The sequence below is a fragment of the Thermobia domestica genome, chromosome 9 (genome assembly GCF_964235325.1).
Source record: "Thermobia domestica chromosome 9, izTheDome1.hap1.1, whole genome shotgun sequence".
NCBI classification, from domain to species: Eukaryota; Metazoa; Arthropoda; class Insecta; order Zygentoma; family Lepismatidae; genus Thermobia; species Thermobia domestica.
In genome coordinates, this window is record NC_137462.1 from 26163836 (window position 1) to 26235924 (window position 72089).

The window sequence follows — 72089 nt, forward strand, 5'->3', positions numbered from 1 at the left end:
TGTACAAAATACGAACAACAATATGTCCATGTTGTGCAATGCATATACAATGTGGTTATATCGGTGAACAGCTGGTATGGAAAATATTCAAAATGCAGTATGTCCTATATATGGGACGTTAGGGGTAAGGTTTCATTGGTCATGTCAAACTACATACTGCTGTCCTGCGAGCCAAAGTTAGACATGTTTTGGCTGGTCAGTGTATACGAAACGTGGGGTCTACAGCTCGATTGGTATCCGAAACTAGCCAATCGAACTCGCAGTCTCATGCATCAAGGGTAATAACCATTTAGCCATTTGGGAGCCTGATCTAGTTTCAAGAAGAATTCTCAGACAATACAAGATTATAAAGAACTATTGCTCACGCCAATGTTTAAAAAGCATGCGCTTGCATAAATTTCTTATTGCGCTTTTTGTAGTAACTTGAGGACGCTGAATCCAGTAGAGCTATTTTTAAACCTACCCGCCCATGGTATCACGAGAAAAATAACCTCAAACTTGGGATTCTTATATTTATTTATATTTCAATCTTGAGGTCATTTTTCTGGTGACCTCATAGACATAATTTAAAAACAGCTCCACTGAATTCAGTGTCGTCAAGTTAGTGTAGAAAGGGCAATCAGAAATTTATCCAAGTTTGGACTCTTCCACCATTGGTATGAGTGTTTTGCCATTAATAGTCATATTTTCTACAGGCAATTACACCGGTTATTTTAGCAGCCAACAAAATAAACTTTCCAGAATTAAAAACAAACATCTTTTAAATTTTCAGTTTTATTGTGATGATAAATTCATAAACTATGGTCATCTAATTACACCATTTAAATTGACGTTCTTTTCTTTGAAATAAAATCGTCAACGTATGAAAAATAAAGAATCATACACAAGAATAAGCAATTAACAGTAATAATAATAATAAAAAAAAACTTGTATGAAGAAATAAACAAATGAATTTGCTTCAAATGATTTTACAATATCCTCACACATTTACAATATGAAAATGTGTAAAGCAAATTACTCTCACCCAACGTAACATTCACACACATGGTTTAAGAACTGCACACACACACACACATATACATACACGCTGCTTCAAATTACACTGCACATGTCTTTATGCAAGATCATTATTTTTAATATGCTATTACATGTGGAGTACCTGACTGGATATGACCAAGAAATATTATCCATCCATATGGAACGATTACAACGTACTATGCATGTAACAGAAAATGAACATTCATATTTATGGCATTACAGCGGGAAAGCAGCTTGAATTCCCCATCTTTGATTTTCAATTTTTAAAAAAAAAAAAAAAGTTTACTACTCACATAAGAGTATTAATATGAACTGGTTACAGTGTATTGCGTAGTAGCTACACTCAATAACCACAGGACGCTATATTTAAAAAAAAAAAAAAAAAAAAGTTCATTTTTTTTAATGGGCACACAATGAATTATGCTAGATATATATTAGATATATAATTCTCTCCTTATCTTGCTTCCACATCTAAAAATCAAAACCAATCTAGTCGCAAAATTCAGTGTAGGCAATCTTCAGCATATCAAACTAACTTATCCACTCTCCACAATCCTAAATTCTGTCACACACGTATATGTATTTTTTTTTCTTTACTTTATAATTTCAATTTCTGTTCTTCCACTTTATATTCCATACAATTTGAGCGTACGGTCCATACTTGTTGATGCAATGTACTGTGCATGTCGTCCAAACCGAACGCCGGTTGCCATCGCTGTATGGTCATTGAACACCTTCAACTCCTGCCACTGCTTGCATAGATAAATTCTGAAAAACGAAGGACCATCTTAAGTTTTCTCTCTCTAAAATTTGCTCAGATTTACAATAGTAATACAAAAAAACAAACTCTGCACTACAGACTTCCTTATACAGGATGTTTCAAAACAACACCAACAACGTTTCGGAGGTTATTCCTGACACCAAGGTAAGACAAAAAGTATAGACCAACCCAACCTGGATACACACATGTTTACTTTCGGAGTTATAGGCTGCCGAGAACATGAAAAAATGAACTTTAAAGGTCCATAGCTCCAAAACTGTGGGACCTACCGTAGTCGAGTCAAGACTTCATTTAGGAACTAATATGTGACCTATCCAAACATTCATGTTTCCAATCCTGCGGTACTTCCGCAAGAATTTTTATAGAGGGAGTTTGGCTACGGACATATAATTTGAAGTACTCACCAACTACTTGTTTAAAAATTGTTGCGTGAGTACAGCAGGATTCTGAAACATAGATATTTGGATAGGACACATACTAGTTTCTAAGTGAAGTCTTGACGCGAGTACGGTAGGTCCCATAGTATTGGAACTATGGACCTTTAAAGTTAATTTTTTCACGTTTTGGCAGCCTCTAACAAAGAAAATATACACAATGTTCTATAAAAATTTTGAGTGTGCTTAACCAATATTCAGGAAGTTATACAAAATTGGGGAGAACGTGCTCTCTCATTTTCAGCTCATTTCAACTAAGAACAACTGAGACGATTCGAAATTCTCAGAAAAAATTATACCATATTTGGCAATACTGTATTATTTACGAAAGTTATCAAATCTTCGGGAGGGAGGGGTAGGGTTTAACTGCAAGAGTAAAGAACTATATAAAAATATAATAATAAATACACATCATATTGTGTTAACATCAATATTTGCAAAACTTATCATAGAACATATACACTTTTTAAACCTGACGGGAAATATTCTCAATATTAAATCCAAGTAGAAAGATCATGAAACCTCAAAATGTATACGAATATTCTATGAAAATGTAACATTTTAAAAAAAACATATCTTGGATTTTTTTTAAATCTGGGTATGGGGGAATTGTAATCTTTACCACACAAAGGGGCTAAATTCACCGCTCATTCTTGACTGATAATTTTAATTCCAATCATTGTGGATTACAGAAAAGAGTCGAAGAAAATGCATTACGCTGTATCAAAACTAAATGAATTTTAGAAACTAACTTCCTACAGAGAGAACGACTAGAAAATCTGTGACGTATTACCTCAAAATCAACATTAAAAAAAAAAAAAAAAAAAAAAATAACGCGGAATACATTTTTGAAATTGATGAGGACGGATGAATTCACCCTTTCATTCTTGGTGTACTTTAATCCTTAGCTGTGAGAATGTACCCAATGCTATAAAGAAAATATACATTAAGTTTTGTTATAATCGAATTTTATTTAACGTATTTATATTGGAAAACTGTCTTGCATGTAAATATGCAAACTTGCAAAACAGGGTGGATTTTACCCCCTCTTATACTTGACGGATTGCAACCCCAAACAATGGAGTTATTTCTACAAGTGGAAGGAAGACATACCAGGTTTCATTAAAATCGGGAAAGTTTTACGAGAGTTATTATGGAATCGACGGACGGACAGATACAAATGTCGGTCAAGTTGAATGGCAGACTGTAATTTCGAGAAGCTTCGCTAACGCTCGCTTCAATTATTTACGAATAATCTAAGGCTAAAAGTAGTTAGTGTTATTGAGTGACGAATCGCACTTCACATATCATAGATGTACATTGGAGATCACTGGAAAAAGTAGTTGCGTTATGCTTTCGAGTTCCACAGACCGCATTGTATGGCCCCAGAGGTGAACAAATTATATGAATAATTCAGTATTCCTCCATTTTGAACACTTCTACAGCCATAAGGAATGTCTTCTAGGACGATGTTTCCAGAGATACAATGGAAAGATAACGCTCTTTCTGCACAAATATTGTCTGATAAATGGAGATCATATCATCTAATAGGAGGAAAAGCAAGCATTGTGGAAGGAATATTGTTTCTTGAAAGTGGAGATAGATTGTGCTAGTTGTCAGCGATTATGCGAGTACGTATTGAGAGTTCGCAGGCACGTCACAATGAAATCATAAGACGTTTAGAAAACTGGTCTTGCTTGCAGTTGCGAGACCTAATTTGTTTCTTGTGGGCAAAGACTGCATCGCCATCGAATATTCAGTCAAATCGTGGAAGTGTATGGCGAAAATGCTATGGGCAGACATGTGGCGAAATTGTGTCTTGTTTTTTAAGGAGGTAGAGACTATGTGGAAAACCGCAATAAGACAGAGAGCGGTCGTCCAAGTTCTGCAAAGACGGACATCAACACGGCATGAGTGGAAGAAATGATTCAAAATCATCGAAGGGCAACTGTTCGCGCAATTGCGTCAAAGCTGTGATTGAGCTATGGTACCGCAGTATATCGTGTCTGATGTGTTATTCAAGGTGTGTGCCCGCTGGGTTCCACGTCCGTTATCCCAGGAGCAGAAAGACACACGAACAATATGAAGTCTCACATTTCTAGAGCAGTACCACGCTGACGGCCAGAATTTCCTTGATCACATCGATACTTCATCATTTCGTTTCAAAGTGCAAATGGGCCAGTATGGAGTGGAAACACGGTGGATCACCAACGAAAATGATGTTTAAGGTTACATCCTCTTCCGGTAAAGTTATGGCATCCACATTCTGGGATTCACGCAGTGTGATCCTGATCGAATATCAGATGCGTAGCCATTCCATAACTGCCAATCGTTATTCTACGATGTTGACCAGGCTTCGTGAATTCATCCGACGAAAACGCCCTGGCATGTTGATTGAAGGCGTCATCCTCCTGCACGACAATGCTAGACCCCATATTACTCGCCAAACTCAAGCACTGTTGCAACAGTTCAAGCGGGGAGTGTGGACCCACCCCACTATAGCGCAGATTTGGCTCCCAGTGACTACCTCCTTTTTCCGGCATTCAAGGAGCACCTCTCTGGAATAAGGTTTGCTTCAGCTTATGATATGAAAATAGCTGCTGAGAACTGACTGAATGTGCAGGGACGTGATTTCTACAAGCCGGATTAGAAACGTTGGTCATGCGTTCTGATAAATGCCTGAATCTATTTGGTGATTATGTAGAAAAGTGATCGGCACTTATGTTGCTTTTTCTTCCGTTGAATTTCCTCTCTTGTTAATACATATTCTTTTCTCAGCTTTGTAACTTTTTTGATACATCCTCGTAGATCATTACAGTGCTGAACTCCACAAAGTGCCGGTCAAGAGACATGGTGTCCTCAAGTTGCGTAACGCTGTCACGCAAAGGACGGTGTACAGGCTCTCTATGAGTTGCGGCATAAACTCTTCCTCACCCACCGTATTACCCGATATTTCTCCCACCCAGCATCTTGATCACTTCTTGGGAGGGAAGACCTTCCCTGATGATTAGGAGGTGCAACGTGTGGTTGAGGATTTTTGGCATTGTGGACTCTACAATTCTTTCGCCATGGAATCCAATCACTAGCTGAGCGATGACAAAAGTGTGTGATTGTAAACGGTGACTATTTTGATTAATCAGGTATTATACGGGGAATGATCAGAACTAAGGTGTTACATTATATTATTTTTCGACATAGTCTCCATATCTGTTGAGGCACTTGTCGCATCGTCGGATGAGCATGAAGATTCCCTCTTGGTAATAATCCTGTCCTTGCGTGTTCAGCCACGTTGTCATGAAGTATTTCACGTCCTCGTCTGGAAGCGAAGCGACGGCCTCCTAGGTGATCCTTCAAGGGTAGGAATAGGTGAAAGTCACTTGGAGCGAGGTTCGGGCTGTAGAGAAGATGGTCGATGATGTCCTAGCGAAACTACTTCAACAGTGTGTGTGGGGGGGGGGGGAATGTATGTACGCACGCGTGTCGTTTTCTCTAACAGCCGCAAACTTTCGACATCATTCTGTGACATGCTGACAAGACATTACAGTCTGTCTGTAAACTTCTACCAGCTGCCGGTGAATTTCAGCTGCGATTACGTTTCGCCCATAGAAATCGAATAACTGGACGGACTTCTTCGCGAGACCGGTCTTCCAAACTAGTCGCCATTTGTGATTACCTACAATAAGTGGCGAGTGGCTGAAACACTGCACAGTTGCCAACTCTTGTATTAATATTAAAATTACCGCACACTCCTCATTCCTCTATGACAGACGAAACTCCAGAAATACCGGCCTTGTAACCTTAGATTTTGATCCTCCCTCGCAGTTTTAATTTTTTGGCCTTTAGAAATGACGCACTTGGAACAGACATTTCAACCGCATCTGCCTAATATTAAAAAGAAATCAAGATGTCATAACAGGGCTCATAGTGGTCTGGTCTCTTGTAAATAGTTGAAAAGTGACCAAAATCTCATCATGGCCTTTTTTTTTTTCCTTTGTCAATTTCTCTATCATCTTTCTCTTTGTTTGGTATTTTATTTCATTTTTTCTTCTTTACTTCTTTTTGAGCTTCCTCCTTTCTTAGGTTTTCTAAGTATGCTTTGTAGTTACGATAAGAAGATTTAGCAGATGTAAGAAGCTTGATTTAGCAGATGTAAGAAGCTTCTAAGTAAGTGGAACCAGTTCTGGCCTATTTCGGAATTTCTTCATCCCAGACATTATATTTAACTTAGCCATGAAATATTCAAATTCGTCACCTACTCTTACGAAGAACATAAAAGAAGCACAACACAAGACAAACATGATGAACCACAAACACACACACACAACATTGAGACGAGCGTTATTTATTTATTACGAGAGAAAACTAAAAAACTATTATGATGGAAGAAAGAATAGACACAGAAGGGTTCTCAACCCCACCTTGAGAGCTTAAGCATCCACCAACCATCCACTGTGCTTTAGAAAGAATAAAAGCTGAAGTGAGAATAAAGCTGTTTCACATGTGGCAGCAAGTACTGAAGCTTTCAGAAGAGTAATGAGTAACAAGTTTCTGCCTTTTTCCATTTATTTTTATAATATTTTTCTTAGAAAACTGTCAATGCAAAACATAAATCACACGAAAAAGTCACTTTACCTCTCAAAAAAGTAACTTTTAGTTGAAAAAAAAAAGTGACTCGCTATGAGCCCTGTCACAAGTAAAAAAAGACACGTAAACATGGAAAATGGCTTTCCCATTATGGCCAAGACACTTACAAAATATGGTTTTACAGTGTATTTAGATTGCCTTTTTTGTTTTAACAGGATAAAAAAGTTACTACGTGGATCGCAAGGTCAATTCGGAAATTTATAAGGTAGGACGTAATGTGATCAGTCATACTAAGGAGCAAGTAAATGTGGTAGTTGCTATTATCTTCATGTAAAGTTCTTTGCTAATACTACCCTATTACAGTCCCAAATGTAAATCCACCTTCAGAGCTGCCTCCTTTGTTTCCGAAAGTGTTATGGAGGTGGGTTTTATTCTTGCACTTTCTCTTGAGGCTGCTGGCATGACCCGTTAAAATCAGGATTACGAATTAGACTTTTGGGCTTTCGGCATTTATGCCCATGTTAACCCGTCACGTATGAGGGATGGCGTCCTCTGGTGAACACACTGCCCAGGACTTGGTGAGGAACAAAGGAATGAGGATGGCAGGAAGTTATCCGGAACCATTATGTTGGGTACCATCCCGACATTTATTTGATGTGACAGGAAAACTCACTTAGGCAGGCTAGTATGAAAAGTTTCTACACTTTTTCGAACGAATGTCCCCACCGGAAATCGAATCCAGACAGCTCGCTTCAAAGGTAAAACCGTTAGTCGCAACATTACGTGGGGCTATACCGTTAAAATCGTTCGTGAACCACAGCTGAGGAATCGCTGTTCTAATTTTTGCTAACACTGTACTAACTTCGCAAATGCATTACCACACAAGCAGCACTAGTTTGGCACGATATTCGACATCCTCCTCCCTTTAATATTTAGATATTGTTTCAAGATAATTTTACATCAAGGTATCTTACCTGACATCAGTTCCTGCTACTGCAAGGTAAGTTCCACTCTGATCGAAGCATAGATCTCTGATCTCATAGCCATCATCTAATTGTAAAGTCTTGAAGTTTTTCAGTTTTCTCAAATCCCATAACTTAACACAGGCATCGTCAGCTGCAGTAGCCAAGTAATAGCCGTTCTCCGAAAATGACATCGCTGTTATTGGCCCAGAATGACCTAGGAAAAATTACGAAGAATTGTTTGAAGTTAATGGTATGCTCATAAATGAGTTGTTATTAAAAAATAAAATAAAATAAACAACCAACTGGACACTATAAAGCCAGTTGACAGATTAAAGAATTAACCTAAAAATTATTTGATTTAAAAAAAAAAAAACAGGAAATCACCTTCAACAATGGTAACTTCAGAAGAGTCCCGAAAAAAAGGCACTTAACCTGCTGTAGATTCAAATGAGAGACATTTTTGAATTGCCATATTTTGTTTGCTTGTATATCAAAAGTCACAGTTTTTGTACTGAGCACATAATGGACATTCTACAATTATATGAAATCAGTTAATGACAGAAAGAACACTCTGATTAGCAGCTGCTCTGACTTTTGAACCCACATTCCCCATTAGCTGTTCGAAGTAGTTTGCACTTAATTGACGTATTATTTTTCGGGCTCGTTTTTCCAAACATGATATATTTTTTTGGTTTATATGGTGGCTGGAATATTTTTGCTTTCAAATGAGCTCAGAATTTCTCGATGGGACGGATTTGTGGCACATTTGGTGGATTGCGATCTTTGCGCAAAAAACTGCACTCCCTCTCAGTCCAGCAGCTCTTGCGTCCCTACTGCATAGTGAGAAGAAGCTAAATCAGGTCAAAAGACGTAATCACCATCTGAATACTTTTCTTTGATAAATGGGATAAGTCTCTTTCGACATTCATTTTGATATATATTTTGATTAATTGCACTCATTGATTGCTTATGAAAATATGGCCAAGAATTATCTTTCCTGCTTATTGCCATCCAGATGAGTAGTTTCAGGGACAGGAATGTGACCAGATTCAAAGTACGACGCGTTTCCACTAAAATCATACCCATTCATATCAATATATGTTTCATCATCCTTTATTACGTCACTATCATCATTAGAGGCACCAAACTCGTCCCGGTTCAGAATGACACTTTTTTTTTTTTTTTTTTTTTTTTTTCTCACCAGCATATGGAGCATCCTTTTGTCTTCCTTTTGATTCCCAGTTCAAGTAGCCACTTGCTCGTAACATCACGACTCACTTTTAATGTACGTGCAGCACTTGGAATGGTACATTCGTCGCTCAGATCCATCAGTGACACAACATTCTCTTTGATTTGTTTCGTCATAATCATTTTTCTCTTTCCTGCCCCTGTTCTTTTTTCATTGAAATCCCATCTTTGATCCTTTTTAATGTTCTGTACACAGTTGCCCTATTTTTTTTTAAGTGTTTTACGACTTCAGCGTCGGTGAATCCCGCATTCCTCAGCACGAAATCTCGAACACAAATCCAATTGCCTTCCGCTTTCGACGGTTGCTTATTTCCCGCAGACTGTTTCCTCGGCTGATACTGCTTGTAATCGCATAACAGAGGGCATAATGTATGAAACAGTGCAAATAGCAGTCTGTTCGGATGCGTGTGTCATGAGTAATACGCGTTCAAAATAGTATCTCATTTGAATCCACAGCAGGTTACCCAAAAATGCATAGTGCGTTATTATATATATATATATATATATTTTTTTTAAATATTTTATTTAACCATCACCAGATGCAGCTCAGAGGCCATTTTATATTGGACATCTATCAGCAACAATAACAATGGAAAGGATTTGAAGGGAACAGCCAGTACCTGTTTAGTAGGTACCATCCTTGCATTTGCCTAGTAGGACTGAGGAAAACCCTGAAATATCCGAGTCAGTATGATTGGCAGCGGGAGTCGTACCTACGATCTTTCGGATGCAAAGCCAATGCTCTACCACTTGAGCTACTTCGGTTTTACCTCAGCATATCAAATACGGTTTCAATGAATACTTTCACCTGAGTTGGTTCGTGAAAATACGGCGAAGGTAGTGTTTTCTGTACAATATGTTGTTGAAGATTTACCGTAATTAATTATATTCTCAAAATATTATGAAAATATAATTAGCTGTATGATAGCAATTAGTATGTTCAAGGAAGAAAGAAAAAAAAACTCAACTTTACCTTAGTGGAACTATTTCTTCACACATTCAGGGGTAAGTGCTCTTAATCTACAACTGAAATGATGATGATGATGCTACAAATTGAAGATGTAAGAAGTATTATGTAAAAAGCTTTTTTACATACTGACTTGAAAGTGAAAGTATTTTCTGAAACAACAACATGAATTTCTGAGTGAGCCCATTTTTTTAATCCAGCACCATAAATCAGAAACGTACTTAATTTATTACATCAGAATATATTTATTTTAATGATATCAATTCTATTTTTCTTACTTAACATAGATTAAGAAACTTACCTGGAAAGTTAGCTACATTTGACTGTTCCTTCAAATCCCAGATCTTCACTTGTGAATCTGCTGTGCCAGTACCAAAGATCAGTCCATCAGGATGGAACTGAGCAGTGGTTAAAGCAATGCCTGAGGCGCTGTGATCAGTCACCTAGAATAGACAGTTCCATATATAGTTGGAGAAAAAGTTAGTCACGGACTATGTTTAAAGGTAGTATGCCAGAAAAGACAGAACATTACTTACATATCTAAATGGCATAGTACGCCATTTAAGGGACTCACGTTCAATGGGTAAACAGAGTACTCCATGCAGGATGTAATTCTCAAACATTTCGTCAACCGAATTTTCAGATGTGCTCTAATTTTATGCTTGGTTCAAAGTAGGCAAACAATAAGCTTCGACAGTAGCGAACACAAAATCTTTGGGCGGGATGTCAGAAGTGTTAACGACTGACAGCACCATGGTCTCTAGTATTCGGGAAAAGGAGTGCTGCGACATTTTCTTTCACGCTTATAAATGGAAAAAACGTGAAATATACCGTGATGAATTACCTCCCAGCACACGTTATTCCGAACACAAAAAACTATAGAGCTACCGGTTTCTAAAACTTCCGACTTCCCTCTGGTGCACTGGGTGTCCATTGTTGTCAAGTCTTACATCTTGCCTATTTGGAACCGCCTCGCAATCAGGGCATATCTGAAAACACTGTTAAGAGCATATCTGAGAATAGCACCCTGTAGAGAATATCCTGCACACCCATTGAACATTAATGAAATATGCATTTTTGGATTGCGCATGCGTGGCTTCCCTTACGCTGGTAAGGACCACATCCACAGTTTCTCGAATTCAAAATAGGGCCTATTGAAATTTTGCTTTTTTCACCATTTTGGACAGTCCTAGCTCTGAAACCATGCACTTTTCCCCATAGGCCCATATGAACTTTTTCTCTCTTTTTGACGTGAGGAATCACCTCTTACGCCTATTACACATCGTCATACTTTTCCATCAAATGTTGTATCAAACTTTTCTTTGACGGTAATTTGGTCAAATAAGTTGGCTAAAACTTTTGCACCCATTATAAACGATCAAATATAAAGGTGAATATCACTGCTCAGTTTTTTATATTTCTTGATTCAGTTGTTAGGTTACTTAAACGTATATGTGAGTTTTATGGTGGCAGCTGCTGTAAAAATGAATGGAATGACTTCGTAGTTACTTCTGTTTCATTTCCCTCCTTTATTTCTATTCCCAAATACATCTTACCTTCATCTTTCTTTTTTGTTCACTAAATACGTATGAATTTATATTGCATTTGCTAGTCTGATGCTTAAATTCCAGACACATCATATGCATGCATATTGTCATTCTGTACGCAATCATTTGAGCATACGATGAAGTAATAACATACCAGAACGTCTTAAGAAATCATTTAAATGAAGAAAAGTGAAAGAAAATGTTTGATTTTAAATTTCACGAAATATTCTCAATCTACGTTAATTTTTGGAAGTCACCTGCAGTACTTAGTCCTAATATTCTTTAATTTTATAGTTATACAAAACAGATTACTGCTAGTATGCATCGAAAGAATGTCAACTGCTTTCCGTGTCCACATCATAGTCGATTTTAGTGCAACCGCATAGCAATTTTCGTTTATTTCTTTGATACAATGTTGGATAGAAATAGAACAAGTTCCAATTTAGAACAGTTGTATCAAATGTTGTAACCAACCCACAAGTTGCATATAACTCGGTATCGTACACGTTCAAATTCCACTTTGATGAAGTATTTGATACAATATATGATGGAACATTTGTTCGTCTATAACGGGCTTTACAGTTTGCCCGTATAGTTCATTAACACCCTGTGTATATATAGTAGCATTCAAATGTAAATGTGTCAGTTGTCTACATCTTTACCCCTAGTTATTTATTTCTTAACCTCATCACAACAATCTATACTAAAATACATGAATACACGTATTTAACAAGAAAAGTTAAAAATATAACACTGCGAGTTTGCGAATTCAAGGATTTTATTTTGAAGTAAAGAATTATAGCCTTGATTCTCAGTGAAATCTGCCCTGACATTTTGAACTTTCAGTATATTATATTGCATTCTTTATATGCCTATGAATTATTATACTATCAGAGCTGGATCTACGGGCAGGACAATTAGGGGCATTTGCCCCGCGGCGCAGCTGGTTGAGAGTACGTAGGAGGTGTGATTTCTATGCTAGATTAATGCTGGCAAATTTGGCTCAGGCCGTATGGCCGATGATGGGATGATTGATGGAATGAAGAAAAAGGAGGAAATGGGAGAACCCCGAGAAAATTCACACACATGAGTCAAATAAAAGGAGGCACGTTTGCAACATTTATTAATTTTGTTCACTGGAATTAGTTCAATGAATTTACACTCTGCCAAGCCAAAAATAAATCAATTGGTCTTATGACAAGTGACGAAATGACGCTTTTTTTTTTTTTTTTTTTTTTTGTAATGATTAAATTATGTTGAACGCAATCGATTCTATGTTTATTTAACGAAGATAATACAGGCAGGTGAACTGACTGCACTCCTGATGTATCTCTCACTAAGGAAATGAGTCAGGTTCTACGCTATATCACATTTCAAGAAAGTTGAGGAGGTAAGTGGATTCTGAACGTTAGACGTTAACGTTAGGATGTTTGAACGTTGAACTAATATTATCTCTAATTGTTTTGGTACTTTGGGGTATGTTTGTGCACGATGATAACAATCTAAATCAGCGTTTCCCAACCGGTGTGCCGCGAATGGGCCGCTGGTGTGCCGCAAGAAAATCGAAACAAATTATTAATTCTATACGAACCAAATTGCAAGACAGGGGAAAATGTATATTTATATTTCACATTACTATGAACCTCTACTATAAATCTACAATTTTAAATTTCATACTGTGTTACTTTTCTGTACATTTTTAATGTTGAAAAACGTATTTATCATTGTCATGACCATTATTACTTCTTTATTGTTGCAGATTATTTCGTAACTTGAAATTTTAACATACCATTCAATAAATTCAACAAAGCAAGCATGCATACAAATTACCTACATTTGTGTTTTAAAAGTATAGGAGATTTGTTTATTTGTTCGTTATTTAGTGATCTTCCCTTTTAGTTAGAGGTTAGATACAGTTTTCGAAAGAGAAAGTGGATTTTTAAAAACCCGAGTCCTATATTTCATTGCTATTGTTTTCTATTTTAAAATTAGAATGAAAAATAAGTATAATGATTTAGCACGGGGGAAAATCAGTGATCGAGCTTTCTTCTCTGTAAGAAGGAAATTAGTAATCACATTAAAATACCACGGTAATTATATATATATATATATATATATATATATATATGGGTGTGCCGCGAGTATTCAAGTTACACCTGTAGTGTGCCGCAAGTTGAAAAAGGTTGGGAAACGCTGATCTAAATGCTTATGTTTTCCTCTTGTAAAATAATTTCTAATCTTGTTTTTGTTTTCTAAAATAAAATCATCAAACACGGCTATAGAATAATCTTTACATTCATCAAATGGAATAACAGAATCATTACTGGATAAAAAATAAAAAAAATAAAAGTTGCTATTTCATATTTAAATTTTAATCCTTCTTCTTGAATCGATGTTATTGATATTTAGGGTGATTCATGCTTTTGGAATATGTATAAAAGTAATTACTAGCTAACCAACGTGGCTGCATTAAAAAATAAAATAAAATAAATGAGAGAAAAGTCTTACCGCTTCCACATAGCCCTGTAAGAAGACATCGTGTATATTATCAGGTAATAAGTCTCCATTTCTCTTTTTAACTGATTTTTCGTTAATCATTTCTTCTACATTCCAATTAACAGTTTTCTTAAGCCTACTCATTTATTATACAGAATTTTGAAGTGTTTCTTTAATTTTAGTGACAACATTTTTACTATATTCTTCATCCATATCTTCATTTAATGTTATAATTATTTCTAATTGTTCTTTAAATGAGTTAATACAATAAACATTCTTCTTATATTCATATTTTTTTCTTGCTAATGTTTAATTTAGATGAGAAACTAGTTACTACACCACTTCTTGTAGCTAGAGATGTTGTTATAACTGAATAAACAGTGACAGGAATAAATACATTAATAAAACCAGTTGTTGCCAATAATACTGATAAGGTGACTAAGCTATAATAAATATATTTAACAAATCGTAGCTGCTGCTTCTTTTTAAATTATATCTTACTTTTCGTATGATGTCCTCTATTAATTTTATTACTTTTTCTCGGAATATCTTTAGGTAAATGGTACTTATTTGTTTGTTACGTAATAAATGAACAGAGTATTTAAATTAACTAATGATATTTACTAGATAATAGAAATTATGATTTAAGTATGTATGAATTGTAGGTTTTTATAGCACTTGTTTAATCCAAAATATTAAAGGGAAGAAATCAATTTAAATATGACGATAGAAGCATTGCTATTCCAGAAGGAAATTACAATTTAAAAGATCTTAATAATTACTTAAAATCTCAGTCTATGAATATCACACTATCAGAAAAATCTCCATCTCCAAGTGATGTCCAGGCTACTCAGGAACGATCTTGGTATTTGAGCCTACTGACAGTCAACGGGACACTTTCTGACGCCCCGTCTGATGGAGCACAGGAAGTGTAAAAGTAAACGCCGCTTCAGTGGTACGCAGAAAATCGGCTCACACAGATTCTGTTCCCCGATGAGAAGTTGTTCACTACCGAAAAATGTTTCAATTGCCAAAATGATAAGGTGTATGCATCATCAGCTAAGGAAGCCAGAGACAAAGCTCCGAAAATCCAGAGAGCCCATCATCCCACGTCCGTCATGGTGTGGTGGGAAGTGAGCTATGTCTTCATTTTTGTGAGAAAGGAGTGAAAACTAGTGTCCGGGTGTACCAAAACACTGCTGGAGACTATAGAGAAGGATTTGACTACCAGCCTCTTCAAAACGCCCACATGGACTTTCCAGCAAGACTCGGCTCCTGCTCACAAGGCAAAATCAACCCACTAGTGGCTGGCGCACAATGTGCCTGACTTCATATCCACTAAGGACTGGCCCTCTTGCAGCCGTGACCTTAATCCCCTATTTTACAAACTGTGGACATTGCTTGCGGATATTGTCTGCAAAAAGCGCTATCCCACAGTTGCCAGAGTGAAGCGTTCTTTACTGGCTGCAGTGGCGCCAGTTTCCTTAGAGACAGTGCGTACTGCCATAGACGAGTGGCCCGCCAGACTTCGAGCCTGTATGCGTGCTAACGGAGAATTTTGATTGGTGCAAACTGTTGTCAGACCATGTATGCTTCATATACTATATGCATATTAAATTTCCTTTTCTCTTACTATTGATGTTGAGTGTTTTCTTTGTAACAGTATTTATGGCTAGGCTAGGTATATACTAAAAATAAAAATAGTAGTAAAAAAAAAAAGCATGCATTCCTGTCAAATTGGTGAGGAAGGGTCGGCTGTAGCGGAGGAGGAGGCCGAATTCAGAAGAATTTCAGGTAGTCAAGGTAAGTCATTTTTATTATTATTATTATTATTATTATTATTATTATTATTATTATTATTATTATTATTATTAGTATTATTATAACCTGTAGGAATCTGTTCTGGTCATACGGTATTTTATTGTTTATTACAATTAAGCTATAACTGGTTGTTACAACAATATTCATTCATCTTAAGAATTCATATATTCATCCCCCTTTAAATTAAAAGATGAAGAAAAGAAAAAAATAAATGAAATCTTTAAGTTTTACGTCCCACGGTTATGCCGGTTAGGCTAAAGGAGACGGTGATGATGAGAGATGAGTGAAATGAAGAAAGTGGGAGGAAACGGGAGAACCCGAGAAAACCCACGAGCACGGTTTTTGTCCACCACAAAGTTCACTTGGCGGGAGCTGGGATCGAACCCGGGACCCCAAGCACCAGAGGTGAACGCTCTACCACTGAGCCACTGCGCCCCCGATGAAGAAAAAAGTAAATGACCCTGCTTTACCTTTGTTAACAGACGACCACTTCTGATGTCTGAGAATGCCCAATGCTGGTCTGTTGAAGTGGAAAGAACATAATCGCCAGTTGGGTGTAGAGATAAGCCAGTTACAGGTCCATCATGAGCGCGAATCAACTGCATTGTCTGGGAAACAGGTACATTCCATACTCGGATAGTTGTATCTGGAGAGGCGGTTATCACAACGTCCTGGAAGAAAGAGAAGTACAATAAATTTATTAAAATTATTTTTGTCCAATCTCAATCTATCGCACTGTCATATGCTAGAGGTATTATTCAACAGTTCAGCCAATTACTTATCCTGGGTAATATGAATGAGAAAAAAAGAGTCCAAGCTCAATTCAGAGATAACTACAAAAGGGGACATATCAATATTCTGCTACTTTAAAATTGGCGGTTTTAAGTAACGGGTGTAATTTCCTACTACACCCTCCTTACTTGTTTCGTTCAGTGCAAATAATGAGTACAAACGTCGACTACACTTCATTGCTGATAATTCAACCCTTGCACATTTAATGTTTCTAAAAATTAGTTTGTGCAAATTACATATACAAACTGCCACTACATAGTTAATAAGTTTCATTTCTAATATTAAAATTACCACAGATAATTTCGCGAATAACAATATGTACCAAAATCAGTTAACCAAATCACATACTTCTTATAAACTCCACATTTTTCTCTTGTTGCTATTAAATTTAAAAAGCACTTATTGTCAAAATTATTTAGTTTAAAGTACATTTCATTATGGATATACGAGCTGTGTTAGAAAAATAATGATATTTTGCGATTTTTAACAATTTCTTTCTTTTTATAAATCAAAGTTATGCCCTTCAAAACAGTCTCAGTGGGCAGCTACACAGAGATGGAGGCGTTGTTTCAATTTTACTTACGAGTGCTGAAAGGCTTCTGCTGGCTCGTCGGTTACGCTCTTCTGAATATTATCCGAAGTACCAAAATGGCGTCCTTTCAAGTGCTTTTTGAGCAAGAAGTCACAGAAACTGAGATCTAGGTGAATAGAGGGAAGCACAGGAATGCTTTCTTCTGCAAAAATTCGTTGATGAAGACTGCCGTGTGATATGTTACGTTGCCGTGGCGCAGCATTCAAGTGCGTGCAATACCTGATCTCACACGCGGTACCCTTTCCTCTCAAGGACTTCCGATAAAAAGTTTGATTGACAGTCTGTCCTGATGGCGCAACTCCTTGTGGACAATCCCCAACTCTCAAAAAAGTAAATGAGCATCAATTACGAGATTCGTCTTCCATTTGTTTTTGGCCTCCTAAAATGGACTTCTGCCCGAACACCTGTGCCTCGGATAAGGAATGTTCTTCATAAACACCCTGTAACGAAGTAGCGGATTCGCTAAACTTTACACAAAATTTGATGGCACAAACTTTTTGCCAATACATTTTCGTAATGCACCTCACAGACAACTTCACCTGAGAAGCTCTCAACAATTGTGTAGCAACTGGAGCAAGTTCAAACTTGTCCTGAGTCAACGGCGAGGTTTCACTTAACTGTTGTGTGAAGATGGAGGCAGCAGCGTTGTCGGTTCATGCACAGTCTTACCAGTCTCATTATTTTTCTAAATAACCATTCTTGAATGTAACACAATTGCGAGTGATTCCGATAACGCAATGTAAAATGGGATAATTTTATTATAGTTAGCAACCCTGCATATATCGTTAAAGTGGTGAAAGTGATTGAAAGAGTACTAATATAATATAATTGAAAGAGTACTTAGGCGGGATGAGAGACAGGTGATTCAGATGGCGATTCTAGGACGCCACTTCTCTACAGAATCAAATAAAAGGCGAACTCCAGAAATAATAATAAAATATGATACAATTCATACAAAAGCAAAAATTAAGGGCAGTTTTGAAATCTTCATTGATCACTTTTTTTCCCAAACCTTCAAAACAATCTTATACTCAAAGCTGATAAAAGGAAATAGTGAAATTAGAATATATTGTTGCTTTTATGTACTTACCTCTTCAGGATGGTAAATAACTCGCGTAACTTTCTTCGTATGACCCTTGAGAATAGCAACAACTTGTTCTGTGTCTTTATTAAACACTGTCGCATTTCTATCATTACCACCTGTGAGAATTTTACTTGTATCTGCTCCGTGAATATCCAAAGACAATATACCAGGTATACCAGCACTATGCAAGCCCTAAGGGAATACAGAAGAACAAAATTTTTACACTACATAAAAATATATTAGTTACTAATAACAGAAACACTATATTACTTTTTAGAACTGCAGTAAGCGAAAATGTAAGAAATCCTTTCAAATTTGATGTAGTTTTACCTACATTAATAATTAGATCTAGCCTCGATTTTTCGCATATACGTAACAATTTAGCTACCAACACGTGAAACACTTACAATAAATACAAGTTTGTATATTACGGGTATCTGGCAACTCATTTCTGGTTTGATATGATATAGTTCCGAACATAGCGAACTTGTAAGTAAACATATGAAGATATAAATGTAAACTTTCAGATTGTAGTGTTCTACCATTACGCTAATTCTTTGAAGTGTGTCTTTGGTATTGTTTCAGAAGTGAATTTCAATAGTAATCTTTAAAAATTCGGCGACCGAAGTCCCGGAAGTGGTTTCTTATACCGAATAAAATCTTTATTTATTAATCATATTCCTGGGGCATTACCGGCTTCTATAAGCGTAAGTCCGTCACGTATGACGGTTGTTATCCCTCCGCGAGCACACTATTTGAGGAAGGAAGAAAGTAAGGAGCCTGGGACCTATATATTAGGCAGAAGCGCACCCAAGGTGATCCACCGGGTTCTGGCCCTCTGACCCCTTTCCTCAACATGCATTTGTACACTTTCTCAATAAAACTATACTTGCTTAACAGGGTAATGATTGATGTAGCATGAAAATTTGATCTAACACTTCATCTGTACTATTTCTCTTATAAAAACAATCTAGTTCTATCATTTTTTTTTTTCTGAAAATACACGTGGAAGTATTTTAAAATTACTTATCGTCTTTTCAGGTGCAGAATAATACTCGTTCAATACTACATAGACATCACAGACATAATGACTTGTACTACTGATCCTTTCCCACCCCCTTCCAAAAGCTTGGACACCTCCCAACAAACATTTCTGAATGCGCGCCTGATGTTAAGTACCATGCCGGCATTTGCCTCGTATGAACGAGGAAAACCCAGGAAAAAACCCATTCAGGATGATTGGCCTGAAAAAGGTGTTACATCTTTTCAACCGAGTGTCTCCACCGGAAATTGAACCCGGGACTGCTTACATCAAACGCGACTACACACACATCAAATGGAAAAACAAAAAAGTTCTAATAAGTTCTCAAAACGTCTCCACTCAGAAGTAAAATGATGAGAGGAAACTCTAATTCCGTTGATTGCATCTGTAAGATTTTTTACTAGATGGTTTCGGCCATTTAAGCTGTGGCCTTGTTCACCAAGAATGTTACTCAACCGCCAAAAATGTGAAACGTCACATTTTAAAACGCTCTGGCTTAGAACTATAGAAACTATCGCAAGCGGTTCAAGGAATTACATAAGGACTAGTATGCGCTCTATGTATATATCCATGTTTTACAATTCTCTGCTATCGGCGAAACAAAACTGTGTAAAGGAAGGTGGAGAACGGAGATACACTTTTACTAATTTCCTTTATATAAGTCCTAATTTCCTTTATATATATATATATATATTACAAATCGATGAAATCTTTTACAAGAGTTAGCGTGGAAAATAATTTTATCATGTTATTTTGCATTATATGAGTGTTCTGGACGAGTGCAGGCAGGCTTTAACTTACTTTCTCCAGGTACGTGAAAGCCGTTAATGCAATAAAGAAAAGGTGTGGCCAGTTTAGTTTCTCTGTAGCTCAAAATAGACGGAAAATTAGAAATTTGGAATGAAAGGACATGGTTTAATTATGAAACTATGCACTTTTTAATCTAACTGTTAAGGAGATAAGTCAAACATTTACTTTGTTGATTGTGTCTGTAAGAGATTTCCTGTTCTGTTTCAACCACTTATTCTGTGCCCTTGTTCACCAGTTAAGCCATTCACATGAAGATTGGATCACTTTACGAACACATTTTGTACTTTAGATGCAAGGGCTCTAAAACTGAAATAAGACAGCTTGATAAACTGGTTCTTTATGTAGATTTTTTAAACAACGATTTCTTTATGAAAGAACTGCAAACTTTACGTTTCTTTTGTAGACACTAACAATATGAGAGTTTCGCCGGGGAAATGTTTCTTTTTTTCTTGATGTGACATATACTTAAACATCTTTTTTTTTTCTTTTTTTAATCATTCGGTTTAACGCAGGGTTTGCCCAAGTGGGCCCAGCCCGAAAAAACTCGGTGGGTTTTTTCGGGTTGGACCCACCTGAAAAAATCCACTTTAAAACCCATCTGGGTTTTTGACCTATTTGTTAGTATATTATTGATACAACTAAGGTGATCAGATTTTATCAGATTTTAGACTTTCATTGGGCGAATTAGAGGCTTTCACGTTAAGGTATACAACAACATTCAACGTAAGACCTTTATAACGTTCTGAATGCACTAAATGATTTTTTTTTTTTTTTTTTTAACTTAGCTTGAGATAGTTATAGAACAAATTAATGTATGGATTATGCTTATAGCCTATTTGAAGTAAAATAATCAATTTTGTACTTTAAAAAATCTTTTCCGCGAATAGTATGCTCGTCGACTTGGCGGCACCGAGGGACATTATCACTCATACGCTTGACGAGTTTAAGGTCGTATGTGCCGGTACTAATAGTACATATGTAAATACATTAGTAAAACTATTAGTATAATTTCTTATCTTTGATGTAAAATACAAGGTTCTTCAACTAAAATTTGATTTTCCAACAACAGTAGTTTAGTTCAGTCATTAGTTACTACTTTTCATATAAGCACTCTGTAAAATCAACACCAACAATAACGTAAAAATTCTTGTCAAATTTAAGAAGCTTAATGCTCGGGGTTCCGAAGACTATGTAACGCTTACTATTTCAAGTGCTGAGTTCAAATTTCCGTACTAGTGGAAGTTTTGATGTACACGCCGTGAAAGAAGTGCTCGGGAAATTCCCGAATTAAACGCAGAAGGATCGGAAATGAATACTTCAACAATAAAACTATTTATTTTACGCTTAAGCCTGCCATACGTCCCGTAAAAAAAAAGGAATGTCCCGTTTTTGGACCCGAGTGTCCCGCGTCCCCGTAAATTTAGTCGGGACAGGGAAATGTCCCGTATTTTAACTCCGTTCCATTTCTGCTATCAATATCAGCTTATTCGAAAAGTGAAAAACAAAAAATTTGGACATTGGCTGGGAATCCTGTAATTAGTGAATTAACAGTACGCTGTTGCATGTAACAGTTTCGAGGAAGTTACAGCACCATCCTGTTCGACTTGATAGCGAGCGAAATTTGCAATGCTACTTTTCCCATTGCACTTGATGGAAACTCGGATACTCTCCGGAACATAAAAAAAGATGGCTTTGAGTGTTTCTACATTTACAAACACAGGAAAGATGACTAACCTTTTCTTCAGCAACACATTAGATAAGTTAACAAGAATTATAATCTTTTTCAGAGGCTAGGAGCACAGAATTGTGCTTTGGTCCACGTCTTAGAAAAATGTAAATCTGGTCCTGACAATTACACACGACACAAGGAGAAAAATCAGCTTTTCATCAGATTAAACTCACGAACGTAATTTTGGCAGATACAGCCATGGAAATAAATATTGCTCAACGCGCGAAAAATATTGAAAGTAGACTGTACCACTGATTAAAATCAGTTTTTCCTGTAAAGCATTTTTATAGCACATCTTAAGTTTTTAGGCATCTTCAGTCTATACAATTAATTGCAGGGTACGAACAGAGAAAAGCAGCTGCTGCTTAGTGAACTTTCGCCTATTATATTATTGAAAAAACATAAAATGAAATGAAATCTTTTTGTTTTAGTCTCATGGTTATGCCTGCTATGCTCAAGGTGACGGTAGTGATGAGAAATGAATGAAATGACGGAATGAAGAAAGTGGAAGGAAACGACAATCCCGAGAAAACCCACGAACAAGATGTTTGTCCGCCACAAAGCTCACTTGGCGCGAGCTGGGATCGAGCTAGGAACCCCATGCACTAGAGGTGAACGCTTTACCACTGAGCCACCGCGGCCTATTATACTTTTGTTCATAACCAGACTTCAGTTCTTTGCATTGTGTTGGAAACTTGAGGAAGGGGGGATCTGAGGTGTCCCGTATTCTCATGGAGAAAATATGGCAGGTTTATTTACGCTGGATGATGTTAATTTCATATAAGACATTTTAAAACATTTATTTATTTCATACAACATGAATTGTATCTTTGTTTTAAATTAATAGACCCCTTTTGGTATTCATATTTAGCGAACGTTAGTCAGGCTTCTGGATGACTTGATCTACATTTGTTTGTTTGTCTGCCGAGCTCCTTCATGGCTATGCGGTTAGTGTACGCGTCTGCGGCGTAGGACCCGGGTTTGCTTCCCGGAGGGAGCTCATGTGGTTCGGATTCCACGTTAATCAATAGGTCCCGTCTCATATAGCCTCGCTGCTGAAAGGGACGTTAAACACAAAATCAACTCAACTCGTTTGCTGCCTCTACCACACACAAAACAGGGTACAACTTTCGGCCTTTTAAGTTAAAATTTTCAGAATACAAGCACGAGACACACTAAATTTCCTGTATAGACTTTGGCGGCATACCAACGTAAAATATCAAAATGGCGGCCTTTTTTTCAAAACAGCAAGTATCCACGCTACGAAGCGCAATTTTCAGTCTTTTAAATTGAAATTTTGACGGTGGAAGCACGAGATATCTTAAATTTGTTGTATAGATTTTCTCGGCGATCGAATGTAAAATTTCAAAATGGCGGCCATTTTTCAAAACAGCAGTAAGTAGAAAATTGTTGCAAGTGGTGACAATGACAATCTTGAAATATAAATCACATTTTAACACTTTTACCCCAAAGACATTGAAATATTTCGAAAAAACCCGAAAAAAACAATTAAACCCGAAAATACCCGAAAAAACCCATATGGGCCCAGGTGGGTTGGGCTTTTTCAAAAAAGCCCGGGTTTTTTCAAACCCTGGTTTAACGTCCCACGATTATGCCCTTAAGGATAAGGGAGACGATGATGGAAGAATTGGTGGAATAAGAAAACGGGAGGAACGAAAGTACCCCGAAAAAACCCACGGACAGAAGTTGTCTACCACAAACTTACTTGGCCGGAAATTGAACCAGGAACCCCAAGTACCAGAGGTAAGCCTCTACCACTGAGCCACCGTGCCCTCTAAATATCTGTTCAGAAATTAATTATTGAGTATGTGTGATAACAGAATTATTGAGTATGTAACCATTATAATACATTAAAACTGAAATTCGCTCACGTTTAACGTTAACACGTATGTGGTGATATGATTTTCATGTGAATGACTTAACCTGATGTGAACAAGCCCACAGAGTCAGTGGTTACAGCCATATACAAAAACACTTACAGACTCAATCAACAAAGTGTTTTACTTATCTCCTTAACAATTAATTATGGTTTAATTACACAGATATAGTATTCACTTGCATACGTCAAGTGATATTCCTAGAGCATAAGGTTTTATGATACATTAGACTACAATACGTGGGTGATTCAGAAAGTAATGTGTCCATACCCACTACTTGGCCAACCTATTGCCAACATTCTGAATTGTTTATCATTAATGCACTGATGTTTAAGCTATAGAATGTCACTTGTTTCACCTTCCTATCTCTTCTCGTTCAAGATTAATGGAGCACTCCATGGCATCCAGAGGTGACGTCCGGTTGAAACAACGGGCTGTCATTGAATTTCTGACTGCGGAAGGTTGTGCGCCCAGAAACATTCATCGCCGGCGACGAGTCGTCGATGCACCATTACGACCCGGAAACGCCCAAAAAAAATTCCGAAAAAAAAAATCAAAGTTGTCCTATCTGCTGGCAAAGTGTTGTTGACATTCTGCCTCATCCTGCCTATAGTCTGGATTTTGCGCCCTGCGACTTTTGGTTCTTCCCCAAACTTAAGGATCACCTTAAGGGCCAACGCTACAGTTGTGACGCGGAGGTGAAAGCAGCAGTTCGGCTTGGTATTGCCAGCAGCCACCACAATTCTTCGGCGACAACATGAACCGTAAAGGAGACTATGTTGAAAAATGACATTTGCAGCTGACACTGCAAGCTTTCCATTGATATCTATATCGGTGCTATCTGTCAAACACAAATAAAGATATAATCTTGGAGGCATTGCTTTCTGAATTACCCTCGTGTATAGGTGCACTCTCCAAGTTCGGGCTGATTTGCCCCATTAACTTTAATCGATTTCAACCTCAAACACGTGAAGTGATTCAGAAGTTTCAACGAATAAAAATTAAATAAATGTATATTGTATCAAATGATAGAAGCTCGCTTCCAAAAATTCAACGAACGGCGTTAATTTAATTAGTTTCCTACTTGACTCACAAGCCTGAGTAACACCAAAAATTCCGATTTCCCTTTGGGAACCACACAGGATCATGTATATCAAAGGAACGCTCGATGATTTTCGGCTATATAGGAACACACCATGTATATTTTAGAAAAAAAGCAAATAGATTTTATAGTACTTACCGGATGCGAGGCCAATGTATGGTATGTTCGTATCATATCATGTGAAACTAGGTCTTCAGGTACAGTTTTTCCCCGTTTCTTTCTCTCCTGCGTAAGTACAGTGGCCTTATCTTGAAGCTTCTGAATAACCTCTGGCGTCATTCCAGCCTGTTCAGTAGGTTGGTTAGCCACTCCACCGGCTTCCACAGCAATTGCCTACAAAACAAATTGATATTAACATTTACAGCAACAGAATATAAACTAGAAACGCGTCAATTTAGACAATCAATGATATTTTGCATTCAATCCAAACTCCAGACCGTTTATTCATTGGGTGGTACATGGTTAACATATTGATTCCCAATATCCTGTTTCTTGCTTCATAGATCGCAGTTCACTACTTCTTAATTTTTAAACTGAAGTATACCTCAATGTCCTCTAGATCAGGAGTGGTCTATTAGTCGGATGGTAAGTCGTGAAACGTAGCCCGCGGTGGTTTGTTCTTTCACTATCGAATTCAATGTGATATCTCAGCAAAGAAATATGTAGATCCTTTTCTATAGCTTTAAATAATAATCTCTATTCTCTGCAATCATTGTATAGCTATTTTATGCAATAAAATGTATTAAATCTAAGGATGTTTCATTCATTCATGATCATCGTAAGGTATTACAGTCTTCCTTACTTTTATAGAAAAAAAATGTCAATTCTACTCCTTTGAATCAAAATATCCTCCTATGCATCATTTACAAAAAGATTAATTTCTGAGAAGTTAGTTGTATACGTCAATAGAGTCAATCTGAGGGATTTCTGAATATGCATTGTCGTTATGCGCCGCGGGGAGGGAGAGAGACATGGAGATGTAGGCCTCTATTTTAATAGTAATCATACTTTATGGCGTTCGGGTTATTTATAATTGGACACCACTGGTCTATATTTAGATAAGTACGACCAGTGATTTTTGAAATTAAAAGCCGTCCTCAAGTTAAAAAAGGTTTGCCACCCCTGTTCTACACCAAAGAAAACAGATGACAAATGCAAATAAACGACTGCGAAAGAGTTGGTTAAATGAAACAATTGAAACGATCCCGAGAAAACCCACGACTCTAATAATTTGTTTTACGTCCTTGTGGAGCACGAAGAGCACGAAGACTATGGGTCTGTTCCATAACCTGCACTTTACGTAAGTTCCGACCTACGTCTAGACCCAAACCGAAAGTCTATGCTTTTAGCGTGTGCATATACCATAATAGACAACGAATAAACTCTTCTTCACCATAGAATCTCACCTTTACGAGAGCTGAGTTATAGAACCACGCCACAGATCTGGCACGAAGAGTGTAGTCTATCACATACTCACATGGTCTAGCACTGAACACTCACATGGACCAGATCTTTCAAACCAAAGGTGAGGGTTTTATCATTAAGAAACTATGGCAACCAATTTTTAGTCAAGCACCTCAACTGTCATTGATTGGTGAGTGAACAAATATTCTGACCTCATCAAAAATAGAATCAAGAACATTCGCCTCAAAGGAGATAATCTCATAATTCAGATACGTCTGCATGCATCTGTACAAATCACACTTTAAAGTAATGTTTCACTTTCTCATACCTAGCTTGAGACCTCTCCTTACACATACATCAAAGCACCTATCGCGTAGTAAGAAAAAATAGAATGTGTATTTCATAACAAAAACTGAGAAATATAATACAGTAATATAACTAATACGCTAGATATAAGTTGCCACTTAACCTGAAATTGTTATATACGTAGTTATTATATATATATATATATATATATATATTTAAAAAAAAAAAAAAAAGTATTGTCAACACTACAAATAAAAACGATATTAAAAGCAACGTTTCTTATTCAACAATTGCAAGTATGAATTTCCACTATTCTAAATATTTTAATAATTGCAATACAACCAAATAATATCCTCTTCTTCTTCCAAATAAACACATATACCACATAGCTGTAATAGTCTTCTCCCAAAAAGAATAAGACATGAACAAGATACACACACCTTAAAAAAAAGAAGAAAAAAAAATAAATAAAAAGAAAAAAACTTTTGTTAAGTATATGTACCTTGTTCATGACTAACAATTTTATATTTTTAATGATTAATAAAGTAATTGAATAGATTATATAACATTATGTTTGCAACAAATTGAGTTCAAAGTAAAGGAAGGAGCCGTGCTTTGTCCCTATAAGGTACTCCTTTCACGAAATGTATATCTGCTCATTCTATTGTAAGATAACGTGAAAAAATGTCAGTTTCACAACGAACATTAAATCCCGCCTCTACAAAATTCTTTGCCGTTAATTTGTTATTTGCAAAATGAAGTTAACAGTTAAATACATAGAGTTTTTAGGTACTACTCACACTTTGTTCAACACCAAAACTAAAAATTTATTTTTATTATAATTAATCCAAATTTAAAAGATCTTAACTTGTATCCAAGAATTAAATATTTTATCAAACGGTTTCGAGATAAGGTATAGTCCGGAAACATTGTAGTATGCATATGCAAGGAACTGAAAAGAAAAATAGTAAATAAAAGCCAAAAGTAATACTCACATTAGTATTATCATTTAACAATATGGAGAGCTATTTTAGTGGACCATACGCACCTTCTCTTTTAGATGTTTTTTTCCTTACACCCACCATAGGAGTCTTGCCACCTTGCTGGGGCATTTTCCTGGAGATTCGCGTCCAAATGTTCTTGAAGGAAGTTAGATTTTTCGTTGGTTCTGGTCTTTTTCGGTACTCGGCTTTGCAGAGGGCCCAATATTTTTCAACCGATCTCGCTTGAGGAACGTTAGGTGCGTTGTCTTTTATACAACGAAGTCGATGTTTTTTGCTTTCAGGTAGTCGGTGACTTTACTGGCGTAGTGACATGTTGCCATGCCCAGCCAGAAAAGGACATTACGATCGTTGATAAAATGAAGCAATCTCTTCCTAATGCATTCATTGAGATAACATGTGCAGTCGGTCGTCAAAATGTAAGGTGCTTAAACCCTTTCCTCAGCGTCCATTGCTTCCCATATCAGGTATTGCTTGGGAAACCTCGCCTTGGCCTTGAATTTGAATTTGTCGCTAACGTGTGTTTTGTGTCGGCACGAATAGTACTTACGTCCCGCAACATCATTAGGGTCGACAGGACAGTACGTCTCGTCATCAATCACTAGTATTTTGAATGACGCTGAATCCAATTTCTCTCAGCAATTTTGCGAGTTTTTTTTTTTTTTTTTTTTTTTTTTTCACGTATGTTTTGTTCTTCCGTATACTTTGGAGCCACTTTTGCTTTATATGCTTTGAAGTCCAATTTCTCTTTTTTGATTCTGTGTATGGTAGCAGGCAGTAACTTCAATTTTTGGACCTATTCGCAGACAGAAACACTGGGATTCTTCAAAAGTTCCAATGCAACTTTCTTCACTACTTGTTGGTTCATCAACCACGCCCGACGACCTGGTGGCGTCTTGTATTTGGCACTGCCCGTGTCCTCAAACCTTCGTAGAATACAATAAAAAGTATTTCGGGCAATTCCTTCACTGATGAAATGGCTATACGTCACTTTCCGATCTCTGTTACACACATTTTGAAAGAAACGGCAGATTCTTTCTGCGTTTTTCTGCCCACTTCGCTTATTCATTCCCACACCTTAAGCACTACATAAACATGACTTCACACTCTGCAAACGAAATTCATTCTACCATCTATTTGCAAACTCAAACTGGTTTCGCTTCGCTTTATCACGTATTACGCGCTTAGTTCAATCATGCTACAATGTTTCCGGAACAGACCTTATTCGCTAACATCTTAATCAATTACTTCTACTCGTTGCTACATTGGTAGGTTCCTGCTTCCAGTGGAAACTTTCTCGAAGAAAAAGTCAATTAAATACTCACTTCTTAAACTGAATTTGGCTTGGAAAAAAAAAAAAGTTATAAAATTGATATGCTTTTCCCTTTGTTTCATTGTGCTGATAGGCTCAGAAAGTCCATCAAAGGTTGATAAGTAAGGATTACATTTACTTTTTCCTCTCAGAAATAACCACACATAGCAGGAACCTACCCATACATTTTCAGTTCAGTAGCGATTAGAAGCTATAAAGTATCTGCTAACATTTCGAAACAGTTTGACAATAATTTTTAACACCCGGGTTCGAGTTACATGTTATATAGTAAATATTAGCAATTATTATTATTATTATTGATTTCTCGTTTACTATTTTTAAGGAAACAATTGTTTCTTAAAATAAATACTTTCCCGTAAGTATCAACGAAAAAAATAAAAAAGATTACCGGTTGTGGTATGCCTGCAGGATTTTGAGTGATACCAGCTTGTGGTTTCAAAGTAGCCAAGGCTTCTCGGGCAGCTGTTACTTCCTTTGTGAGACGAGCAATTACTCTGCATGCTGCATCGTGCTGGTACAAGGCGTGGCTGAAACAAAAGTTGAGAGATGCTAAAACAGAATTTTCATTTATTGCATATTTTCTTCCTTTAAAAGAAAGAAAAAAAAAAAAACTAAGATAATTTTACTCCTACTGGTCTTCAATCTCTAACGAAACAGTTTTACACATATTTTGAATTTTGAATTGATCGACTGTAATTAAAAAAAAAAAAAATGAAAAATGCACTGCCTGAAGGACAATTTTACTTCAGATCATTGGCCAAAATATCAATCAGTAAATTTGATATAATGATTTGCCAAATTAAATAATGTCCTTGTTGACTCGTCAAAATATTTTCTTCGAACATAGTCCAACAGACAGGAGAAAAAAAATACTACATACCAATATCCAACGTTCATTACTTAAAAAAGTTCTATTCACATCCATGTAAGGTTAGTCGAAATGTCCTCCAAAATTATGTCCAATTTTGTTACCATATTTGTAATTTACGCACAACATACTTCAATTCTACTGAATTTATAAATCATCACTAATTAGAATTGTGATACTAATCTTTATAACTTGTATGCTTCCTATCAAATTTCAAACGTGCCTATCCTACTCTATAATGAGCAACTACAGAAAACTATCGGTAGCAATATTTGTACATATCTCACGCATTCAACTGACGAGCGGGATGAGGTCATGCCACCAGGAAGGAGGAATTCTTAGGAGGCAACACCTATACACTCAACAGATGCAACCGTAATATTGCTTATGTCATCTATACATAAAGCCTCTAATGTACGCGTATAAATAATTAAGCTCTTTTTTTTTTCTACTAAGAATGAACGAATGAATATATAAATAAATTTCACAACGGGATCAAGCTAATACTAAGCATGTGCGTTAGCTACTTGTTGCAGAGGGGCGTTCAATATATTTTGAGAACACGCTTGTACTCATCTTCAATGTATGAAAAAATAATAAAATAAATAAATAAATAATAAATAAAATAAAACACGTTAGGAAAATGTAAAAGTAAAATGAATTAAAAGATAAAAATGTTATAAAACTTCTGTAACCATTTCGCTATATGTCCTTGGATACCATTGTGGTATGGGTAAGTGCAAACGTCTACTCGAAATATATTGATTAAAAATATTCTGTTAGTCATTGTAAAGCAGTAGAGGCAAAATAGTCCTTCCCTTTGTCTGAAGTATAACGTCTCTCGGTTATACTTTAGGTTCAAGGAGATAAACAGTAAATACAAATGAAAGATGCTGACGAAAGAACTGACAGTCAAAATAATACGAGGAGACCCTTGAATATGATCTATCCAACACACACTTAGAATTAAAACAGGAACTCTTCATAATGATGATAAGTGTTCTACCATTCCCCATTTGAAGTCCAATGTATAATGCCATATTAAGCTATACGTACACGTCCCTTATAGCCTCGGTGAGACAAGACATGCTGAACTACAATCAATGAAGGGGCTCAGTGATCGAGTGCTCACCTCTGGTGCGTGATGGTGGTGGTTTCAATCCCAGCTCGCTCCAAGTGAGCTTTGTGGCAGACAAACACCGTGTGCGTAGATTTTCTCGTGGTTCCTCCCACCATTTCGTTCATTATCATTATCACAGTCTCCCTCAGCTTCTGAGTATAATCGTGGGACGTTAAACTACTACACATATAAATGACAACCAAATTTGTACAGAATTCCTACAAGAAGAACTACATTGACGAATGATTATAAATACTTAAACTCAGGAATGCTTCTATATATTTATTAATACCGAGACTTTCAATGGGAATTTCTACCTCCGTCAAATGAAGACGATGGTGATATAATTATTACATAGACACATATTGCTGTTTTAATCACATCACATAGTTTCCATGTGAAAAAACATGGTTAACTTTATCGATACGGAAACCTCAAAGATTCATTACTTGAAATATAACAAATAACCGATGCAATTTTTATTATAGGTCCCATATCGTATTGGCTTGGGTACCGCCACGGCAATTAAAAAACTATGAAAAAAAAGAAAGAAAAAAATTAAACTTATTCATTTTACAAAGTCAACACATTCAAATAAGCGTACCTAAGTTCTTGTCGTGCTGTCTGTAACTGCTGTCTCAGTGTGAAGCTATGCAACATCACAGCGTCCCACTCATCTTGTAATGCTTTTAAAATGGCCGGAATACTGGTTGCCGATGGCGGCTTTGGTTTTACAATAGGAGCAGCTGTAAACAAAATAATTTATTTTAAAAAAAAAATAAATAAACTATATGTACTGAAGTCATGAAATATCCCTGTTATCGCAGAAAATTTCATTTGTACGTTAATAAGGTACGAGATTCTTGGTGTTTCTAAATTAAAATTAAACACCAACATTGTATTTCCCACCCCACTCCAAAAAAAAAAAAAAAAAAAAAAAAGTTGTGATATGTAATTAAATTAATTCAACCCTGTCTGAGGCTTTCACCAGCAACTCTTCTCTCGATGTTATGCTTATTGTTGATCACCAAAGATTTTCATATTACGCACTTAGTGTATATAGCAATGTAAGCTTCGGAATAAAAAGATTACTTTCCGGTTTAAGTTCGATCGCAACATTTATCCAATTTTCCATGCTATTGAAGAACCAGGCAGATAAGATGATGGCCACTCCGAGTGCCGTACAGAATTGAAGACTAACTGTAGTGAGAACCTGGTTAAATTTGCACAGTAAGTATCCTTCATTTTCATATACGGTGATGAAACTTTGTAGTTATAAGGCATGCGCAGGACTAGAATTAAGGGAATCTAAGTTAATACTATTTTAAAAATATAAATATACAGGAATTAACGTATGCTCAAAACATTAAAAAAATTAATAAATAAATAATGATATGCTTACACGGAGACAAGAGTAAGGTGATCCCTATAATATTGTTATTAACAATCGATCCCCACTTAGAAAAAGTTTGAGAAACGCTACTCTAGACTGACTGACTCCTCTCAGTATCAATCTGGAAACCAGCTACTCCAATAAAGAAAATAAATTTTTTATTTGTTTATCAACCTTATATTTCACTTACTTTTTCTCCTGCGAGCACCTTTCCGAGGAATTTACCTTAAGTAGATTAAGTCCAGCAGAAATTTACAACTGTGTGTAAATTCTACTGTGAAAAAAGTAATGAGACTGGCAACACTACTGGCGATCTGGCAACGTTGTGTCTACCGGCCTGTGCTAGACAGGTTTGTTTATCCCTTCCACTTCCTCAGTCCGAGTTACAACTCCGTACAGCTAACACATTATTTTTGACAGCGCTATCAGTGAAGTAGTGTTTTTGTTGTGTGTTACAGAAATGGAGCATTGAAATTTAGAGCAACGTTGTGCAATAAAGTTTTGTGTTAAACTTGGTGAATCCGCGAGTGTGACTTGAAACAGGCCTATGGGGAACATTGCTTATCAAGAGCACAAGTTTTCCGCTGGCACAAATCATTTTTGGAAGGTCGAGAACACGTTGAAGATGAACCTCGCTCAGGGAGACCTTCAACTTCAAAAACTGACGAAAACGTTGAACGTGTGAGGGCTCTTGTGAGATCAGACCGTCGTTTAACAATAAGAATGATGAGTGAACAGTTAAATTTAAACACTTTCACTGTACATCAAATTTTGACAGACGATTTGAACATGCGAAAGATTTGTGTCAAAATGGTGCCGAAAAACCTCACAACTGAACGCCCCGTGTCACACGGCCATTTCCATCAGTGAATTTTTGACCTCAAAACGCATTATTGTTGTTCTTCAACCCCCTATTTACCTGATTTGAGTCCTTGTGACCCTTTCCTTTTTCCGAAATTGAAACATGTTCTAAAAAGACATCATTATGGAACTCTGGAGAACATTCAAAAGACTGTGACCGACCAGTTAAAAGCCATACCAGTTGAAGACTTCTAGCGCTCCTACCAAGAGTGGGAACAACGACTCCGCCGGTGTATAGCTGCCAAAGGGAACTACTTTGAAGGGGATAACATTGTTGTTTGGAAAACATAAAAACTTTAGTTAGTGCAAAATCAGTCTCATTACTTTTCTAACACACCTCGTATATACTTCGTCACATATATTCCAATAGAGACAACTTCTCATACTTCATATGCACAACTCTTACAAACTTCAACAATCTATCTAGCTAGCTATCTATATAAGTAAAAATGAAAGTGACTATGTTTGTGACGTAATAACTCTTGAACCACTCGACAGATCTCGATCAAATTTTCAACATAGATGAGGTTCGGGTCTGGGATGGTTTTTATCATTTCACTTTGACAATGCAACTTAGGAGAGGGCGAAGGGATATATATATATATATATATTTACCGGTACCGGTATATATATACGAAAATGACCCATATTAATGTTGAATCCATAGTTTTCCGGGTTGCTGAGATGAACAGTGACACTTCCGTTGCTGTTTAAATCCAAGTTGAGCCCCGCAGCTTGGGGGAAGGGAATATTATATAAATGATCGAAAATGACCGATATCAGAACGCGCTTCAGTAATAGTTAAAAGTGACTCACTAAGGGAACATATTACTAATTTTTCTTATTTTAATCCAGCGAAAGGGTAATTGACGATAGTTAATTATAAAAATCCATTAACAAGATATTAAGAAAACTAACGATGTTTTGCTATTGTTATTAAGATGCGTAGCCAATCTCTATAGCTCACAGCCTGTAAGTGCATTTTTATAACTGCTGAAGTTTGAAGAATTGTGCAGTAAACAGCACTAACATGTCAATTCCTCTGAAGATGCTCACAGAAGAAAAGTGAATGAAATACGAAGTTGATAAACAATTAAAAATACGCAAAATACAGCAAATCATTTATTTATTTATTTTATTAGACATAATCTCCATGAACAATATTAAAACTTTACGTACCACGATAAGGTTTTTATGTTGTTTACGCAAGTTATGTATCAAAGAAAATACATATTTTTACCTTCTGAATTAAAAGAACAAAAATCTTTTCATACCACCGCAAAAAACGTACTTTTAAGACACGAATACAAAACAGGGATTGACTATTATGTTTCATAACGCCGTGAATAAAAATCTTATTTTGAGTGTCTCTGTAAACCCATTTTTATAATTGTGTGTGAAATATTTAAGAATTTTGCAGAGAAGTTGTCTCCATACGAATATATCAGAGAAAGGAACATGTAAATTCCTACTCGATTTAATCTCTAAATAGGCGACAATGTTCGCAGAAAAGAGTGAGTGAAATACCAGGAATCGAGAATAAATAAAAGACACAAGATACAAAAAACCGTTTCTTATGGTCAAAACTTTAACGTTAACATGCTTTTCGAGTTCCCATGAAGAATCGATCTTATATAATATTACTCACCTGTACCCCTTCGTATTTTAACATGCAATACGTAAAATAGCAGAGTACTCTAATTACTGCAGTTTAACATTTACTTACTTTTCAGCTCGATGAGCATATCAGATGAAAGTTCCTTTCCATTAATAGGATCAACGCCATTCTCTGCAATAAATTTCTCCACAAGCCGTCTTTCGAACACTGCTCCTGACACAGGAGAAACTACAGGGTGTTCCGGAACTTCATTTGAAACTAAAAGAAGAAAAATGATTACAATGTAATAGTTTGGCAAGTAACACTGTGCAACATAAAATTAGCCCTTTGCATAAAAATATGCATATCTTATGTACTTTTGCAAGTGAAAATCAAATCTGTAATTACTTTTTGTGTAGGACATACCATTTTCTTTAAATAATCGAAAAGTGTCTAACTTACTTGAAAAGTTGATCTATGAAGGTTTTTTCTCTCTCTCTCTCTCTGTGTGTGTGTGTGTGTGTTTGTTTTTTTCACAGGTGGGTATAAAATGCTTCATGAAATGAAATCTTTCAGTTCAACGTCCCACGTTATGGCGGTTAGGCTAAGGAAGACGATGATTAATGTAAGTGAATGATGATGGGAGAATTGATGGAATGAGAATATCGGAGGAAACGGAAGCACCCCGAGAAAACCCACGGACACGATGTTAACCACCCTGGCCGTGGATCGAACCAGGGACCCCATGCCTCAAAAGTAAGTGCTCTACCACTGAGCCACCACACCCCCGAGATGTGCTAAAGAAGAAAATTATTGCACATAACTTCCATTATGTACGTTCATATAAACACTCCTAGCGGAATATGCTGTTTATATAGGACTGCTTATCCTCTTATCCACATGAATTATTTGTTCGTTGCATAATAAGAGATTTTTCTTCACTAGTTTCTGATATTGCATCTCACTACTTATCTTCATTGTAGGTTGTAACCCAACTGATATGTAGTAATAAGCATATTTACAAATTTGTGCTGTGTAACAGCGCATAGCGCTGAATAAACATTTATCTAACGTGCAGTGAGATAAAATTGTCCTGTATGTGCAAAATGAACATGATCTATTTGTTATATATGCTGTGAACTTAAACTTAAGAAAAAAAGTCAGTCTTAACACCTGTAGTTATAAAGGCTTTTTAACTGTATCTGACTATACAGCTCAGCACCACGCGTATGCTGTATTACGTGTTCCACGAAGAGGAAGTGACTACAAGGATAATGCAGTGCTATGAAATTCACTGTTTCTATGGTTTGACAAGAACAAACAGACCATGTAACAGTTTGTTACTTTTGATTGTCAAACGTGAAACCGTAACCATCTAATCATTAGATGATTCAGAATCCTAATTTAAAATCAGCCATTCGACCAATTTCACATAATGAAAATCTTTCAGTACCTAAAGCTCCAGAACAGTACATCACTGATTCAGAAGATACCTCAGACGTCCCAAGCAACTGGGAAGTCCAAACTTTCAGCCATTTACCGCCCAGTCAATGGTACCAGTACTTCATTAGATCACATAAAAAGAGTTTCACGATTTTGTATGGGAGTTAAATCTTTCTAAAACAAAAGCAAATTGTTAGGTACCAGATTTGAAGGTTAGAACTTCTTAGTTATAAATGTTAAAATAAGTTATTTTAGAAAGTAGAAAATGGAGGTATGGTTTATTGCAAAAGTGTAAATAGCTTATTTCAGCCTTTGACATAGGAACCTAATCCCGCTGACTGACACTTGTTTAGTGATAGCTCGAAGTCATGTTTCTCCATATTGGCAATGCCCATCGATCTATTCGTGAAACACATGCTTGTCATACAAAAGAACCGTATGCAGTATCAAGTGTGATACTGAACTACAACGAATTCAATAAATTCAAATGATATGTGTGTGGGAGACTTAACTTATTGGTATTTCATAAAACTGCTATAAGGATACACGAAATACTTTTTTTTTTTTTAATGTGCGTGGGAAATGGCAAAACAAACCACTAAGTCTGTAAATACTGACCACGAAGACAATATTTCACTCCTGGCACCAAGAACATATTTTGTAAACCAACTGCGAATTCTCAAGATGTCCTTTTGCCATTATTGGTTTGACTGCAGACTGATTTTGAGGATTTTTGTTTAAGCAGATCTCCTAAACAGAGAAGGTATAGGTTTTACGTATCTCAAGAAAATATTCCCAAATTTAAGCGAAGAAAAAAATTAAAGAAGAAGGATTTGTTGGTCCACAGACTATAGCAGTCATGCAGGGCATATCAAGCTAAAGTCTTCGAAACTGAGAAATTACCTTGGCTGGCATTTAAATTGGTATGCTCACATTTTCTTGGGTATGTAAAAGATGAAAATTACGAAGTGTTGTTAGGAACATCACGTAAAATTTCCAACTCAATTGGGATGCAACATGTAAATAAAATTACATATTTTACACTCACATCTGGACTTCTTTCCTCCAAACCTCAGTGTATTAGTTCGTGATAAATACGGAGAACGGTTTCAACAGAACACTTCCACTTTTGACAAGCGCTACAGTGAAAATGAATTGAAAGTGTGCTTGCACAGTATTGCTAGTCTGTCATCAGAGATTCCAGGAGAAAAAAAAAAAAAAAATGAAATCTTTAAGTCTTACGTCCGACGTTTTGCCGGCTAGGAAACGAGACGGTGATGATGAGAAATGAATGAAATGGTAGAATGAAGAAAGTGAGAGAAAACGGGAGAACACCGAGGAAACCCATGCACACGGTATTTGTCCATCACAAAGTTCACTTGGTGCGAGCTGGGATTGAACCAGGGACCCCAAGCACTAGAGGTGAACGCATCCACTGTTTGTAATCTCTAACTTCTTACGCCACCTGCAGAAGTTCCCTACACATTAGTCAGGTTATTCTCCCATATTCAAGGAGCAATAAGCTCTTTCAAACAAGGCATCACTGTAGCTATGAAGAAATGGAGGGTAGAGGTCTAAAGAAATATAGAAAGAATAAAACCATGTTCAATTTGATTTGACTATGACTACTTTCCACCAGCTATGCAGAAATAAATGCAGATGTTTCAGATGCGTGTCAACCATGAAGGCATCTGCAACACGCTTACCAACAAGAAGTTTTGCGTTACTTGTATTTCGACTGACCACCGGATCAGGAGTAGTACCTATCTCAAAAGGAGTTTACACCAACAAACACAAGACAGAACTTCTAAAAGTACACAGGTTCCACACAAATTCCCCATTTTCTCAATATAGTCCCTCAGTAATAGGGTAACCTTCAACCGCGGCGGGGCTTATCGGAATTTAAGCCGCACATCGCATCAAGATGGAAGAACAATGGCACGTCCTTCTGTTACAAGCGACTGAACCTCCCATTCACATGAACAACTACACCAGAAACCTTACTTGCCTATACTTTTAAAAAGAAAGAAAAAAAAGTGGATAAAGCAGCCACACGGTTAGAGATCCTGCGAATCTACGGTACCAATTCCAGTCTCTTGATAACAATCCCTGAAAATGAATGCAATAACGTCTCCAATCCAAGCATAGAATGCAGTCCGAGAAATCTTTTTTGATTCTGAACTTCGCCAGCATTTTTGCAAGCCATTATGGTTTTATGAAAATGGACCGTATGTAGACTGAAAATACAGAATATATACCTGACATAGAGCAGATTGAAAATAATATTGACAAAAAGAATAATCTTTCCCATTAAGATATATATAACATTTTTCTTTAACTCCGAATAGGAAATGTAATCACCACTAAGCCTCCCGTGTACGAACTCCGTCCTACCCACAGTCACTCGTAGCGCCCATCAGTGAGCCTTCTCGCTCCAACTTTCTCTGTTAATCGCCTGCTTTTGCGTGCCAACGTTCCTTCAGGTTTTCGCACTTTCATGTAAGCTCAAGAAACAAATCATTCGTACATCATACTAACTGAAAATGAGACGTAATTTATGAGGATAAGACTTCGTGTAAATGTAAATAATAAGCGAGCTTACCGAGCGAAGTAGTTCAAGTGGTAGAGCGTTGGCTTCACATTCGGGAGGTCGCAAATTCGATTACCGCTGCCGACCATCCTGACAGGTTTTACCAGGTCTTCCTCAGTCCTACCAGGCAAATGCCGAAATGGTACACTCAAGTCCAAAATGACTGTCGCATATCTATAGCTGCCTTCTTGTAAGAATATGATTTGATAAGGATTTTGCAGGGTACTTTTAATACTGATACTATGTGTATAATTGGGAAATGTAAGTTTCATAGGAAAAGAATTACAAATATAAAAATTAGAATGAGTAAAACAAAATGTTGCTAAATGGACGAGAAAGTTAATTTTCCCGTTATATTGACCTTATTTACTGCTCTTTTGACATGAAATTTGCCACATACATGTTTTTGCCGACCATACACATACTAACATTATAAGAAATACCGGGCGAATTCGTTATCTAATTATATTCCTGCAACAACATATTTATAGACATGCGACAATAATTTTGATATGAGTGTACCTACTAAACAAGCCCTGGCCGATACCTTTACATTGTTATTGTTGTTGTTAAATATCCAGTATAAAATGGCCTGCGAGCTGTATCTGGTGATTGTTAAATAAATAAATAAGTAAAATAAACAGGTTACGACAAATGAAAAACTTAGCACGTACGAACGTGCACCCTTTAAAAATCTGTTAAAGGATAAACCTAAGAAATGTTAACTGCATGGATAGAGTCAACATACTGAGAACACATTATAATTTTAACCTATCTTTTTTTTTTTTTTTTTTCGATCTTCAATGTTTACAGTCGCATATACACAACGAAAGCTTAACGGTGCTATCTCAGTTTATGGGGGCATGGTTTTGTAAAATTTACGGAAGAACCATGAATACTGATTTTGAAAGAAGAGCATATGTGGATTCACAAATTTGAATATATGTGGATATTACCTGTAGCATGCGTTAAACGCAAGAGTATGAAAAATGAAATGAGATCTTTGAGTTTTACGTCCCTAGGTTATGCCGGTTAGGCTAAAGGAGACGGTGATGATGAGAAATGAATGAAATGGTGAAATGAAGAAAGTGGAAGGAAACGGGACCTCGAGAAAACCCACGAGCACGGTGTTTGTCCACCACGAAGTCCACACAGCACGAGCTGGGATCGAACCTTAGACATCAAGCCCCGGAGGTGAACGCTCTACCACTAAGCCATCGCGCCCCCTCGCGAGAGTAGGATTTAGTTTTCTGGGCTTTCGGCAACCAAGGCCATCCCTCGGCGAGCACATAATCCGGGCAATGGGAAGGAGGAAAGGATTGGGGAAGAAAGGATGCGGCCTGGGACCTTTAGGTTAGGTACCACCCCGGCATTTGTCTGTTGTGAATGAGGAAAACTCTGTAAAACCTCATTCAGGGTGGCTGGCCTGAAAAAGCGTGTTACACTTCTTCGACCGAGTGACCTCACCGGGAATCGAACCCGGGACCGGTCACACCGAAGGCGAGAGCGTTAGCGACTACACTACGTAGGGCCACTCCTCGGGAGAGTATCTAATATAAAGTCTGCACTTGTATGCATATAAAAAATGTATTGTTAAACATGGAATCGATATTAGGGAGTGATGTAAATCGTGATCCTTAATAATCGAAGTATCCGAAAGGTGTCCAAGAAGTGTACGTCTCGTTCCGGTGAAAGGCCCGAGGTACGTTAATGTACTAGCAGCGATAATAGTAACCGAGAATTGTTAAGATATGTCGGAACTGACTGATGTCGTGTTCAAATATCACAGAAAATAAAAACATTAACTTCAATTACTTGACGTAGGAAAGGATAAAATATCAGGGTTGACTGCTGTATCGCCGGATCAATTTTAGAAAACTAACCAGATGAATTGGATTATTTATTTTGGTTTATGAGGAAGAGTGAGTGAAAGTCAGGTGAGGAGGACAATAGTTGAAGTTAAGAAAATACTTGTTATTGTTAATTATTTTCGATGACGTAAGCGACACTATATATGGAGGTGAAAGGAGCTATTTAGCGAGAGGTACAATTTGTATATTTTATGGGAAAGACAGGTGACATATCGTGTTAGAGTTTTATCGAATTATACAAACATAAAGAGTATCAGTTGTTGAAACTGTGTGGAAGGTATGATCTACTAAACAGGCGAACAGTTTATCGTAAGTGTAGAAATGAAGAGGAACATCTAACCAAACCTAATCTAAGCTAATTTAACACATTTCGGTACTTTTTTTTTATTTTGGATGGTATTTAGTATCTTCCCCAAAAGCTGTGCAACACATAAGTAATCCTCGTTTATGCGTATACCCACCGCCGCTGATGTGCCTGCTCCCTACGGACGCACTTCTTCGCTACCACTCAGGACCCCCTCATGCGCTACTCCCCCAACTCGCTTAGATAGCCCCCCGCCAAGTGAACTTTGTGGTGGACAAACACCGTGCTCGTGGATTTTCTCGGGGCTCTCCCGTTTCCTCCCACTTTCTTCATTCCACCATTTCACTCATCTCTCATTATCACCGTCTCCTTTAGCCTAACCGGCATAACCGTGGGACGTAAAACTTAAAGATTTCATTTCATTTCATTTCGCTTAGATAGCATTCGTGCTATTTCGTGACCACCTAGCACAAGTTGGTTCGTCTTTTAGGGTTAATTTTATGTCATATATTCACACTGATTTCGAACAATAATTACTTCTAAGTAAGCTTGGGTCACAATATAGTATTTTGGGAGAAAAATTAAATAATACTCTTTTTTCGTGTGGTCCGGCGGTACAGCAGAAATGCCAAACACACAGATTCGAAGCAAATCCTCATCTTCAATTTCTCATATGCATATTATATTTTTGCAAGAGTGTAAGTTACTAAAATATGATGTTACGTCAGAAATGCAACGGGCATATGACATTAACAAAAGGAAGTGAATAAGATGGCTTAATACTGTACGGTGGTAAAGTGAAACGTGAAATAAAAGAAAGATTCGAAGTGAAAAGGTGCAAGGAAAAAGAAAGATGTGATAAAAATTCCACTGGAACATACGTTAGTTGTTGTCATATGTGCTTCACGCGCATTCCCACCATCGCTTACGCGCCTGCTCTCTATAGACACACACACTCACTAACGATCGCGACCCCCTGCTGTGCTCCTACTTTGAATCAATTAGATACCATTCGTGCTTTTTAGGGGCCACCTAGCAAAAGTTGGTTTGTTTTTATACTCACCCCTCTTAAAGTGAATCTGCACCCTTTAATGCAACTCCTCCCTTAAAAGAACACTACCTAAGATAGTAAGAGTCCATTTCCTTACGAAACTTTACAGTGTAACCACATTTAAATCACAAATGGTATTAAGACATCTTGATCTAAAACCACAAATTACACTTGCGGCATGCGAAAATACAAAATTATTTTTTTCGTATAGTAAGCAGTATTCCTACCAGATTATAATTTTAAAATAATTTTTGCTGATGTTTTCAAATTCTTACTATAAAATGGCATATTATTTGAGTATACAAATGTGAAAATACTAAAAATTATACTCACTCGCACACGATAGCGACATTTTGCCACCGCTGGATTCCCCTAAAACAAATGAAGGTTTTGAATCTTTGTATTCTTTTTAGCAACTCTCGTTTAAAAATGTGAAACAAATAACATATATAACTTATAATGAATAATTCTTCATTAATTTTTAAAAAATTATTTAATCAACAATATAACCTCCACATTAAAAAATCGCAAATGAAGGTGGTGATGCTGGTCTGGAATATTTCTTCTCATGCCAGAATAAGTAAGCACTGATAACGATATAAATACGTTACTCTACGTTTGTTAGTTGCACTTTTGACCATTGTCTAACACCTAAAAAACAACTAAAATAGTACTTATAAACAAATATATACATGGATACAAAAAAATCGGCATTTATATAGATAGATAGGTAGATACTGTACCAAAATTCGTGTAATTTTCTAGAGCACTGGCAGAAGATGAAGTTTTCCAACTATCAATGTGAAATTTGGCATTCTTATTGAAAAATCTCTGAATTTTTCAAATTTCAAAAGTAAATTAGAGAAAATTACTGTTTAGCCCCACTTTTGGGGGCATAAACACAAAAGTTCATTATCCTTATGGGAGATCCAATGTTATATTTTGGAGGCAGTTTTCTCCAATAACTATTGCCAAGGATTTTGGTACAAATGTTATTTGATACAAAATACAATTACACTCATCCACAATGCTAGTAGAGTTGTCTCAAACATTATTTCGGTAACACTTCCCCTTTGGAGGGCAGGGGGCATAAAAAAGTGGTGGGTGGAGTGTTACCAAAATCCCAATTTTTATTTTAGGAACGCCAGTAAGCGTAAGATTCATCACAAATACCACAGAACTAATATTCTGATGCTCCATACATGTACCGGTAACTTATATGGTTCTACAGCCCCCCATCCAATAGTCACATTACAAATTCAGCGTAATTATTTCTTTCATGGACATACGGGAAAAAACTATTTTGTTTTTGTCAATTGACCAAACAGACCAAGCAGATTAATCACAAACGCCACAGAATTTATATTCCGATGCTCCTTGTAAGTGCCAGTGACTGATATGGGGCTGTAGCTCCTCTACAAAAATCACGTAAAAATTACCATAAATATCCTTAGTAGAATAGACGGGAATACTTTTTTTTTGGTAAATTAATGCGAAATTTGGTGTAATTTTAGTAAAAAGATACGCCTTCTGAAATCTGGAATGTTAGTTTGGTAATGCACTGCTTTAGATGGGCACAGGGACGTAGCATCAGCATTTGGAAGTTTTTTTTTTTTTTTTTTAATTTCAAATTGTATTCTGGAAATGCCAGTGAGCGTTAGATTAATCACAAATGTCGCAGAACTAATTTTCGATGCTCCTTGCATGTGTTAGTGATTGATATAGGGCTACAACCCCTTCCAAAAATCACAAAAAATTACCATTATTTCTTTAGCAGGGACATACTGAATGAAACATTTTTTATTCGTCACGTAATGTGAATCTTGGCTTTATTCTAGGAAAAAGATACATATTTTTCAATTCTGTAAAGTTATTTTGGTAACAGGGGTCATCAAGATTGCGGAGAGTACAGGGGGTGGGGCATTAAAATTGCAAGTTTTATTTTAGGTGTACCAATGAGCTTAAAATTAATCTCATGACGCACGCAATTAATCATTCAATGCCATTTCCATGTAGTAGTGAGTGATAAGAGGCTACAAGCAACTTTGAAAAAGCGATAGAAATTGATTATGAATGTCCTTACGCAAGGACCTGCTGGCAGAAGCTTAATATTTTTCATAATTAATGTGAAATTTGTCATTATCTTCAAAAAATGTTTGTTTAGAAAAAAAGCTGAAGCAATAATACGATATTCGACTTGTTTGTCGAAGCGTAGATTGAAATATTAAGAAAAGTACGCTACAAAGAATTTTTAAAAACTTGAAGATAAAACCATGTAGATAAAAGTCCGAATGGTTTCTGAGTTGTGTGCATTCATCTATCTGATTCATTGAGTAAAATAAACACACTGCTGAACAAGACTGCGCTTATTTAATATAAAACACATTTACACGTGACGTTTCGATCTTCTAGCCAAGATCCTCATCAGACGTATACTCATCATAGCTTTTGTGAATGCGGCATTGGACCTCCGGGTTCCATAGGCTATAGTGTTAGTTAGCTTACGAAGCACGAGTAGATGTCTAGGCTGATACTACAAATAGATGAAGTGCATTTACTGAAAAGATGGGTTCTACTGACATTGGATAGTCTATATACTCTTAGTGTGCTAGGACCTAGGGGGGAGGAGGAGATAAGATTTCATATCAGGTTACTACACGCACAGTCGCACGCCTTCATTTTCATTAAAAATGGAAAAACCAAGAGAAACCAATTTCATCTCACTTTCCTTTGTGGCAGTCGGACACAAATCATCGCACTTACCTGCAGAAAGCACTTTTCAAATCGGATTATTGGGAGAGCATCTAGTTCAAATGTTGTGGGGGACATGTCTCTTCATTTCCCCGGAATTCGTGCCCGTACCTACAGCTGAGACAACTTTCCAGCATTAGGAGAGGGGCATATCCTCCTATGGCATTTATTGCAATTTGTGCCCAAGTAGCTTAAGTAGAATTAATACATATTGATGAGACTACTAAACGCACTACAGCACGAAGTTCAGTTTGAAATACTACAGAATACGATTCTTTTTAAAAGCCCAAAAGAGAAATCAATTTCATCTTACATTCCTTTGTGGCAGTTGGACACAAATCATAACACTTATCCCAAAAAGAACTTTTTAAGTCAGATTATAGGAGGGACAGTCCCCCCAGGTCCCAGATTGAGGGAAATGTCCCCCTCGTCCCCCCGTGATTTGCGCCAGTGGGTCCAGAGTCAAATCATGGGGACCTATTGACTCAAATTGTAGTGCTTCCCAAGTTTATGGAGGTGATGCCGAATGGTTTCTTTACTCACACTGAATTGTAGTCCTAGTTCTTCACATGTATGGCTATTGTTCCTCTCAATTGCTGCCTGAAGATCATTTTGTACATGTGTTGGTCTTCCGGCATGTGGTGTGTCTTCGAGTGTTTTGTCACCGTCCTTCAACTTGTTAAACCACATTGCTCTGTCTGCGTAGTCACAACACCCTCACCAAAAGCCTGGCATATCTTCCGCCCCGCTGCAGCGGCATTTGAACCCAGTTTGAACTTGTACAGCATACACGCCCTTATGACGCTCTGCGGAGGTCCCATGTTCACTCTGCCCATACGAAAGTTCACAGTGTAATTGAATTGCCACAACCGGGTAGTATGTATGTTGGATATACCCACACCAAGAATTGATCTTCGACTTATCTCCATTGGCATTCAACTCACGATGTGAGGGCCAATTGAACACAGCCCTCCACTAAAACCTGGGGCGCGGCCACGGGGGACCCATCGGGGCCAGGCCCCCTCAAATGACCATATTTTAAAACATCATCATAAGATTAGCTCGCTTCAGTCATTTAAAAACAACAAAGTTTACATATAGTTAATAATTTACGGTAAAATAATATAGAAAAGTACTATTTTACTATAGTGATCGAAAAATAGTATGTACCGATCGGAAATAGTATATACCTCCTGGTACCGATCGGAAAATAGTATTTTATATATATATATATATATATATATATATATATATATATATATATATATATATATATATATATATATATATATATATATATATATATATATATATATATTTGTGATAGCAGATTACACAATTTACTGCGATTTATATTTGACAGTTTAAAGATACTATAAATACTGCCATAAATTGAACTGTAGTAAAGAAAAATAAATTGGAGTAGGGATGCTCTTTGCCTGCATACTTCTTTGTAATTTTCCTTTTTTAATATATCCGGCGAGAACTGCTGTTACAACAACTATAGCTTTAGCTACCTCTCGGTTTAGTTTCCGAGCCGTAATTGCACTCTTCTCCAGTAATTTGTTTGTTACGTCACAACAAGATGCTTATCAAAATACTACCGTGTAAAAGAACCATGTACTTTTGATGGCACAGAATATTATACGAGATTTTTGGCAGCACATCTGCTACGATAAATGCTTCCGTTTAAAACTAGCCTTACACGGTTGGATCTCGAAGATACGATTTTTGCTACGACAAATGCTTCCTGGAAAATAAAAGCATAGTATCAAACAAGGATCTTTGGTATCCAAGGATCTTATAAAATAGAGGATCTGCCCTTACAACAAAATCTTGAAGCCATACGTCATAGTTTCTTCACCCCTACTCTGCCCACTCCGCCCAATAGGATCGCAATGTTTTGAGCCAACAATCATGGCAGAAACGAAAGTAGCCAATCAGACGATGGCAGAAACGACAGTAGCCAATCAAACGTGCCGATGCTCGGTTGTTTTTTAGCTTCATCGATTTAATAGGATGAAGATACATATGGGCAGATCCTCTATTTATAACATCCTTGGTATCAAAACAACTTCAATGATCACTGATAACAAAACATGCCAAAACAATGTTGCCAACATCAATAAATAAAAATAACGGACTTTTCAAATTCGGCGTTCTTTTTGAGACAACCTTTATAACAGCTTTGCTGATTAACCCAAACTATAAAGCAATATTTGGAATTTAATTTGCGATAATCAGTATAGCAGTTATAATGACTTTTCATGTAGTCCTCAGTTAAACATTCTTAGTCTCATGATATATTAACTTGTTTTGTCAGGAATTTCACTTAAGAAGTGTTTCTTAAGGAAGAAGTAGCTTTAATGGATGCAATTTCACTCTAGGAGTGCTTATTCATTATGGGTATAGATATAGCATAGTGATTTATGCCATAAATACTACAGTATAATAAGACACGAAGCATCTTGTCCTAGATGGCCACTAACATTAGAATTCTATCTGTCAGGGATGCACCACAAGATATTAGTCAGCACCTTGGTGCTCTCGTGCGGGTCAGGCACGTCAGTGATTTTGGTTATATACATAAACAAGGATAGTGTGAAAACATTTCACATATCATAAAAACACTTGTCTCGAATGTGGTGCTGCCTACTATTTTTTCACGTGCTACCCTAGCCAACAGTTTAAGTTGGTCACAAGGAAGCAGACGAGGTTAGGTTTACATCGAAGTTGTACCACCTTAGAGTGACGTTATACCATGATGGTCAAGATGGAATAACACGACCACCACAAGCTTCTAAACCCCTCCGCTCACAAACACTGGCTCAGCTATGTTTCGTAAGATCGGCAGATAACTTTTAATCAATGAAATTGTGTGTGCAAAGTCTTTCCCCCTCCTGGTGCCTCCCTCTCTCTTTCTCCCAAATACCCACCCATCGCTGCGCGAGGGCTCCACTTCTTACTTCTCTGTTGTTTTAAAACGTCATTGTTTGCACGGGCTATCAGAAATCTCTTGATAGATGGTGAAAAAGCACAATTTATTCACTATATATTACGTACAAGGGAAAATTAGTATTATTTTCATCTAATTTTAATAATAAAAAAAAGTTATGAAAATTTTTCAAGAATTAAAAGAAAAATACTTTCCTTGAGTCAGGTTTGAACCCACAATAAAAGCGATTATCAGTACTAGCTCGCTCGAACACGCTCGGCTAGGAGGGCCGACAACATCTGGTCTTTGCTGTTTGCTATATGTATTCCTCATGGAGAGCAACGGATAATTCCAACCAATCAGAACCGTGTATTTAGTTCCTATGGCTAGGGTCGAGCGTGATTTAAAAGTATACGTACTGCCTAGCGAAACATATCATTTTATATACTGCTTTCACATACGACCCGCTCGGGAGAGTAATACTCCCGGAAGTACGTTTTTTCGCGCGCTACTCTAGCCAGATGTTTTACGCGCTATCCTAGTCAGTTGTTTTAAGTTAGTCACAAAATCTATATCATTTAGTACAAGGGGAACAAAACGAGAATTATATCATGGAGTACAAGGGCAACAAAACGAGCCCTGCGGGGCTTCTAACCTGTTCCTACTACAACTACTACTTATCTGCACAAAAGTAAGTAAATCACATTTTTTTGTATTATTTTTGTATTATTTTAATTTAAAAAGTGTTATAAAAATGTAAAAAAGAATGTTAAAAAAAACTTTCCTCGGGCTGGGTTTGAACTCACGCCAAAAGAGATTTTCGTTACTAGCATATAGCGCTAGCTGCAACGTGGCAAGACATAGATAACGCCAACCAATCAGAACTGTGTTTTTCGTTCCTACTTCCGGGAGCATTACTCTCCTGAGCTAGTCCTTTTCACATAGCACTTCTTTTCATAATTAGTCCTTTATGACTTGTGGCATGGTTAAGACCATGGTTTGCTATTCAGCCGGTTCATACCGGTTAGGGCGAACCGGTTGTTAAAATATTTCGAGTTCTCAGTACCGTTTCTTATACCGAAATAAATCTACATACATACACACATCACCAAGCCAAACGTGAAAGAAAGAAGCCAAACAAAGTATTTGTTTAAGCCTGCAGAGCTTATTTCAGAATTTGAAAATTAAACCATGCAGTTCGTTGGTTAACGATTGTTTTCATAAAATTTTCGTTTGTTCAGGATTTATAAACAACTTATATATATATATATATATATATATATATATATATATATATATATATATATATATATATATATATATATACGGTATATATATCAAGGTGACCAGATGTCCCGTTTTAGCCGGGACAGTCCCTTTTTTCCGACCGTTGTCCCATTTTTTCTGATTCTCAAACGGGACGCCTAAATGTCCCGTTTTTAAGTAAAAATGACCTAGGTGTCCCGTAATTATTATTCAAAATATAAATCGTCAATGTAAATCCTACTCTCTTCCGTGCCAACACTCGTTGCCAAGGTTCAGCCGTGTCTAGAACTTCTGAATTTTCAAATGGGAATTGAGTATTCGTGGTTCAAGTGGGAATTGAGTGAGAATTCTGAGTGTTCAACTAGTTAAAAGAATTGTTGGGTAGAACTTGCAACTGGGAACCATTATTTGTTGTGTGGTACACGTTAAAGTTAGAAAGGTGTGTTGTCACTCTTATTTGTGTATTTTGTAAATTGAGAACATTGCTGAATCCCAAAATGCAATCTGAAAGTCAGATATACCCCCCCGTACCGATTCGTATGCGTCCCGTTTTCGCAAGTGAAACTTCTGGTCACATTGATATATACAGTATATATATATATATATATATATATATATATATATATATATATATATATATATATATATATATATATATATATATATATTTACATCAGCTAATGCTTCTGGCAACAAATACTATTCGAAGCTTTCTTGCACCCACTGGAAAACGTGAAGTATATTAATATTTATTTGCATATATTGTTATTGTAGACTGTTCCCATAATGCCCACCGACTTCGATTTTACAAAATTTGAGAAATAAATTTCACTTTTTATTTAGTGGTCAATTTGAAGGCATTTTGTTATACTACCATTAAGAAACCCATATACATCATATTATGAATCAATCATTATGGAACAATCTCATGTGTGACACGCAGCAGTGCTACCAATCTTTGAAAGTTTCATTTACAACTTTTTTCTTTTTTCTTTTTTAACTGATTTTGTGAGTAATGGTGCATTCAGTATAAAGGTACAACAAGATATTATCTTTCTCTCTCTCTCTCTCCCTGTGTGTGTGTGTGTGTGTGTGTGTGTGTGTGTGTTTGTTTGTTTGTTTCTAGTTTCCGGCGTAAGCGTGTGGATACTACTAGGTATACTTTCGTGTGTACAAATGCTAGTGTGTGTGTGTGTGTGGCGCGGGTATATGAACTATTAATTGGGATCGCGTAGTGGAACTTATCAATATTAGTACGTACATACAAACGGCTGTTACTTCACACGATAACTTTGGACGAATGCGAATTTTTAAATTCTGCTTTTTGCAATAAATAAGTAGAATGATTCCTCTCGAGGGAGTTTCCCTAAATGGTAGCCCCTACCATGTCCAATTAAATCACAAATTGCCGCAATCGTTTGTACATTGTTTGTACAGAAATGTACAGGCCAAATTTTCGTTTGTACACTATTAGGGGCGCCGCCAGAACGAAAACAAATTGGGGCTGTTTAATTGGTAGCCCCCCCCCAACCAACATGTTCTATTCAATCACTAATTATCGCAATCGTTTGTACTTCGTTTGTACAGAAATGTGCAGGCGAAATTTTCGTTTGTACACAATTAGGGGCGCCGCCAGAACAGAAAAAAATGGGGGCTGTCTAAGTGGTAGCCCCCCACCATGTCCAATTGAATCACAAATTGCCGCAATTGTTTGTACTTCGTTTGTACAGAAATGTGCAGGCGAAATGTATGTTCGCACGCAATTAGGGGCGCCGCCAGAACGAAAAAAATTGGGGGCTGTCTAAGTGGTAGCCCCCGACCATGTCCTATTCAATCACAAATTGTCGCAATCGTTTGTACTTCTTTTGTACAGAAATGTGCACCCGAAATTTTCGTTTGAACATAATTAAGGGCGCCGCCAGAACAGAAAAAAATGAGGGCTGTCTAAGTTGTAGCCCCCCCCCCACCATGTCCAATTCAATCACACGTTGTCGCATTCGTTTGTGCATCGTTTGTACAGAAATGTGCAGGCGAAATGTTTGTTTGAACAAACTTAGGGGCGCCGCCAGAACGAAAACAAAGTGGGGAGATGTCTGAGTGGTAGCTCCCCCCACGATGTCCAATTGAATCACAAAGTATCGCAATCGTTTGTACATTGTTTGTACAGAAATATGCAGGCCAAATTTTCGTTTGTACACTATTAGGGGCGACGCCAGAACGAAAACAAATTGGGGGCTGTCTAGCTGGTAGCCCCCCACCAACATGTCCTATTCAATCACAAATTATAGCAATCGTTTGTACTTCGTTTGTACAGAAACGTGCAGGCGAAATTTTTGTTTGTACACAATTAGGGGCGCCGCCAGAACAGAAAAAAATGGGGGCTGTTTAAGTGGTAGCCCCCCCCCACCATGTCCAATTGAATCACAAATTGTCGCAATTGTTTGTACTTCATTTGTACAGAAATGTGCAGGCGAAATGTATGTTCGCACGCAATTAGGGGCGCCGCCAGAACGAAAAAAATGGGGGCTGTCTAAGTGGTAGCCCCCGACCATGTCCTATTCAATCACAAATTGTCGCAATCGTTTGTACTTCGTTTGTACAGAAATGTGCACGCGAAATTTTCGTTTGTACATAATTAAGGGCGCCGCCAGAACAGAAAAAAATGGGGGCTGTCTAAGTGGTAGCCCCCCCCACCATGTCCAATTGAATCACAAATTGTCGGAATCGTTTGTACTTCGCTTGTGCAGAAACGAGCAGGCGAAATGTTTGTTTGTACACAATTAGGGGCGCCGCCAGAACGAAAACTAAGTGGGGCTGTCTAAGTGGTAGCCCCCGACCATGTCCAATTCAATCACAAATTGTCGCAATCGTTTGTACGTCGTTTTTACAGAAATGTTCAGGCAAAATTTTCGTTTGTACACAATTAGGGGCGCCGCCAGAACGAAAACAAACTGGGGGCTCTCTAAGTGGTAGCTTCCCACCAACATGTCCAATTAAATCACAAATTTTCGTAATCGTTTGTACATCGTTTGTACAGAAATATGCATGCGTAATTTTCGTTTGTACACAATTAATGGCGCCGCCAGAACGAAAACAAAGTGGGGCTGTTTAAATGGTAGCCCCCACCATATCCAATTCAATCACAAATTATATCAATCGCTTGTACATCATTTGCACAGAAATGTGCAGGTAAAATTTTCGTTTGTACTCTATTAGGGGCGCCGCCAGAACGAAAACAATGTGAGGGATTGTATAAATGGTAGAAGCATTAAAAAAATGTGTCACATTTATGGAGTATTTTTCTAACAGGACTTTGTTCACACTATTGTGTGGTTTGGTTTGTTCACACTATCGTGTGATTCACTATATTGATCTTATCCTAACGATGATGGAATTAATTTTTTTTGTTTTTTTTTTATATTTATATTTATACTTACAATCATTATTGCTGAGTTAGTTTTTCACTCCTCGGCTCTTATTATTAAACTTATTCATTATTTCTTACGTGAACTGAATCCTTATGAGAAAAATGTATTTTTTTCTTTCTATCTTGCGCAGAAACCGTTATTCTCATCTCGTACAGGAAATTGATAAGTGGAAGATATAACAAATTCACAAAGTAGACTGTTAAAGGGAAAATTATAACACAGTATTTTGTTTTATTTGATCATCTTCATTAAACTCATTTTGCAGAAACTATAGAATGCATGGTGAAGTATTTTGGTGCATTCAGCATTCTGATTTACGAGTAGGGGGGCGCGGTGGCTCAGTGGTAGAGCGTTCACCTCTGGTGCTTGGGGTCCCGGGTTCGATCCCAGCCCCCGCCAAGTGAACTTTGTGGTGGACAAACACCGTGCTCGTGGGTTTTCTCGGGGTTCTCCCGTTTCCTCCCACTTTCTTCATTCCACCATTTCACTCATCTCTCATTATCACCGTCTCCTTTAGCCTAACCGGCATAACCGTGGGACGTAAAACTTAAAGATTTCATTTCATTTTTGATTTACGAGTAGAGTTGCTAACTGGCCGGTATTTCTGTAATTTTGATTAAGGCCGGTGACCGGTACAAACTTCTTATTAGACCCCTTCTGACCGGTATTTTGGAATCTGCAATCCAGAATATAACATTGAACATCGAAATTTTTCAACAGTGCCTTTACAAACACAAATTTCCGTTGTATTATACATTATCGATATTTTTTTAACGTATGGCAGTTTTTTTGTATTTATTTAACATAACAAATTTGATAACACTTATATTTTATTGTAAAAGAATTTTATTCATTTATTGAGAGTAGAAAATGACTTTTTAAAGCAATTTCCTTTGTTTGAAGTGAAGTTTATAGAATAAATTTCATTTTATGAATCAACTATTGTTACATTAAGATTAATATCCAGTATTATTCATCTGTTTCGATAATTTTAAACAAGTGACAATTGCTGGTAAATACAATAACGATCAATACAGTCTTCAGTTTCTCATTTGTACAGAGAATTTTGAGGGTGTGCCGGTAATTTTGTTTTCCTGAGTTGGCAACCTATTTACGAGGTTTTGTTTCAACTCTGCTACGTAGTGGCTCAGTACTGACACTCCGCATGCAAATAAGTATGCAAGGCTACCATACGCCCCGGTTTCTTAAAATTTGTCCCGGTGTGCAGAAATTTTCCTTCTTGTCCTGTTTTTTTCTTTATTATTATTATTAATTACATATCAAAATTTCTGAAAAGATAATAAAATCGACTTATTCCTTTTGCTTTCAATTCCGACAATACTATAAGAACAATTTCATTCTAATCTTTATTATTATTGCAATCGCTGCTTTCCCGGATATAACATGCAATGTTTAAATCCTCCTAAAGTATAACTCTTATCACTAAAAGTAAGAATGTATACCCCGAGGTGGCAACAAATTCTTGTGACGTTGCAGACCAGCCCCGAAAACACATTTTTTTTTTTCTGCTTCAGAAAAACAATTATGCAAATTGCTTTCTTTTAGTTCGCATTTTAGGTTAACAAAAATAAATCAGCCTATTGAAATTTTGAAACAACTTCATAAATCTGGATATTTTTCTTTATAGACATGTAGAGCATGTAAAGGTGGTATGCGTAATAATATTGAAAATATAATTTTTGCCTAAATATTGTATGTTCACTGATTGCGTTTATATTGTATAACAGCTTCTAGCTTCTATAATAATTTTTAGCACTGTTGATTAAGTATGGTCAGTGGCGTATTTACGATTTTGTTTCGGGAGGGGCTTTGCTAACTTCCGGGGGTGCTTTGCCTGAAAATATGAAAATTCTGCAAGATATTTCATATACTTTACTATAGTAAGTAAGATTTCGGTGGGGGGCTTGAGCCCGGAAGCCCTCCCCCTAAATACGCCACTGAGTATGGACTATATTAATACATTATTTTAAGTTGTATAACTAGTGCGATACTGTAGTAAAATTCGAAAGATAAAATTAATACAAAATGCAATATTTACTACTAATTTGTAAGATGTCCCGTTTTTTCTGTTTTCAAAAAGTATGGTAGCCTTAAAGTATGCTAAACCATACAAAATAAATTGTACTGTAAATAGTACCCCTCTGATAGTGCTCTCAAACGGGTCGGGTTGTCGGGTCGGGTCAGTCGGGTTAGCTCGTGTCGGGTCACTCGGGTCGGGTCGTCACATTCTTCACTTATTTTCTATACGGAATACTATAAAGAGCTTTGTTGTGGAATTCAATTCGAAGTTGGTGAATGAATGATAAATGTGACTAATTGAAGGTGAAATAGTAATAAAATTTTAATTTTACCCTATATTAACTAATTGGTATTGTAATTGTAATTAATATTACTACTGACTTTTTTCCTTTCTGCGTTTCTATGTCAAGTTAAATGTCACATTAAGTGAAATTGAAAGGAAATATCTAGTTAACGTCCCACGTTATGCACCAACGCTAAGAGAGACAGTGATGATGAGAAATAATTGAAGTGGTTGAATGAAGAAAGTGGGAGGAAATGGGAGAACACCGAGAAAACCCATGCACATGGGGTTTGTCCACCAGAAAACTTACTTGGTACGAGCTGGAATCAATACCCATGGACCTTCGGGTCAAACATCTGCCTTTGGGCAGGACACATTATTATTATTATTATTATTATTATTATTATTATTATTATTATTATTTTATTATTATTATTATTATTATTATTATTATTATTATTATTATTATTATTATTATTATTATTATTATTATTATAACTTTAAGAGTGCCCAAGAAAGTTCCGCCGCCTTTTCACCAACACCTTCGAACATTGGTATGTAACCTAAGACGTACCTGGAATATCAAAAATCGTCTCCATCAGCCTCGACGACCTTCTGAAAACGTTCTGGAAGGCCATGGATTCCATCGCAGTCGAACTTGGTGGGACGTGAAGTGAAGAAGGTATCAAGTGCATATTGAACCTCTTCTAGCTGTTTGAATTGGCGTTCTCTAAGGTGATTGTCCAAGGAATGGAACAGGTGATAATCGGACGGTACAATGTCCGTGGAGTATGGCGGATCCAATAGTGTTTTCCATCCAAGGCGTAGAATGATGTACTGGGTCATTTTAGCCAACGTGGGGCTTAGCGTTGCCTTGTAACAAGAGGACCCCTTTGCGATTCAGAACTGCTGGATCCAGACAGTACACAGTGACAGTACACAGTTGCATTGATGATCTGACCAGCTGGTAGCAGTTCCCGATGGACGATGTCTCGAGCAGTCCACAAAATGCACAGGAGAACCTTATTCTGGCGTAGTGCTGGCTTGGGCTGTTTTTGAACCGGTTCATGGGATGCTAACCAACAATGACGGCGCCGTGGAGCTTCGTACAGGACCCACTTCCCATCACATGTCAACACCCTGTCCAATAATTGCTCCTTCCTCAGACGAGACACCAAAGAAACACAGGTGTCTGCTCGCGTTGCTTTCTGGCTCCAAGTCAAATCATGTAGGACCTATCAACCCAACTTGCAGTGCTTCCCAAGTTGATGGTGGTGGTGCCGAATGGTTTCTCCACTTACACTGAAAGGTAGTACCAGTTCCTCACATGTCTGTCTTCGCCTCAATTGCTGCCTGAAGATCTTTATTTTGAACATCTGTTTGTCTTCCGGCACGTGGTGCGTCTTCGAGTGTTTCGTCACCGTCCTTAAACCGTCATACCACTGCACTCTCCGCGTAGTCACGACACCCTCACCAAAGGCCTGTCATATCTTCCGCCCCGCGGTGCAGCAATTTGAACTCGTACAGCAAACAAGCCCTTATGACGCTCTGTGAAGGCCCCATGTTCACTCAGTCCTTACGCACGTTCACGGTGTATCTGAACAGCCACAACCAAGTAGTATGTTGGATATACTTACTAGTGTTGCTCACGAGACCTGGTTTGGGGCATTCTCGTTTCGAAAATGTGTCGTGAAGGTAGTCTCGTCTGGAAAAGTGCATATGTTTCTATTGAAAGAGCTCTGTCTCATCTCGTACCCTTTCATGAAAATTCTGTCTCGTCTCGTCTCGTCCAACAACTGACCTTCACCTTATATCCATTCGCATTCTACTCACGGTGTGAGGGCCAATTGAACACAGACCTCCACAAAGAGACAGAACTTTCTTGGTCACCTTCAGATTATTATTATTATTATTATTATTATTATTATTATTATTATTATTATTATTATTATTATTATTATTATTATTATTATTATTATTATTGCTGGGGTAGTGATTTGACTTTCTCCGCAATAAAATACTTGCTAATTTTATATAACATTGCAAATATCTTCTAGATAATTTAATCAAGAAAAAATAAAAGGTAATTCCCTACAGAATGATATTTCAGTGCAGTTAGTTCCTTATGATTCTATCAGACAGCAACGCTGTTTTTAAATAGAAAAATCGGAATGTTAACGTGATGAAATTGTTGTTTGTTACACAGCAAAAAATATTAAAAGAAGTTCTATATACATTCCTTACTAGAAAATAATGTTGTCTTCAGAACTTTTATTCTTTTAGCCTTCAGAACTCAGTCAAATTTTATTTTGACTTTCGAACTTGATTGCCTAAATTTTAACCTTGGAAATTTGGATGTGGAGTAAAATAATGAAGGTTAGCAGGGTAGAGAGGAAAACGAATTAGGAAATGCTGAAAAAATGCAAGAGACGAGAGCAATATTAGACGATATAAGGAAGCGAAAAATGGACGGATCACAAGTTTTGATCTTGCTAAGGGATTGCATTCTGAGGGATGTAGTAAAGGGGGTGATATCAGGAGAGCGAGAGTGTGTAAGAAGGTTGGAATTGATAGATTGTAATAAGGAGGGTGGTACTTTATGTTGGGTTGCGAGGCAGATATTAGCGGGAAATCGCAAAAATGGAAGCTTCTTACCTAGTTCACGGAAACTGGCCTGTTTATTAATGGGAGAACACTGAGGAGGAGGAGAAGGATAATTATACTACAAGTAAAAAAAGCCGAAACAATGGTTTATGCATAAGAATTGGTCAGCATTTTTTTTTTCTGGTGGCAGTTTTGTAAAGTTCTAGCTCTCTCAAACTGGTTAGATTGTAAGGTCAAGTCACTCGGGTCGGTTGTCGGGTTAAGTCACCTCGGGTTGGTTCACTCGGGTCACTTTGGGTCGGGCCAATCGGGTCAGCTCGGGTCGGGTTGTCGGGTCAGTCAATTTGGGTCACGGGTGGGGTCGGGTCGGTCTTCAACACATATAATTTCCACGAAAATTACAATATACCACGGTTTATACCTCATTGGACTTCCAATAAAACGTTTTCAATGATGTGTACACCATGTCACCATTTTTGTATGAGGGAATGTCTAGAGGGATTTCGTGGGAATTTGATGGAGTGTAGATTCCTGTGTGTGTTTGTGTGTGTGTGTGTGTGTGTGTGTGTGTATGTATGTATGTATGTATGTGTGTGATACCTTACAGGATACAAGATGTCGAGGAAGTGTGTAAATAAACCGGACAATTTCTGTTATGTATGTGGGGAGCTGATATTTAAATCACAACGTCGATGTTTTACTCCACTTGTGAGGAAGTGTTATCAGTTATATTTTGGTTGCTGTGTAGGAGACCAGGATAAGAACTGGGTTCCTCACTACATTTGTTGTACTTGCGTGAAACGTCTGACTGGGTGGGCAAATGGTGGACGAAACATGAACTTCGCAGTACCGATGATCTGGAGGGAACCAAAAGATCATTCTTCAGACTGCTACTTTTGTATGACACAGATAAAAGAAATAAGCAGTAAATCTAACCACACAGTACAGTACCCTAATTTGCATCAGCAATTAGGCCAGTTCCACACAGTGCAGAATTACCTGTACCGGTACCTCCTTCTCATCTTACGGTAAATGAGGATTACGTACTTGAGGCAACTATTGAAGTTCCAAATGAAGATGATGATCCTACTTATGTAGGAAGCACATCTACATTGGATTCCCATCTGATAACTCCGGGTGAACTAAATGACCTCATATGGGATTTAAAACTCTCCAATACACAGACAGAACTTCTTGATTCTAAACTTAAGGCTGGAATCTGCTCCATCGTGACACTAAAGTGTGTATTTTTCGAAACCTTCATACAGAGTTTCAAAACTACTATTCTCAAGAAAATGATTTAGTGTATTGTAATAATGTCTGTGCTGTGATGGATAGACTTGGACATGCACATATAAGTACAGAGTGGAGATTGCTTATTGACTTTTTGAAAACTAGTTTTAAGGCTGTCCTTTTGCACAATAGCAACAAATTTCCTTCAGTGCCTTTGGCTTATGCAACTAATATGAAGGAAACCTATGAAAACATCGAAATAGTGTTAGAAAAAATTCAGTATGAGAAATACAAGTGGACCGTTTGCTGTGATTTACAAGTCATTTCTTTGTTAATGGGTTTGCAGCTTGGTTATACGAAATATTGTTGTTTCCTCTGCGAATGGGACAGCAGGAACAAAGCGGAACATTACATCAAGAAGGAATGGCCAACGCATGTATTAACTCCTGGACAGAAGAATGCTGTTTATTCCTCACTGGTGAGCCCTGATTAGATAATTCTACCTCCTCTTCACATAAAGTTGGGGCTCTTCAAAAACTTTGTTAGGACAATGGACAAAAGTAATGCAGGATCTTGTTACCTCAAGGAAAAAATTCCTCGGGTTAGTGACGCTAGGGATTTTTGTAGACCCCCAAATAAGATGTTTGATTCGTGACCAAAAATTTGAGGATCTCTTAACTCTGGTTGAGAAAGCAGCTTGGTGTCCATTTAAATGTTTAACAGAGAATTTTTTAGGAAACAAGAAAGCCCCAAATTACCGTGAAATTGTGAGTGATTTCCGGCAATCATTCAATGAAATGGGTTGCAACATGTCCCTTAAAGTTCACTTTCTAGACTCCCACCTGCATTTCTTTCCTGAAAAGCTTGGTGCTGTTAGTGATGAGTATGGGGAACATTTTCATCAGGACATTTCCTCCATGGAGAAGAGGTACCAGTGACAGTGTAGTTCAAAAATGCTAGCTGATTACTGTTGGACACTTAAAAGAGATGTTCCAGAAACCAAACACAGAAGAAAGTCAACAACTAAAACATATTAGTTGAGGTAAGTAAGTGCACATTTATTAAGAAGATACCACTCACTTCTTTTGTATTATTTATTAAGTAGATATAAAATGGTGACACGGTGTATACATCATTGAAAATATGTTTTATTTCAAATCCAATAAGATATAAACCGTGCTTATATTGTAATTTTCGTGGAAGTTATATGTGATTTTATCTGCACTAATGAATATTGTAAAATGAACAGTACACATAGCATATTTTTTATATAAATATGTTTATTTCTCTAGATAGAATAATGCTATTCTTATGAAACTTAGAGGGCTTACTAAGTATAAACCAGGCTAACATACAATATAATTTGTGCGTTTATATACCTAAGGTAACCAAGCTACAAGTATGAAAATGGTTTAGAAAAAAGAAAAAAAGAAAAACAACAGAAATTTGAGGGGAAATTTTCCGAAAACACCTCTGTCACGGGAAAACTGAGGGTGATGGAGAAAAACTGATTGCAGATTCGAATTCTACGTGAAAAGTTCTATTAGAATCAGGCATTTTCTTCCGTGTGCCAGAGAAAAAGAATTTTTTTTCAACTAGTGCAATAGGAACCATTTTCAAACTCGTCAACCGTTATTCAAACCGGTTAATGTTGATCGCAGATATTAAAAATACTCACATCCGTATATTATTTAATACAAACGAAAATTTTACCTGCACATTTCTGCACAAACGATGTATAAACGATCGCGACAATTTGTGGTTCAATCGAACATGGTGGGGCTAGCACTTAGACAACTCCCCTTTTTTTTCGTTCTGTCCACGCATCTGATAGCTTAGAAAAAAATTTGGCCTGCGCATTACTGCTCAAACGATGTGCAAACAATTGAGATGATTTTCTTTTGAATCGGACGTAGGGGGTGCTACCAATTAGGTAGCCTATACTTTGTTATCGTTTTGGCGCGCCCGCAATTGTGTAGAAACGAAAATTTCGCCTGCAAATTTCTGTACAAAACCGTAACAAATAAGTGCGACAGTTTGTGGTTGAATTCGACATGGTGGGAGGCCTATCAATTAGAGAGCCCATAGTTTGTTATCGTTTTGGCGGGGCCGCATTTATGTGCAAACGAAAATTTCAGCTGCACATTTATTATGTACAAAGGCGTACAAACAAGTGCGACAGTTTGTGGTTGAATTGAACATGGTGGGAGGGCTAACATTTAGACAACCCCCCACTTTGTTTTCGTTCTGGCGGCGCCCCCAATTGTGTATAAACGAAAATCTCGCCTGCACATTTCTTTATAACTATATTCAAACGATTGCGACAATTTGTGATTCAATTGCACATGGTGGGAGGGCTACCATTTAGACAGCCCCCCCTTTGTTTTCGTTCTGAGGTCGCCCCTAATTGTGTAGAAACGAAAATTTTGCCTGCATATTTCTGTACAAACGATGTACAAACGATTGCGACAATTTGTGATTGAATTGAACATGGTGATTGGGCTATCACTTAGAAAGCCCCCACTTTGTTTTCGCCCTGGCGGCGCCCCTAATTATGTACAAACGAAAATTTTGCATGCACATTTCTGTACAAACGATGTACAAACGATTGCGACAATTTGTGATTGAATTGGACATGGTGGGGGGCTATCACTTAAACAGCCCCCCACTTTGTTTTCGTTCTGGCGGCGCCCTTAATTATGTACGAACAATAATTTAGCCTGCACATTTCTGTACAAACGATATAGAAACGATTGTGACAATTTGTGATTGAATTGGAAATGGGAGGGGCTACCATTGAGACAGCCCTCACATTGTTTTCGTTCTGGCGGCGCCCCTAATAGTGTACAAACGAAAATTTGGCCTGCACATTTCTGTACAAACAATGTACAAACGATTGCGATACTTTGTGATTCAATTGTACATCGTGGGGGGAGCTACCACTCAGACAGCTCCCCACTTTGTTTTCGTTCTGGCGGCGCCCCTAATTGTGTACAAACGAAAATTTCGCCTGCACATTTCTGTACAAATGAAGTACACACGATTGCGACAATTTGTGATTCAACTGGACATGGTGGGAGGGGCTACCACTTAGGCATCCCCGACTTTGTTTTCGTTCTGGCGGCGCCCCTAAGTTTGTTCAAACAAACATTTCGCCTGCACATTTCTGTAGAAACGATGTACAAAACGATTGCGACAATTTGTGATTGAAGTGGACATGGTGGGGGGGGCTACCATTTGGACAGCCCCCACTTTGGTTTCGTTCTGACGGCGCCCCTAATTGTGTACAAACGAAAATTTCGCCTTCACATTTCTGTAGAAACGATGTACAAATGATTGCGACAATTTGTGCTTGAATAGGACTTGTTGGTGGGGGGCTACCATTTAGACAGCCCCCACTTTGTTTTCGTTCTGACGGCGCCCCTAATTGTGTACAAACGAAAATTTCGCCTTCACATTTCTGTAGAAACGATGTACAAATGATTGCGACAATTTGTGCTTGAATAGGACATGTTGTTGGGGGGCTACCATTTAGACAGCCCCCACTTTGTTTTCATTCTGACGGCGCCCCTAATTGTGTACAAACGAAAATTTAGCCTGCACATTTGTGTACAAACGATTGACACCATTTCCGATTAAGTCTGATAATCGGGGGGTGGCTGTCTAAATGGACGTCTCCTTTTCACCTCTACTGTAATTAAATTCTTCCTCGAGAAAATCTGTAATCAACACTGTCAGTAGCTACGTCCTCGACTAATATACCTTAACAAGTACAGCTTTATTTTCGTATATTTTTCAACAGTTTACCAATTTAAAACTATCGCAAACAAGAATATGTAGTCAACTTCTTAAATACTTCGCTCGCCGAAACACGTTCAGCGCGTGCAACAAGCAAAAACAACATGTTTGGCGTCTCACAAATGGAAAAGGGGAAAAAAAAGAAGGAAAAGCAGCACGGCAGTGCCTTATCGCAGTCAGAGCTGACAACATAGTTTCGGTCGTCACTAACGCGAATAGACCTACTAGGGGTGTACAAGAGTTATACAGTTACAATATACGTCGTGCCACAGTAGCGCTACAGGCGGAATGTGCACGAACTACAAATGAATATGTTCCCTTACAAGCATCAGTCACTGTTGCACCCTCTTTACATTCTACACATCCTTTTTTCTCCCACTTTTTGACCTTGACAAGCAGAAGTACCAGGCTTTCCGAGTTCACAACCATAAACTGTTCGTGTACAGAGTACGTTTTCAGTTCTTCGAATGACTGTGCGCGCGAAGAACAAGGGTGATGATCGGGCTACCGTATACGGAAGTCAGTAACACCCGGTTGCAATAATAAATGTAAAATACAAATATAGAGCCTTGACAATGCCGTGAGGATGAATATATATATATATATATATATATATATATATATATATATATATATATATATATATATATATATATATATATATATATATATATATATATATGAATAAATGGGCGGTGGCAATTTCAAGTAGCAGAGCCCATTTACCGCAATCGAAAATAAACTATGCAGATAAGATTCCTATATCTTTTTGTATCTCTATCAGCATAGTAAGTGTGTGCATCTATACTTCAGCTGGAAGGAGAGCTTGTAGAATACAAATTTTTCAGAGCCAAAAACAATTGACCTATTTGAAGAACATTACTTTGTTCTGTATATACGAGAAGATTAATGGAGAACGGGAGAACGGTAAATTTTTTTTAAGTGTCTCTGTTCTTAGAAATTCTTACAGCTATAGGGTTAAGCACGATCTCTCAGAAGAAGGTATAGACGTTCATTCCCTAATCTCAAATCCTCAGATATCAAGAAAGAGAACTGGGATCATATGAGTGAAGCAGTGAGGGTTATTTATACTTGAAACTCATACATACTATTATTAACAATTGTATTGCTGGATGAAGTTCTTTTAAATACTTTTTGACAACCATCTATCTGGGATAATTCGTTTCCAAGATATCCAAAGTGCAACATAATTTCGTCACACCATTTGAATGCTGTGGGGGTCACTACATGTCACAAGAGAATTATATCTATCTATCTTCCTATCTGGCTAATATATCTCTCATATACATATAGCCTCCCATCCTTTCTTCATCATACAAAGAGAGAGAGAACCAATTGTTAAAAAATTAGAATAGCACCACTGGCTAAGACCACACTTTGCGTTTCGTCTTTCTTTTTCATTATAAGAGGAAAATCTCGACATATTTTGAGCACTCATACATTAGTCTACAAAATAGCATAAGACATTTCTTCCGAAAATTGTAAAAATCTATGATTACCTAAACTGGGACAGCACTTTTTTTTTTTTTTTTTTCGTTGGTGTATTCATTATTTGGCAATGACTGGTACGGAATGAGCCCCACCTTGATTATTAACAATTTATAGGAGTTTCCTTTTACATATTCCTTGGATATTTCAGTGCTTTCAGCTGCTTATTAATGGCAACACTGACCCAGCAGACAATCATAATATAACACATGCGCTTCATGCGCGTAACTGACTGAAATGCCTGTTTGGTAATACATATGAACGAGAAAGTATTATAATTCTAAAGGTTCATTAAAATATATAATCAGTTAAGAAAGGAAATTCGTTGCACTAACATGGTAACGGCAGTATATATCCCAATTGCCTTTTTGCTAATTTTGAGTTACTCTTCTGTTGCTGATGACTTACAGAAAATAAAAGATGATGTGGCAAGTGTTCGTGTTGAAGTAAGTATTTTATGCCCTTTCAGGTTGGAACAATCCTACAACGTTTGGATTATGTTAATGTGTTTCCAGAACTGACTTTAAAATTTTTTCAATGGATAGATTTTTGTCCAATATTTTATAGTAGTATCCGATTTTAAGATGGGATCCTTAAATTAATGAAATATAGACTTCTCTTAGGAGAAAATGCATTCTTACTGTCCTACAGTGTGTTTGTTTCGTAAGGGTAGTTTTATTATGGGCGCAGATGTACTGTACGAGAGCTGCATATGGTAATAGTATACATGAGAACCCCCTGTCTTCCGTGCGCGAGGATACTTCATATTATATATTTATACGTTACCAAATTAAATCACTGCGTTGTCTTCATTATATGTGCTTAACATTCTATTTTTACTTTCTAGAATGAATTTTGTTGATTTCGATTCGAAAAATGTTAAATATTTTTGAATTTATATCGTGATGCAGACCAAAATCCTTGTTGCATATAATGTAATGCGCTATAGCATATAAAGTACAAGGGCAAATAGGTACGTTCTTTTTTATTTTCGTATCAGTAGATAAGTAAATGAAAGTGGGTTTGTTACCCCCTTTCTAAGTTCGTAGATACTCAATGAATAATCCCTAAAAGTATGAGCGTCCAGCTTCTTCTGGAACTCAGACGGTCTTACGTATACTATATCCCTGCATATAAATACAGCGTAAGGTCATATAGCGTAAAAACTAGAGTGCATAGACAACGAATCAACATATTATAAACCAATTTGTGCTACGCGGCCACTAAAAATCACGAATGCTATCTAATTCTTTTAGACCAATTGCCCTCGCGCGGGGGAGAGGTGCGTCGATTGTGTATATATATATACTTATAAGAAATTATAGTAGAAAAACACTTCATATGGCATAAAACACATGCCTTTCGTGTGGAACGGGCTTGTGACACTTCTAGAATCATTTAATACACTGCCTTCCCTAATATTTCATTTATCAAGTCGGTAAGAGTGGACTTTGAGCGAAACAGGTTTGTTTGCCACAGGATGTGTTATTGGAAAAATTGAATCACTGCTATTTATACGCAATAGGTTAGCTTGAGTATCGGTTCCTATGAATGTTCTGCTCAAAGTGCACTTTTGACAACCTCGCGGAGTGCTACGTGGTAAAGGGCATACTTTGTATTTCGTATTTATACCTTATTTTACATGTGAGAGGCAAGATCCCCGTATACTTTAGGTGCTGGTGTAGTTTTGCGCAACAAATTCTGGAAGATTTACAGGTAAAATTGAATACTTTATATGAAAAGACATATTTATAAGGAACACAATTCTGCAGGAGGCAGAATTTTATACAAAGTAATACAGCTATATTTCAGGTTTACAAGTGTAGGGTTACTAGTGTAAAATCATAACAAGTGCTTTACGATGGGTAAAATAAGTTAGAGCATTTGGAAGATAACTCTATTAAGTGTTATCTTCCACCGTCGGTGTATTTCTGATCAGTGTACAGAAGCTGTATTTTATGTTTACAAGTAGAGCGTTACCAGTATGTAACCATGACAAGTGCTATCGAAACTCGTATCTTTCCTAAAACCCACTTCTTTTGACTATCCTCGCTTACGCGTATACCCACCATCGCTAGTATTGCTTTTTTTTTTTTTTTTTTTTTTTTTTATAATAGATATACAGACAAGCCTTAAAATGACGACCCATCAAAGATACGGTGTCCACACAGAACAATTATTTTAAAATTTCCTATTTAAAAGTTGCCTTTGTCTATTATCACACAATTGTTTACTGTAATACTTAAAACACTATTGGGAACTAACATATTTTATAATTTTTTTCATTAACACAGATGTAATAAGCAGGGTTGGCTGGTTTAAACCAGCTGGTTTTTTCAAATAAACCAACTGGTTTAAACCAAAAAACAAAAAAATGTTCGTAAAAGTGTAAGTGTTTGTAAAATCTTGATGAACACACATTTGTGGGTTATCACGTTTCACTCCCGTATATTATTTGTATTATATTCAGACCTAAATTCCCCATTCATTACTCAAAAAGATTATACTACAAAATCAACTTTTTTTTACAAGTTTATAAATGTTTATTTTGTGATTTTTTTTGTAGTTGTTATTATTGTTATGTAATTGCAATGGAAGAAAAATTCTAAATATTGTTTCGTTTCAATGTTTACTATTGATAAAATACATCAAAAATGCCGTACTTTGTGTGTGTGTGTGGGGGGGTCATACAGACCCCACGAGAGGCATTTAGTAAAATAAGTATCTTTGGTATCTATTTATGTATAAATGAGTCTGAGCCAAAGTGGACTCAAATAATTCGTATCTTTATTCACTTCTCTTATTGATATATAGATTAAGTCGGTGTATTTCTTTAATTTGGACCAATAAAAGTCGTTGTTAACTAACTTGAACTAAATTAGTTCTTCTGTACTCCGTCGTACTTTGAAATTTTTCATATGTAATTCTGTGTAATGGTTTCACTTGTGCAACTTTATCTTTTTGTCCTTCTGAAATGACTTGAAATTTTTCATATGTAATTCTGTGTAATGGTTTCACTTGTGCAACTTTATCTTTTTGTCCTTCTGAAATGACTCTTGACAGTTATATTAAGAAGCATGTAAAGATCAGTACAACGTTTTTTTTTTTTTTTTTTTTTTTTTTTTTTTTTTTTTTTTTTAATCAGGATTCCTTCGTGAGTGAGTCGGCAGGCGTATCGCATTTCTGGCCAATTAGTCCTGGTTCCGAGTTCAAATGGAGGACAATTTCTCTCGGATGGAACTCGAGAAGCGGTTTTTATTCCACTTTAAGCTTATGTGACCCCTTCCAGCATAACCCGGTTGTTGCATGATAACATCAAGGCGAAACAATTTTATTTCTGTCCATATATGATATGAATATATAGAGCAAATCATTTAAACCAAAAAAACCGTTTTTTTTTTTTTTTGTTTTTTTAATAAAAACCATGGTTTTTGCCAACCCTGGTAATAAGTCATGCCATTAAATTACGTATATTAAATCTCACCAAAAGAACCCTGAATAGAAAAATGGGACACTTTTTGAAAATAACCTACTATATTAAAAGTAACTAAACTTTAAGTTATGTGATGAAAACACGATTCTTTTCGCCTGAGATTTTAGTGATTCTCGACTCGGGAAATTTTCGGGCAGCACCAGAAACTCAAGTACGGACATTTTCCTATTTCATGCGTTGTACGATACGGACGTGGATCCAAAAATACAAACAATCCGTACGAAATACGGACTTATGGCAACCCTAACCATAGCTGACGTACACTCATGCCCAAAATGATTGTCGCATATCTATAACTGTCTTATTGTAAGAATATAATTTGATAATGATTTTGCAGGGTACTTTTAATACCGATACTATGTGTATAATCGGGAAATGTATATTTTAGGTGAATTTCATAGGAAAAGAATTATAAATACGAAAATGAGAATGAGTAAAGCAAAATTTTGCTAGATGGACAAGGAAGTTTTATATTTGTTTTATTCTTATTTACTGCTCCTTTGACATGAAATTTTCCACGTACATGTCTTTGCCGATTATACATATACTAACATTATAAGAAATACCGGGCGAATTCGTTATCAAATTATATTCCTACAATAACATATTTATAGATATGCGACAATAATTTTGGACATGAGTGCACATGCTCCTTCGGGCGCACCCCTGCGTTAACGCGCGGTCCCACCGGCTTCAGCCTTTTCTGACTCGGTTAGATAGCATTCGTGCTTATTAGTTGCCACCTTGCACATGTTGGTTTGTGTTTTTCCACTGTAGTTCTTATGTCATACGTCCGAAAGCCATATTTATAAGCAAATTGGAAAATTAATTGTAATTTTTCAACAACTACTTCTAGTTGTCTCCTTGAATTTTGTCTATGCCAAGTGAGATATTTTCATGTCGCCCAGTGCAAATCTTTTACAATAAGAAACAAATTATTGAAAAAATTGTAATATTTCATCAATTATTTGGAGTGGTGCACGAAAAGTAAACCTTGCACGATATTTTGCTTAGACAACGCTATTTGAAATCAGGTAACATATCTCTTCCTTAAAATTTGCAGATTTATGCCTTCCTAAAATAGGATAGCATCTATTTTATATATCCTTACGTGTCCCTTCCCGCATCACCCGGAATACCCACCTATTCCATCTTGCCCGTCCTAGGTTGGCTGTTATACAGAGGTCTCTTTTTTATAGAATACCAAACTGTTATAATCAAGTAACAACTGATGTGGACATTTTTTCGAGCTACCCAGTGTTTCAAAGAGCAATTAAAGGAGCTTTGACGGAATAGTTTTACTTTTTTCTATGTTGTTGCTATTGTTGTCTTGTTTTTTGTTAGCATGTCCCTGTGTAAAATGGCAAAGTTATGCTGTATCTGGGAATTTGTTCAATAAATAAAATAATCACGTTAGATGGCAAGTCCTAATTTGTACTGAGTTAGTAATCTAATTGTAATTGTTAGTTTTTCTATAGGTGTCTTTCGTACATTATTACTGTAATGGTATTTATTTTATAAATATTTGGCATTAGATGTTGTATCTTTAGTGATTAAACTTGTTCGGTATAATTGAGTCGATGAGAGAAAAGACACCGTCATCAATGTTTTAGGTGGTTATTACAAGCTATTATTGTATCTAATCCGCTTGAGGGCAAGCCAAAGCTCGAGGGCCTGTGTGTCCGTAATGAGCAGGAGGTGTTACGAAGCTGGGTGTGCAAAGTGGAAAATTCAATTATTTCATCATTTAATAATGACTGTTACGGTATATTGATTGAATGTAGTGCTATGTTGCGTGCATAAGGATGTCAGTTGGAACGGACATTGTAAAGTTGGGTCCTGTATTGAAACAAATACCACCACAAAAGTATTAAAATTTGGTATTGTTGGTGGCATGGAAATGTGAGGAAGTGCCGTGTATGAAATGTTGGTATGAGACTTAACAATAAGAATAACCAAGGTCATAGGTCATCACTGTAGAGTCAGTAACAAGGGAAGAAACAAGGTTAAATGCAGGACTACAGAAATACTCATAGTTTTTCGTAGTAAGTGCTTACCTTTACGGCGGGATATTTGTATATCTGGGTTTTAAATTCACTGCTTTATTGATTTAAGGAGTTTATGTGTCCGCAGCAGGGAGAAGCATAAATATAGGTAGAATGAAATGAGCTCTCTAAGTTTTACATCCCATGGTTATGCCGGCTAGGCTAAAGGAGACGGATATGATGAGAAATAGTGGAATGAAGAAAGTGGGAGGAAACGGGAGAACCCCGAGAAAACCTAAGCACACGGTGTTTGTCCACCACAAAGCTCACTTGGCGTGAGCTGGGACCGAACCAGGGATCCCATGCACCAGAGGTGAACACTCTACAATTGAGACACCACGGCCTCTTAAATACAGGTAAAATAGAGCGGGAGCACTCTAAACCAAGATTGTGTGTTAACCAGTTATTATGCAGGTTTAATTTAGGCGCGCTAAAAATATGTGATGTGCAGTTAATATCTCTTACTCAGAATAGGAATTACAACTCTTCGAATTTTTGTTTGTAAAGTTAATTTTATGCATGCATGTGTGAATATTACGAATGAAATACTTCTTCGGTTAATGCCTTAAAAAGTCGATTCGAGTAGGAACACAATATTTCTTAGCGTTGATGTTGCACGCTTTCTGTTTTATCCACGTGACACTGGATACCGTAATAATATTTCATCTTCAAAACGTTTGCCCTTACTGGGATCTGTTACATTAACCTTCCCTAAATGTAAGAAAAGTGGCTTACCTTGTCCCTTCGTGTTTATTACTTCAACTGAATATTTCTTTCCTCTCTGGTTAACGACATCAGCACCATTTTTATTACTGTTTCAGCGGATCCTTACTTTTACATCTTTTATTGTAATTTTTGTTTGCTTTTCAAGACTAATCAGTGCAGAGAATTCCTTGACTTAATTTCGTTTTTGATTATCGTTAATAAGTGTTCCTATATTTATAACCAATTAAAAGTTTTTTTTTTTTTTTTTTCGAAAACTTCATTCACATTAATAATTTATACGGAATTCCACAGTATATCTTTGATTTATTGCTTTATGTGGATGTCCCTCAATTCATTTTTCAGAGGGCCGCGGTTGCTCAGTGGTAGAGCGTTCACCTCTGGTGCTTTGGTGCTTGGGGTTTCGGGTTCGATTCCAGCCCCCGCCAAGTGAACTTTGTGGTGGACAAACACCGTGTGCGTGGGTTTCCTCGGGGTTCTCCCTTTTCCTCCCACTTTCTTCATCCCACCATTTCATTCATTACTCATCATGACCGTCTCCTTTACCCTAACCGACATAACCGTGGGACGTAAAACTCAAAGATTTCGATTCATTTTTGGGTGTTGTAAATACTAATTAAGAGTCGCCGGGACTCAAGTGACCTTGACAAATCGAAGATATCAGCCTTCCTCAGTTTCTCCTTGGAGTGCAAAGTGTTTCCTTATTTTGGCAACAGATGGGGTTGTTGCTGAAATGTCCTCAAAGCAAATGGCACCCCTCCTTTTCCTTCGTTTTCCCCTGTATGTGGTCAAAGTTGGACAGCGCAGGAGGGGGGTGGTTATGGCTGCAAATGGGACAGAAGAGTGAAATTCCTTGTTTTTGGCTAAAAGAGAAACAGAACTGAAGAAAAAAATAAATAAGAGGGACTAACATAATATCAGCCGTCAGCTCCGTGTCTAGAGAGCCACTCAAATATCTACAACGGTCACAAACATACGATAAAGAACAAATGCACTTGTCACCTGTCTCTTTCTCAAAGGATTCTACCTATGGTAAATAACAGAATATGCGGGAAGAGTGTAATATAAGATGAAGAACCATGCCAATGGGAAAAAAAAAACGGGAGGGTCGATATTCTAATTTATGTAAGGCCTTCGGGTTTTTTTTTTTTTTTTTTTTTTTTTTTAACTTGGAATTGAAAGGCAGAAAACCCAGACAAAGATCTGAAATGTATAGACAATGTGACTCTTTTTTAGTGGAATCCATTTCCTTATTTTCTTTTCAAAATATGACCACCAAATTTACCCTCACTCTCGCCTTCACATTCGAATGGTCCTGGGTTCGATACCAGTGGCTGACCATCCTGAGTTTTTCCTATTACAACAGGAAAGGGCCGCAATGTTACTTTCAGCCTTGGGGACCGGCTTAGAAGGACAGGAGAGCATATGCCCTGCTTGGTGAAATAGACCACTTCATTAACAATATAATTAAAAGATGTATCACTTTCTTCAGGAAGGTACACTCATGTCCAAAATTATTGTCGCATGTCTATAAATATGTTGTTGTAGGAATATAATTTCATAACGAATTCACCCGGTATTTCTTATAATGTTAGTATGTGTACAATCGGCAAAGACATGTATGTGGCAAATTTCATGTCAAAAGAGCAGTAAATAAGAACAATAAAACGAAAATAAAACTTTCGTGTCCATTTAGCAACATTTTGTTTTACTCAGTATTTATAATTATTTTCCTATGAAATTTACCACATATACATTTCCCGATTGTACACATAGTATTAAAAGTACCCAGCAAAATCATTATTACATTATATTCTTACAAGAGGACAGTTATAGATATGCGACAATCATTTTGAACATGAGTGTACAAGGACGTAACAGGTGTTTGTTTCGAACATTAAATAAGTGT

General features: G+C 37.0%; 2 protein-coding genes across 2 annotated transcripts in view; one reads left to right on the forward strand and one right to left on the reverse strand.

Annotated features, from left to right (window-relative positions):
* Positions 1-756: 756 nt before the first annotated feature.
* Prp19 (pre-mRNA processing factor 19) lies at positions 757-42654 on the reverse strand. The gene is made up of 10 exons (XM_081770785.1): positions 42406-42654; positions 34943-35092; positions 31567-31708; positions 29363-29501; positions 25069-25263; positions 18356-18541; positions 16352-16552; positions 10319-10460; positions 7812-8016; positions 757-1806 (listed from the first exon to the last, which is right to left on the reverse strand). Exons 1-10 carry the CDS (start codon positions 42422-42424, stop codon positions 1665-1667), a joined length of 1521 nt encoding a protein of 506 aa, XP_081626911.1. The 5' UTR covers positions 42425-42654; the 3' UTR covers positions 757-1664.
* Positions 42655-64106: 21452 nt separating this feature from the next.
* The window catches only part of LOC145694488 (selenoprotein M-like), a 21990-nt gene continuing 14007 nt past the window's right edge, over positions 64107-72089 (forward strand). The window contains exon 1 of the mRNA XM_081770786.1: positions 64107-64365. Coding sequence (XP_081626912.1) covers positions 64255-64365 — 111 coding nt within the window. The 5' untranslated portion in view covers positions 64107-64254. The remainder of the gene's footprint in view (positions 64366-72089) is intronic.

Excerpts from the sequence above, each read along its gene's own strand:
- Prp19 (XM_081770785.1), bottom strand. Across the intron at positions 29,502-31,566 it reads ACAGCACGACAAGAACTTAG|CCACGCCTTGTACCAGCACG; the intron begins GTACGCTTATTT and ends CTTTTGTTTCAG. Across the intron at positions 18,542-25,068 it reads ATACATTGGCCTCGCATCCG|GGCTTGCATAGTGCTGGTAT; the intron begins GTAAGTACTATA and ends GTATTCCCTTAG.